This window comes from Glandiceps talaboti, chromosome 20 (assembly GCF_964340395.1).
Source record: "Glandiceps talaboti chromosome 20, keGlaTala1.1, whole genome shotgun sequence".
Lineage (NCBI taxonomy): Eukaryota > Metazoa > Hemichordata > Enteropneusta > Spengelidae > Glandiceps > Glandiceps talaboti.
This window is the reverse complement of record NC_135568.1, coordinates 4,336,075-4,400,378: the sequence shown is the minus strand read 5'-3', so window position 1 is coordinate 4,400,378 and position 64,304 is coordinate 4,336,075. Positions and strand designations below refer to the sequence as shown.

General features: G+C 37.4%; 4 protein-coding genes and 1 pseudogene across 7 annotated transcripts; 2 read left to right on the top strand and 3 right to left on the bottom strand.

Moving 5' to 3' along the window:
* Positions 1-6,335: 6,335 nt before the first annotated feature.
* On the bottom strand, positions 6,336-19,750 carry LOC144450767 (IQ motif and ankyrin repeat domain-containing protein 1-like). Its single transcript, XM_078141479.1, has 11 exons — positions 19,567-19,750; positions 18,205-18,431; positions 16,908-17,072; positions 15,713-16,030; positions 15,126-15,265; positions 13,240-13,387; positions 12,219-12,330; positions 10,936-11,032; positions 10,245-10,379; positions 8,678-8,806; positions 6,336-7,984 (listed from the first exon to the last, which is right to left on the bottom strand). The coding sequence occupies exons 1-11, from the start codon at positions 19,655-19,657 to the stop codon at positions 7,819-7,821; spliced, it is 1,728 nt and encodes a 575-aa protein (XP_077997605.1). The 5' UTR covers positions 19,658-19,750; the 3' UTR covers positions 6,336-7,818.
* A 1,094-nt stretch (positions 19,751-20,844) lies between these two features.
* LOC144450865 (IQ motif and ankyrin repeat domain-containing protein 1-like) lies at positions 20,845-25,885 on the top strand. The gene is made up of 6 exons (XM_078141608.1): positions 20,845-20,920; positions 21,429-21,592; positions 23,064-23,157; positions 23,733-23,867; positions 24,239-24,367; positions 24,921-25,885. Exons 2-6 carry the CDS (start codon positions 21,460-21,462, stop codon positions 25,078-25,080), a joined length of 651 nt encoding a protein of 216 aa, XP_077997734.1. The 5' UTR covers positions 20,845-20,920; positions 21,429-21,459; the 3' UTR covers positions 25,081-25,885.
* Positions 25,886-27,678: 1,793 nt separating this feature from the next.
* Positions 27,679-33,851, bottom strand: LOC144450672 (syntaxin-17-like). The gene is made up of 6 exons (XM_078141325.1): positions 33,289-33,851; positions 31,896-31,961; positions 31,112-31,301; positions 30,163-30,383; positions 29,697-29,783; positions 27,679-29,085 (listed from the first exon to the last, which is right to left on the bottom strand). The coding sequence occupies exons 1-6, from the start codon at positions 33,451-33,453 to the stop codon at positions 28,819-28,821; spliced, it is 996 nt and encodes a 331-aa protein (XP_077997451.1). The 5' UTR covers positions 33,454-33,851; the 3' UTR covers positions 27,679-28,818.
* Positions 33,852-34,258: 407 nt separating this feature from the next.
* Positions 34,259-34,606, top strand: LOC144450986 (cytochrome c pseudogene; annotated as a pseudogene).
* Positions 34,607-35,796: 1,190 nt separating this feature from the next.
* LOC144450746 (nuclear receptor subfamily 4 group A member 2-like) lies at positions 35,797-49,704 on the bottom strand. Of its 4 annotated transcripts, XM_078141447.1 has the most exons (8): positions 49,525-49,678; positions 43,215-43,354; positions 40,841-42,207; positions 40,102-40,231; positions 39,678-39,841; positions 39,197-39,408; positions 38,767-38,945; positions 35,797-38,409 (listed from the first exon to the last, which is right to left on the bottom strand). In XM_078141447.1, exons 2-8 carry the CDS (start codon positions 43,240-43,242, stop codon positions 38,153-38,155), a joined length of 2,337 nt encoding a protein of 778 aa, XP_077997573.1. In that variant the 5' UTR covers positions 43,243-43,354; positions 49,525-49,678; the 3' UTR covers positions 35,797-38,152. The 4 variants fall into 4 exon arrangements, with proteins under 4 accessions (XP_077997573.1, XP_077997571.1, XP_077997572.1 ...); XM_078141445.1 differs by lacking the exon at positions 43,215-43,354 and having other exon boundaries at positions 49,509-49,704; XM_078141446.1 differs by lacking the exon at positions 43,215-43,354 and having other exon boundaries at positions 49,525-49,684.
* Positions 49,705-64,304: the final 14,600 nt, after the last annotated feature.

The following is a 64,304-nucleotide window of genomic DNA, read 5'->3' as shown; positions in this document are numbered from 1 at the left end:
TGTGTGTGTGTATGTGTGTGTGTGTGTGTGTGTGTGTGTGTGTGTGTGTTATTCCTCAATCATTACAAGTAAGACGATATGGTGACATTCAATATGGATGGAAAATATCAAATGTAACTGGCTTGGAACTTTCCATTTGCTGATTAAAACAACTTACTGAATAGCTACTGCTAAAGTCTCTGCAAGACTTGAACCATGATTGTGCCCAAGGACACCTGGTAGGATGATGGTTGCAACGTGACTGCTTTATTGCTTCTACAGATGCTGCAGTAGATGGAATGCTCTCCTGGGAGTTGATGGCGTATATGCGACTGTTATGTATAGATCCGTATCAGGGTAAATAGTATTCTATTGCATTTTCCATCACAATGGGGAAAAACGCTAAATAAACCCTAGTTTAAGCCACCCACCCCTCTGACCCGGTCAAAAAGTAAAATGGTGACAATTTACATCAAACCCTTGCAAATAAAACTACCAGAGACGATTACAGAGCTTATAAGCCCCCTATGAACACATCGGAACTATACCCATTATCTCTAGGCTTCTATCTTGCCTGTAGTGCTAACCGATTCCCGTAATTTTCTGTTTCATCGCCTCATGTCATGAATAAAAACCCTCAATCAATCTTTATTGCGTAACATCATGCTTTAGCGAGCATGGTAAAGCATACAAAAATAAGTAAATAAAATACAATCATTTAGCCAACTGCTATATTTTTTACATTAACAAGAAAGTTTCCAAGAGAAAGTTTATCATCTGCAGACAAAATATGTAAAAATTTACTTTGGTTATCTAAGGAATGAAAATTGTAATTACTTAATGAAAAAGAAGAAAAAAGTTTCTTTCTCTCATTTATGTAATGAGAACAAATAATTAAATGATGAAATTCATCTTCTACCAAATTTTGACAAAATTTACAGAATATTTCATCCGCAGGAATCTTAAGAGTACAACGCCTTTCTAATTCCATTTGAATGTTATAATCTGAAATTCTAAATTTAGTCACTAGTATTCTATGAACAGGATTTTTAATATGAACAATGTATTTCTCAAAAACAAAATCTGTTTTAAACAATCTATATGTTCTCAATTTATTTTTATCAAATACAAATACAAATCATCGGTCTTTGCTTTCCACAGCGACACCAAACAAAGAAGCAAAGACCGATGATTCCCGAAGAGCAAATCACGGTTTTCTCGGTAACTTTCGGCGTACATTTGAACAATAGAAACCCTTGCAAACTTCCAGAGACGATTACAGAGCTCATAAGCCCCCTATTAACACATCGGAACCATATGCATTACCTCTAGGCTTCTATCTTGCTTGTGGTGCGAACTGATTCCCGTAATTTTTTGTTTCACCGCCTCATGAATAAAAAAAATCAGAATTCTTATAAACCATCATTAGAGACCGATGCTTGAGGGCACCCCATTACGACGTACCATACAGACCCAGGCCGGGATGGGTTGATTCTGGGATCACCTGTTGCTATTAGCAAGACAAAGAAATGTCATTTTTCACCATTTACGTGATAAGTTGTTTTCACTGTGTCCATGGCCCAAATAAAAGTGAAGTTTTAATGCAGAAACACAAAACTTAGGAGGGATTTTTGATAATTAAAAATAAACATATATCTGTGATGGGAAATTCAATGAAATACAAATATGAATATAAGGTAGATGGCAGTATACGTTATGAAAGCCCAATTCTTCACAGACGTAAAAAATTCAGACAATTTGTCTTTATGGTTCGTTGGCCGTGATGAGGCGCCCTCATGCATCGATCTCTAATCGCCTTGTGACAAGTCCAATAAAGAATTCTGATTTTTTTTATTCATGAGGCGATGAAACAGAAAATTACGGGAATCGGTTAGCACCACCGACAAGATAGAAGCCTAGAGGTAATGGGTATGGTTCCGATGTGTTAATAGGGGCTTTATAAGCTCTGTAATCGTCTCTGGAAGTTTGCAAGTGTTTCTATTGTTCAAATGTACGCCGAAAGTTACCGAGAAAACCGTGATTTGCTCTTCGGGAATCATCGGTCTTTGCTTTCCACAGCGACACCAAACAAAGAAGCAAATACCGATGATTCCCGAAGAGCAAATCACGGTTTTCTCGGTAACTTTCGGCGTATATTTGAACAATAGAAACCCTTGCAAACTTCCAGAGACGATTACAGAGCTCATAAGCCCCCTATTAACACATCGGAACCATACGCATTACCTCTAGGCTTCTATCTTGCCTGTGGTGCGAACTGATTCCCGTAATTTTTTGTTTCACCGCCTCATGAATAAAAAAAATCAGAATTCTTATAAACCATCATTAGAGAGCGATGCTTGAGGGCACCCCATTACGACGTACCATACAGATCCAGGCCGGGATGGGTTGCTTCTGGGATCACCTGTTGCTATTAGCAAGACAAAGAAATGTCATTTTTCACCATTTACGTGATAAGTTGTTTTCACTGTGTCCATGGCCCAAATAAAAGTGAAGTTTTAATGCAGAAACACAAAACGTAGGAGGGAATTTTGATAATTAAAAATAAAACATATATCTGTGATGGGAAATTCAATGAAATACAAATATGAATATAAGGTAGATGGCAGTATACGTTATGAAAGCCCAATTCTTCACAGACGTAAAAAATTCAGACAATTTGTCTTTATGGTTCGTTGGCCGTGATGAGGCGCCCTCATGCATCGATCTCTAATCGCCTTGTGACAAGTCCAATAAAGAATTCTGATTTTTTTTATTCATGAGGCGATGAAACAGAAAATTACGGGAATCGGTTAGCACCACCGACAAGATAGAAGCCTAGAGGTAATGGGTATGGTTCCGATGTGTTGATAGGGGGCTTATAAACTCTGTAATCGTCTCTGGAAGTTTGCAAGTGTTTCTATTGTTCAAATGTACGCCGAAAGTTACCGAGAAAACCGTGATTTGCTCTTCGGGAATCATCGGTCTTTGCTTTCCACAGCGACACCAAACAAAGAAGCAAATACCGATGATTCCCGAAGAGCAAATCACGGTTTTCTCGGTAACTTTCGGCGTATATTTGAACAATAGAAACCCTTGCAAACTTCCAGAGACGATTACAGAGCTCATAAGCCCCCTATTAACACATCGGAACCATACACATTACCTCTAGGCTTCTATCTTGCCTGTGGTGCGAACTGATTCCCGTAATTTTTTGTTTCACCGCCTCATGAATAAAAAAAATCAGAATTCTTATAAACCATCATTAGAGAGCGATGCTTGAGGGCACCCCATTACGACGTACCATACAGACCCAGGCCGGGATGAGTTGATTCTGGGATCACCTGTTGCTATTAGCAAGACAAAGAAATGTCATTTTCACCATTTACGTGATAAGTTGTTTTCACTGTGTCCATGGCCCAAATAAAAGTGAAGTTTTAATGCAGAAACACAAAACTTAGGAGGGATTTTTGATAATTAAAAATAAACATATATCTGTGATGGGAAATTCAATGAAATACAAATATGAATATAAGGTAGATGGCAGTATACGTTATGAAAGCCCAATTCTTCACAGACGTAAAAAAATCAGACAATTTGTCTTTATGGTTCGTTGGCCGTGATGAGGCGCCCTCATGCATCGATCTCTAATCGCCTTGTGACAAGTCCAATAAAGAATTCTGATTTTTTTTATTCATGAGGCGATGAAACAGAAAATTACGGGAATCGGTTAGCACCACCGACAAGATAGAAGCCTAGAGGTAATGGGTATGGTTCCGATGTGTTAATAGGGGCCTTATAAGCTCTGTAATCGTCTCTGGAAGTTTGCAAGTGTTTCTATTGTTCAAATGTACGCCGAAAGTTACCGAGAAAACCGTGATTTGCTCTTCGGGAATCATCGGTCTTTGCTTTCCACAGCGACACCAAACAAAGAAGCAAAGACCGATGATTCCCGAAGAGCAAATCACGGTTTTCTCGGTAACTTTCGGCGTATATTTGAACAATAGAAACCCTTGCAAACTTCCAGAGACGATTACAGAGCTCATAAGCCCCCTATTAACACATCGGAACCATACACATTACCTCTAGGCTTCTATCTTGCCTGTGGTGCGAACTGATTCCCGTAATTTTTTGTTTCACCGCCTCATGAATAAAAAAAATCAGAATTCTTATAAACCATCATTAGAGAGCGATGCTTGAGGGCACCCCATTACGACGTACCATACAGACCCAGGCCGGGATGAGTTGATTCTGGGATCACCTGTTGCTATTAGCAAGACAAAGAAATGTCATTTTCACCATTTACGTGATAAGTTGTTTTCACTGTGTCCATGGCCCAAATAAAAGTGAAGTTTTAATGCAGAAACACAAAACTTAGGAGGGATTTTTGATAATTAAAAATAAACATATATCTGTGATGGGAAATTCAATGAAATACAAATATGAATATAAGGTAGATGGCAGTATACGTTATGAAAGCCCAATTCTTCACAGACGTAAAAAAATCAGACAATTTGTCTTTATGGTTCGTTGGCCGTGATGAGGCGCCCTCATGCATCGATCTCTAATCGCCTTGTGACAAGTCCAATAAAGAATTCTGATTTTTTTTTATTCATGAGGCGATGAAACAGAAAATTACGGGAATCGGTTAGCACCACCGACAAGATAGAAGCCTAGAGGTAATGGGTATGGTTCCGATGTGTTAATAGGGGCCTTATAAGCTCTGTAATCGTCTCTGGAAGTTTGCAAGTGTTTCTATTGTTCAAATGTACGCCGAAAGTTACCGAGAAAACCGTGATTTGCTCTTCGGGAATCATCGGTCTTTGCTTTCCACAGCGACACCAAACAAAGAAGCAAATACCGATGATTCCCGAAGAGCAAATCACGGTTTTCTCGGTAACTTTCGGCGTATATTTGAACAATAGAAACCCTTGCAAACTTCCAGAGACGATTACAGAGCTCATAAGCCCCCTATTAACACATCGGAACCATACACATTACCTCTAGGCTTCTATCTTGCCTGTGGTGCGAACTGATTCCCGTAATTTTTTGTTTCACCGCCTCATGAATAAAAAAAATCAGAATTCTTATAAACCATCATTAGAGAGCGATGTTTGAGGGCACCCCATTACGACGTACCATACAGACCCAGGCCGGGATGAGTTGATTCTGGGATCACCTGTTGCTATTAGCAAGACAAAGAAACGTCATTTTCACCATTTACGTGATAAGTTGTTTTCACTGTGTCCATGGCCCAAATAAAAGTGAAGTTTTAATGCAGAAACACAAAACTTAGGAGGGATTTTTGATAATTAAAAATAAACATATATCTGTGATGGGAAATTCAATGAAATACAAATATGAATATAAGGTAGATGGCAGTATACGTTATGAAAGCCCAATTCTTCACAGACGTAAAAAAATCAGACAATTTGTCTTTATGGTTCGTTGGCCGTGATGAGGCGCCCTCATGCATCGATCTCTAATCGCCTTGTGACAAGTCCAATAAAGAATTCTGATTTTTTTTATTCATGAGGCGATGAAACAGAAAATTACGGGAATCGGTTAGCACCACCGACAAGATAGAAGCCTAGAGGTAATGGGTATGGTTCCGATGTGTTAATAGGGGCCTTATAAGCTCTGTAATCGTCTCTGGAAGTTTGCAAGTGTTTCTATTGTTCAAATGTACGCCGAACGTTACCGAGAAAACCGTGATTTGCTCTTCGGGAATCATCGGTCTTTGCTTTCAACAGCGACACCAAACAAAGAAGCAAAGACCGATGATTCCCGAAGAGCAAATCACAGTTTTCTCGGTAACTTTCGGCGTATATTTGAACAATAGAAACCCTTGCAAACTTCCAGAGACGATTACAGAGCTTTTAGCCCCCTATGAACACATCGGAACTATACCCATTACCTCTAGGCTTCTATCTTGCCTGTGGTGCTAACTGATTCCTGTAATTTTCTGTTTCTATTCCAACTTACCTACCATATTTTCTGGCAATTCCATATCATTATTGTGTTAGGAATGAGGCTATGGTTCATGAAAGCTTACATGTACTAGATTTGCAATACATTATATATAGTCCCCCATATGCCTACAAAACACTGAGGCAGAAATACACACGCACGCACACACACACACACACACTCACTCACTCACTCACTCACTCACTCACTCACTCACTCAGAGAGAGAAAGAGAGAGAGAGAGAGAGAGAGAGAGAGAGAGAGAGAGAGAGAGAGAGAGAGAGAGAGAGAGAGAGAGAGAGAGAGACAGACAAAATTGTGAGTTTTGATATCTTTATTGCTCAATTATTAAAAGTAAGACTATAAGATGACATTACATATGGACGGAAAATATCATATCAGCAAACCTATCACTAAATTATTAGTTGAGTAGACTCTTATACAGTCTCTACAACAAGAAAGTTCAGATATTTGCCAAATTCAAATATATAACTATATATACAAACAAAGAAAATTAGAATAAAAATATCTATAGTTTTGAAAATCCAAAATATTATATATAAAAAACCCACCTCCCCTTACATGCCAAGAGAATAAAAAAGTATGATTACCAAAGTTACAGTTTCTTTACAAGGTCAAGGGAACAAATTTACACATCTTTTAATTCTCAACAACACCACAATTTCTAATCCCAAACTACATGTTATTTGGACACACTGTTACAAAGGATGTAAAGTTCATGGTCCCTGTACAATCTTCTAAGATGAGACTTTATTTCCAATTAAAAAACTGGTCTTATTTTCTTATTTATTTATTTATTTATTTGAGATGCCGACAGGTTGTCACAATCATGCTAAATCAGAGAGAGAGAGAGAGAGTCTTGCCAAAGTCAGTGGTTATATTGAGTACATGGTAATCATGTAATTAGAGAGCCTGCAATCATGCCAGGTTTAATTCATTGTTTAGAAATAAATCAAACATGCATTAATTTGTCAATTACATTGACACTGTCCATCCACAGTACAACTGTGTATACTTTATGTATATAAATTAGATAAGTGGTTACTATAGCAATTTTACTAGCTGCCCTGCAGTGACTGCTGTACCAATGTTTCATAACTCGTTGCTAAAGCAATTTTACTAACTGCCCAGTGAGTGGTGTTATACCAATGTTTCATATAACTCGTTGCTATAGTAATTTTACTAGCTGCCCAGTGACTGGTGTTATACCAATGTTTCATATAACTCGTTGCTATAGTAATTTTACTAGCTGCCCAGTGACTGGTGTTATACCAATGTTTCATATAAGTAGTTACTATAGTAATTTTACTAGCTGCCCAGTGACTGGTATTATACCAATGTTTCATAAAAGTAGTTACTATAGTAATTTTACTAGCTGCCCAGTGACTGGTGTTACCAATGTTTCATATAAGTAGTTACTATAGTAATTTTACTAGCTGCCCAGTGAACTGGTGTTACCAATGTTTCATAGGTAGTTACTATAGCAATTTTACTAGCTGCCCAGTGAATGGTGTTAACAATGTTTCATAGGTAGTTACTATAGTAATTTTACTAGCTGCCCAGTGACTGGTGTTACCAATGTTTCATAGGTAGTTACTATAGTAATTTTACTAGCTGCCCAGTGACTGTTATACCAATGTTTCATAACTAGTTACTATAGCAATTTTACTACATGTAGCTGCCCAGTGACAATACCAGTTTTTCCTAACTAGAGTCAACAATCATAGCAATTTTAGCTGGCTAGTTACTACTATACCAGTTTTGCATAACTACTTGCTACTATCATAGCAATTTTAACTGGCTAGTTTCTGCTATACCAGTTTTTCATAACTAGAGACAACCATTTTTTTTATTAAACTGAGACTACGATAGTAATTGGATACATTTTTTCTAAAAGTTCATGTGGTGGGTATCTAAGTTTGGTGATTATAATCAAACTAAATCTTTCAACTCTAGATTGCATGAATTTATTCCTCGAGTACTCCTCTCCGTCTTTGTCTTTTACCAGTACCATATATCTGTAAGAAGAAATTCAGTAACACATTTTAGCATTTGTCATAATCAAATGTGAGGGTATTTATTTTGGATTTTTAATTTACAAAACAACTTTAGTGTGTTTTTCAACTTGAAAAAAATAATGTGAAATAAAATATACCAAGTCTTTGTGTAACTTAATAAATTGCAAAACATTTTTAAAAAAATGTGTAAAATGTTTATTGTTGTACGTACAATAACAAACTTTTTATAATTTTTGTGCATCTTTTTGCAATTTATTGAGTTACAAACAAGGACTTGGTATTGTTATTTCAATTTTTTTTTCAAGTAGAAAAAAATAATAAAGTTGTTTTATAAATTAAATTACAAAATAAATACCCAATGCTCATTCATATGGCTACTTTAAACAATGGATGCATAGCTAAAGTTGTGCACACCAATTCAAACAGAAAACACAGGATTTATAACCTGTGTGTTCTATCTACATCACATCAATACCCATCTACTCATAAAGTGGTGCTGTGATGCTTAAAATATGAGTAAAAAAACTCAAAACCCCACATTTCTTGCACAGGTATAATTATATTATTCCGCAATATCACACGTTCATTCAGATGGAAAATACTCACAACATCCAGAGTTTGTACTTGTCTTAACAAAGTCCTGTATGTCACTCATATTTTCAGAATAAACAAAAATTATGATGTAAATCTTACTTTTCATCTTTCATAATTTCTTTCGTTATTATCATATTCATTAATCCTTTGTGAATTTCATCCATCCTCATGGCAACGGTGTCAAACATATCAACTTCCATCATATCCAGAACTGCGGGCTTACCATACCTGAAATTCAGTTATTTAAAAAAAAATCAAACTAAGTCCAAATGTAAAAACAGTGATAGGTATTCTTCTGTATAGATTGACAGTGCCTTGTGACAAGATCTATGATGTGTGATAGTATTGTAGTCAATTTCTGCAAATGTATAATATAAATGGAATTATTTCATTTTATGTACCAGTGATTATTAGTATATGTACCAGTGATTACTTGCACTGGTTTGTGCATATACTACTAGTGGCATTGTTATTGGCAGTGCAATACCAAAACCATAATTGCATACCTGAATGTAAATGACTGCAAATTATGACATGATTGTTCATTATACATGAAGGCACATGATCGCACAGTATTTGCTGTTCCAGATAAACATATGTAAAAATAACAGAACCCCATGTCATGTGAGTTCCAGTGAGGGTACTCAGGGATATTTGCACTCATACTTGCAGTGTTTACTGCTGTACTTTCACTCACTACACTTGTGAAAATACGATCAAGATAACACTGCTAGTGTCATGCAAATATGCTGAGTTCACTACACCTGCAGTCACGCATCATGGCGTTATTCATACTACAGTATGTGATTACTTGAATGAATCCAAGTGCATACTATTGGGATTTGCACTGCAGTGCAATACAAAAAATATCAATCTGTAAGTAAGTGACCACACAAAGATCATGCAAACATTCAATGATGTACATAAAATCAGGAGAACGTACTGATGTGTGGAATTTGGTGTTTTGGACAAACATATGCAACAGTAACAGAACCCTATGAGCACCAGAGTAGTACATTATGTGTACTTATACTTATAGTGTATGCTGATTCACTTGATTTGCTTGTGAAAGTACGGCTGCAGAGAACACTGCAAGCAAGCAGTCATGCAAAATACCCAGAGTATGCCATGTAACAATCAATCAAACAGACTTGCAGATACCGCAGAACTACTTCATTCAACTTCAGAACACAACACTCAACTGAATTATACATCAAGATATATTAACATTGATGTATTGCTTGTATTGTAGGGAAACTTCAACAGGTGGTTATAGAGAGCTGACCATCACATCAAACACTGACACTCAGGATTTGATCAAGTTCCTGCAGATAAACTGTTCACCCATATCGAGTAGAAACAGAAACAGAACCAGGGGACATTCATTCAAACTTGCCAAATCCACTGTCAGATTGGACATCAGGAAGTATTTCTTTACTCAATGGACTGTATCTCAGTGGTAGCCAAAAGTTTAAACTGTGTGTGACTTTAAAATTAGACTTGATCAACATATGAACAAGGGATTGTCTAAACCTTTGAGGCTTCCTTCCCTGTCTTAACATGGAGTCTTCCATGGCAATCATACTAAAAACATAGCAACACTTTGAAGAATGCCACACTAGCACTCATGCATCATAGTAATTTGTTATAATGATTCTCTATTTACCTGAGAGATCCAAGCAACGCTCGTCTCATATTATTACTTTCCATGTGAACTGGATTTAACGCATTCATGTAATTGGTGTCTCTGTATCGTAGAAAGGTGGCAGCACGTCCTGATACATCTATGAGGAGAGGCCATCTGTAAAGGGTGAAACAGAAGTAATGAAGAATCACTCGGTTTAAATTAGGGTTAAACCATTTGATATTGGGGAGGGTGCAGGACGATTTGGCCCCAGCAACCATTACATCAATATTTTTTTGTTCTCAGAGCAAGTAGACATCAAAGTTTTCACTCTTGGCCTGCAACAAATTTTATTGTTGCCCCCCCCCCCCCTCCCCCCATCCCATATCAAATGGTGTAAACCTTATGTAACACCTGTTGAAGTAGACGCTAATATGGAATTCCTGTCACTATACGAAAAGTCATATTTGACCATGTCTTTCCACCTTAAGCAGAGGATTGTGTAAATGTGGTGAGTATGAGACGAAGTTCCACCTTTGACTTAATTTACCCCCGGTGATCTCTCTCCTGGGGGCTGTAGACAGTCAAAAGTGGTACTGCGCCTCGTACTAGCCCTGGACAGAGATGGTGGTTAGGTGGGTCACAGGTAGGGTAAAGGTTGTGTAAAGGTTGGCAAATTGGACTTTTCGTGTAGTGTATCTGTCCCCACATATAACTCTGTGGTAATTCTTACCTGCCATCAGCAGCTATTTTTCCTCCTACATCTCTCATCAGAACTTCATCCAACTCTTTAATGTTACAGCCAACACCAATAACATCTGGCCGACTTTCTGAAGGAAGATTTATGGAATAAAAACCATGATTAGGTGCCATCAATTCAATTCTATGTTTGCCGTTCGTGTGTGAGGCGGTTTGTTCGTAGTCTAGTTCCTGATGGACCATATTCTGAACTACATTATCTTCATACTAGTCGTCTAATCAATCCCATTACTCTCGCACAGAATTCTGTGCTCCCCATACAGTGTTCATATAAACATGATGATGTCGTCGCGTCCCCATGTGATTTTAGTTTAAATAGGCTGAAGGTGGAGTCCTGGTTGGACATTTGCATATCATAGTCAAAACTGAAACAGCTGTATCAAATGAATATTAATGAGTGATGACAGCAGCCTGTTAATTTGTGATGGATTATACTACTAACATGTGCCATTTGCACTTCACCCACCATGGGGTTGAACCACAATTAATGCCGTGAGTAATGGGATTGACCAGATCAGGCAGATGGAACAGTATGAAGACAACATAGTATGGAATATGGTCTGTCTGGAACTAGATTAGTTTGTTCATATATTTAGAAACAAACAAATTTTGTGGGTTTTTTTCGGTGTTTGTTTTTTTCCTGTCTGCCTGGTAAGTTTTGGGGGATTCAAGGACAGCAAACAAAGTATTTAATTCTCGCTATCTGCAATACAATTCTATGCATCGCTAAGGAGTCAAATGGAACGCAGTCTCGCGACCGCGCTTGCATTTGTCGACACCTACACTTCCGGTCGCCTATGTCAATACACGTGAATGTTTCTTCCTAACAGTTTAATTTGGAACAAATAAGATAAACGCAAGTTTTAAGCTCATATAATTATGGAGGTGAGAAATTTAAATATGTACAGTATCTTTCCAGAGCAAAATTTCAAGAGATGTCTACAACTGAAAATGGGAAAGAAACATTCCTGTGTATTAGCATAGCCGACCGGAAGTGTAGTTGTCGACATTAGAACACGTTGTCGCGCGACTTCGTTCCATTTGACCCCACAGTGATGTGTAGAATTGTATTGCAGGTAGCGAGAATTGATGGAGTATCTATTTCCTATCTAAGGTCTTCGTTTCTAGTATGTGTTTAGTACATAATTGCATCAACCTTTCAAGGATAAATTTTCAAAAATATTGTTAAGGTTTTCTACAACTAAAATATCAACAGCAAAATAAATGTTATATTATGATGTAGTAAATGTTAAATACCTCCTTCCTGTTCTTGTTCTCTTATCTGAACTCTGATTTGGTCCAGTTTTAACTGTGCTTCCTCAGCATTGATTCTTGCTATTTCTACATCCTTCTCAGCATCATGGACTACCTGGTGATCAGACAAACAACAAAAACTTATCAACATATTCATACAGTATGTGAAAATGGGCTGGAAGAGGTTTCATAAACTCATTTAAAAAAAAAGATTGAGTACTATTTATCTTAGACTGTCGACAGTCGCTCGCACTTTTTTTTCTTATGTTTTATCTAAACTTAAGTCGTCGCCGTGCTCCGATCTGGCGCAACACTACTATAATCGCATACTGATATCGAGGGCCGAAGGTCCGAACTGTCGACAGTCTATATTTAACTTTGACTAACATCAAACAGATATAAACTAATGCCATTCAAAAGGACAACAAACAAAAGACCTTTGATCCTTGTGGCATCATGCATTGCCTGTACATGAAATTACCAGTGCACTGAAGTGTGAAGGAAAGCAGACAGTGCCATCTCTTAATAAATCATGAAACTAACTAATAAAAGAGATTCAAGATGAAAATAAATGTGATCATGGAACATTACGTGAAATGGCATTATCTATGATAGATGAACACACAGACAGGCAGTGACACACACAACCCTACAAACAGGCATCTTGACAGACTGACAACCAAACATATTAGGTTGACAGAGACAGACAGACAGACAGACAAACAGAGAGACAGACAGACAGACAGAGAGAGAGAGACAGACAGACAAACAAACAGACACAGACAGGACAGCCAGGCAGAAAAACAGACAGCCTTATACAACAGATTGATAGACAGACAGACAGACAGACAGTCTGCCAGGCAGATAACTACATACAGCCTTACATACAGCCAGTCTGATGGATAATTGTTCACTTCTAATTCTGCTGAAACAAGAATCAGTAACAGATCCAATCTTTAGATTGATTCAGTGATTTGGAGCACTAAAATATTGGTATGCAGAGGACAACTCATAGATACAGTACCTGTAACGTTATATCTGATTTGTCTGAACCACTTGCAACCACTGTGTCATGTTCAGTTATTCTCTTGTTCAACTCTAGGTAGGCCTTCTTCAACGCTTTCTGTCTTACTTGGTGATCCTTCTCAGCCTCCTTTAGCTGGTTCTCTAATCTGTTAAGATTTAACAAACAACAATAGTTAAATTTTACCACATAGGCACGTTATTAAAATAATAAAATACAGCCCATTTCAAATAACTACTATGTTACAGCTCATTTCAAGTCACCATTCATTGGCTGTGTTTGATACAACCACACAGAAATGGTTTATTTCATAATAGACAAAATGTATCAAGAAGTTACGATCTTGCTGTTTCTGCGTAGTTGTATCAAACACAGCTAATGAATGGTGACTTGAAATGAGCTGTAACAATGATCATTTGATTTTGCAGCAGAATTGGGATAATTTGGCGTTTCACTCATGGGACACAACATTTTGTACACACTGACACACACACACACACACACACACACACACACACTGACAACTGCAAAACAGATATGGTAATTAGAGAGGTGCCATGTTCAGTTGGAATGCAGAAACAGACAAGTACTTGTAATCATCTCACTATTAAATTGAAGCCATTAAAATAATGAAGTCCATGTGTAATCATTTCAGTAGAAGTCTGTTTCTATTGCACTGTAAAAGAATATCAATGTTTTATCACTTTTCAATGTGATGATCAGATCCCTGCTGTGTGTTGTGAAACCCCTTGGTGATTTAGCTGTAATGAAATGTGTTTATCTTTATGCAAAACACATCATGTCACATGAGTGAAAAAAAGCAACTCATTTGTCTGTAATTGGTCGACACATGACTACTGTTCCATGTCTAACACATGCATACTAAAAGCACACACAACAATAAGTTCTGTTTTATTTTGATGATGTAGCATGCAGTAAAATATGCTATTGGTATAACAGACACCAAAGGTTGCCTAGTTAAAAGAGAACAAATGCAAGGCTGATTTTATCACAGCAACATGCAATCTTAACATGAAAAATTGTTTTTACCAATCCTACATTGTGCTAGAGTTAGAAAAATTGGAATATATGGCTTAGAAGAAGTGTGCTGTACACCAGGTTGAGGCATCATGGGAAATAAACAAAGTTATGGAGCCTTACATGTGTGACACGTCTTGAAACAATGTGACACAATGCTGAGCTCAACTGTGAGAAAAAAATAAAACAAAAATGAAGCTCTCATTGGATAAATCATTGTGTTCACGATTTAAAAAACTATACATGGTGACCCACCAATCTTTTTCTTGACTACTGAGAACTGAGAATGGGTTGACTCTTTTGAACATAATTAACATTTAAATTTGACTATTATACCATATGTGAATAACACATCAAATGCTCTTAGGAATGATTGTACTATGTCACACAAGCTCAATAAGCAATCTTCGTTCATGTGGGGGGGGGGGGGATCATTGCGATTGCTGAATTTCATTTTTGCACTTCTAACAAAACTTTCACGCCTTCAATGATAAAAGCTTCTGTATTTACTAGAGAGAATTTGATAAGGTGATGAAAATTTACTTCTAATGTGAGATACAGTGCTGGGTTTATGGTAGTATTTTGATGTGTTTACTACCATCATCTCAGTAAACAGGTTCATAGGGTAGGAACTTCATACCATCATGTTTTTACATTGCATCGATTGCAGTGATGTGACCACCAGTTTTCATCATGGTTTGTATTGTATATAAATGGGTGATGTCACACTTTTAAACGTTCGTTTAGGGGATGGGGTTTGGGTTAAACGAGTGATGTTTGTTTACAGAGCTTGTGTGACATTGTGCAACCATCCCTTAAAAGATCGAATTTCAACTTTATATACTTACTTCTCCATCTCTGCTGCCATTCTCTTCTTCTCTTCTTCTTTTCGTTGTTCTTTCACTTTTTCAATTTTTTCAAGTAAGTTTTCTGTTTGAGTTATATCCCAGTCCTGAAGTACAGTTTGAACAGCCGCTACAGTAGCTATCTATACAAAATATAAGAACATTACAATTAAAGTCTGTAACTATTGTCATTAATTTCTCTTCTCAAAACTACTGTCCATAAACTATATATAGTAAGTAACAATCTTTTCATGATCGGATACACACACACACACACACACACACACACACACACACACACACACACACACACACACACACACACACACGCACACATACACACACACAGACAGATACACACACACAGACAGACACACATGCAGACACACACACACACAGATGGACAAACACAGACAGACAGACACCGCACACTACCTATGGCACTACTCAATCTTATTTGTTCAGTTGTGCTAAGCTTTAGCAATCTTACCAGTCTGTAAGGTATCATGTCCTCACACATTGGTCAGTTCCATTCAGACTGTCAAGGGCAGAATGACACAACGTATTAGTCTGTAAATTTAAAATCATACCTGTTCTGCATTATTTCCATCATTTGCATACAATCTAGGATCAGCACCATGTTGTAACAATACTTCAACTGCTTCTAGATGGCCACTAAATGCTGCTCTATACAATGGCGTCCTCTCAAACTGTCCCCGGCTGTTTGGATCAGCTCCTCTCTCCAAGAATAGTTTGACAGTGTCGGCATGACCACCACTGGAAGCCTCAGAAAGTGGAGTATTATTATTGGCATCGTGACAATCTACCATTTCAAGTTGACGCCTGGCTCGTATAGTTCTACCAATGCTGTCGTTTCCAATACCACTTTTACTCACTTCTTGGTCAACCTGTTAAAGACAATGATGATGTTAGCGTTCAATACAGTGCTTTTCTCCACTGTGCTGAAAGCACTTTACAATTATTACTCCTCCCATCAGTGGCATGGACCTATAGTGACATGGTGAACTTCTCATAGAAGTTCTATACTTCTGCAACTCTCTGAACACTATACAACTGCAGCCTCTATAAGCACATAGGAATAAACCATTCACAAGTTCACATACCAACCGCTATCCTACTTGGTCCCAAATTATAAAACCAAGTTAAAGGTAGGGCACAATCAAGGTTCAAATCTTTCCCAAGGATTTTTTACAATTCAGAAATTAATGATAGCAGCAAGACTCAAACCAGCTATTATGAACCAAGACAGATTGAACGCTCAATGCTAATAAACTTTGAATTGCTTGTGCATTAATTATAACCTGTGTATTAAAATCAACCTGTAGATTCCAAGCTGGTCATTGTAACCTTTGACCATCATGACTCTAAGATAGAGCGTGTCAGTTATACTTCCCCAGATAGTGTGAACAATTCTACAACAATGTTATAGTGGTTAGACCGTAGATGATCAACAGTGGTTGTGTACCTTTGACAAGAATTAATAAACGGAGGACAAACAACTATGTGGTATCTATAATTGCTTTAAAAAGTGATGTATGAACCATGGGCCCTTAAGACAGCTCTTTTAAAGTCAGTCTAAGAATAAGTGATGCAAAGGTTGAGCTATTTAAGTTGTTCAATGTCACAGTCCGTCATGTGAATAAAGAACAAGAGTACAAGAATCAAATAGTGGCTGTAAAAATAGATGTAATCGTGTTGAGCTTTACATTTAATGCTTTCTAAATCATTATCTCATGTGAACACATGTACAGACTAACATATTACCTCTTTCAGTACTTGAAAGATTTCATCATTGTCACCATCGAAGGCAGCTTCTAATATTCTCTTTCTTCTTTTAGCAGCTTCTCTCTTGCGTCGTCTTTCCTCCTCCTCCTTTTCTCTTTCTTTCTGAGCTATTTCTTGCTCTCGTTTCACCATAGCCAAGTATGCCTATAACCAGAAAAAAACATAAACGTAAGTTAACAAAAGAGACATCACATTTCCTTAGGACTCTTCCTTTTCTCTTTCTTTCTGAGTTATTTCTTGCTCTCATTTCACTATGGCTATGTATACCTATAATCAGAAAAAAATATATCAAAAAAGCCACCTGACCCACATGTCCAATACACTCTCCTGGTCACTAACAAACAGCTGCAGGAGGTGTAGACTGTCGACAGTCGCTCGCACCTTTTTTTCCCTACGTTTTATCTAAACGTTGTTGCTGCGCTCCGATCCGGCGCAATACTACAATAATTGCATACTGATATCGAGGGCCGAGCTTGGGCCTTCGGCCCTCGATATCAGTATGCGATTATAGTAGTAGTGTTGCGCCGGATCGGAGCGCGTTGACGATAAAACATAGGAAAAAAGGCGCGAGCGACTGTCGACAGTCTACAGGAGGTGTTATTATTCCTGAATCCAGAAGTTTAAACATTCTAAGCACAGACAAGTAAGTAAGGAAGACACACTAAACAAACAAACAATACATAGTATACAGACAGAACCTATTTCGTCTAGGTCCTGACAGGGAACATATTCCGTACTACAACATACTCCATTACTCTACTCCTAGTCTAATCAAAGTCCCAACGATAGGTGTCATGTGTGTTTGAACGTCATGGTGAGCAAAGAACAAATGGAGCATGTCAGTAGTAATCCATCACAAATTGTCAGAAGCCTGTGTCTTATCTATCTAAATTGTTCTTCAGGAACATAAAATGAGTATGATATGCACAAAGTCATTCGGTAATCCCTCAATGTTTTATTTGTAAGTCACAAGGTACTTTATTTCAGAGATTGTTGTTGGCCAAGCAGTTAACCCATATGCCTCATACCTCGGCAGTCTGGGTTCAAACCCACAAGGTACTGACTGGGTTTGATTAAAAATTAACCAGGTCTGTATGTAAGAAGGGTAATGCTCAGTTTGACCCTACCGAACAGGTACTCCAGTTTCCTCCTGCTTGTCAACACTTAGGGCACTGCTAACTGGTAATCATTCAACAAATTACTGAATTCATTTGGACTAATAAAGATTATTATTACCGATATTATTATATAATGTATCACTCTTCAATTACCATACCTCTCTTTCTAACTTCTCCATTTCTTCTTCATAGTTTTCTTTTTCCTTTTTAATCTTCAACAGAGCTACTTTACCTAGGAATCGTCGTACCCATTTCTGTATGACAATGGCTGCCAAATCTTGCTTAGTGGGTTGTTTCTTAACTGGTGCAGCTGGCTGATTTGTTTTTCCCTTTGTTTGAGTTGGTTTACCTTTGGCTGCTGGTGCTGCCGTCTTCTTTGCAGGTCCTACAAGAAAGATGTGACTGAGAAATCTTAAGAAATGGTTCCTGGTATATATGCAACAAGAAATCTGGTATTTCCTCTGACTTGAGTACTTGGAGGCATCCTAGACAAATCTCAGTATCAACTACCTGTAGCTGGGATAATGGTACATTTGATATTTTCACAATTATTATCTTTACCGATAACTGGGATAACGGTACATTTGATATTTTCACAATTATTATCTTTACTGATAGCTGGGATAACGGTACATTTGATATTTTCACAATTATTATCTTTACCGATAGCTGGGATAACGGTACATTTGATATTTTCACAATTATTATCTTTACCGATAGCTGGGATAATGGTACATTTGATATTTCCAAAATTATTTTCATCAAACAAATTTTAAATATAAATTTCACTTTTGGCATATTTTGTCATCTCTAAATTCCTTGAAGTTATTTCATATCAAAAACTAAAAGTGTCAGCATATTATAAAAACTGAGCACAAGTAAGTAAAAATAAAATAAAAAGTATATATCATGGTGAAATGTGGAGCTAAATGTGAACACGCCTCAACCAGCAATAACTTGTTACTAACTTATAACCTTGGAGTATTTGTATAATTACTCCAAGGTTAAAATCAATGAGGCAGAATGACAGACTACATGTGTATTTTCAACATTAATTTTCAGCATTTTAAACAAGGTGTCACTTCATTTGCACTTGTCTGCAGCATTTTTAATTACCACGATTACTAACAGTTATTTAACCATTGTTGACTAACATCTCAATCAGTAGTGTGATACTTCTATGTTATAACAAACTATTATCCAGTCACTACACAAACTCAACACAACATAACTGTTAACCCCAATCTGTGAATAACAATGTTATTGTTTTCGTTCCAACTTGTCCATGGTCCAAAAGGGCAATGTTATTGTTGGCGGCCATGGTATGACAAAACCACAGAAATAAAATTCGAAGCCAACCAAAGTCTGCAACAATATAGCTAGAGACTGCAGTGAATCAAATTATTGTTTGGCTTGCTCGAAAATATTCAACATCAAATCTCCAAATAAATACTCTGTCTGCAAAAAGCTTGAAGCAGACTGCATTATTTCGGGACATCGATAAGTGAATTTTACGATACCTTTGCCAGGTGATGGTCCTTTCTTAGCTGCAGGAGCTGCTTTACCTGCCGCTTTAGCGGCAGTTTTAGCAGGTGGCTTCTTCGGTGGCATTGTTGTTTTTGCACTATAATATTTTTATTCCCCGTGTAGACTCCTAGCGAGCTCACTTAGCATATGCAGTTGTCATGTTAGCGAGCCACCATTTTGGACGCCAACGTCTGCAGTGCATGATGGGTCAAAGGTTTCTGCAGGTCATTGGGGTCACTACCAGGTCAACCAATCAGGGGGTGACACACACAGATGAATTATAAATAAATAATGTTGTATTCTCATGGTTCCTTCATCTATTATTTACAATACAAGGAATACAAGGTTATTTTCTATAAGGGTAAAAATTGAAATTATGCCATTGCTAAGTTAAAAAATATGACAATAACATGATACATGTACAATGTGTGATCAAACAATCTTTGTACGCGATGTATGCTTGCAAAGCAGACGGTGTGTTATTGCTATATTCCAAAACTTGAGAACCACATGTTGTACATAGAAAAGGTAGTAAAAGTGAACAATATAAAATGGATGGAAACATCCAAATATTCTTTTATTATTTATGTCATGGATCGAAATTTAAATTATTGTATTCCGGCAAGTTCGACCCTTTTCTAAAATATCTTAGCCAAACACCTGATTTTGGGTTTTTATTTTCGTACACTTTTTCGATACTTTGCTGATAAAAATGCAAGATGTCAAAAACCTTGGATAATAATTATTGTTTTGCAGTATTTCACTTGCAAAGTGTAAGCTTAGAAAGAGATAACCAAGCTTGAAGATTTTGATGAAAATTTATCACATTTGCTTAGAAAATAAAAACCCAAAATAGATGAAAAGATGTTGCCCGGGCACTAGACAAATATTTCCAACTGTGGCTTTGAGCGGTTGTCCAACAGAGTACACTCGGCACTGGGATATTGTATTGTGATTAGTTGAGTTTAATTAATCTCACTGCATTGTCATCAACACATGGCCTTGGTGTTTACGATATCTTGAAGCGATGACTAATCATCTGTACTTTTGTAATTGTACCCCCCCCTGTTTTAACAAGGTCCAGAATTCTGCTGACGTTCACTTTTAAGTTAATTACTTACGAAGTTAATTACAACCCAGTGACTTCACCTCTTACTTTCATCCAATCATCTGACATACACTATGACGTCATTGTCTAAGAATAGAAACTTTGTAATGTAAATATATTTTTAAAGTGACTGGTAAGAAAGAACTGGACTGCGTCGCGATTCTCTACGGAAGTAGGCTGGTGAACCATATGAGCTGAGATCATAGCAGAGTGACGACTCGACTACATGTATTGCTGTTGTGAGTACTGTCACGTATAACCATTATTTATAGTATTATGATAATATATAAATTATTCAAATCAAATTATTTCAGCGATCTAAAATGTCAAGTAGTTTTTTGAGTAAATCATTACCACAATTAGTTGCTCAATAATACACATTTCAGTCCGATCAAATTTTCAAACAAATGTAACGATGTGAATGGAGACTGTCAATCCTGATGTAAAATAGTTGTGGTACATCAAAGAGCATGATGAGGGCGCTGTCATGTGCACTTGATACGCTTCGGAAAATCTTGTTACCATGGTTACAACTCTCTTGTCAACAACTGAGTTTTAAATGGAAAGTTTTCGATGCGCATGAGTACGGCACATGGAAATACGTGTATGTATTAACCTGAAGCTTGCCCTTTGAACTGGCGATCGATACATAACTAAACAGGTAAGCTGTGGACTACTCGAATAAATGCACTATCACGACTTGCCTATACTCATAACTAGAACGATAACCTTTACGTTTCTTACTAGACTCCAGAACAAAGCTTGAACATACATCGACATGCCTCCTAAGAAACCAGTAGCCAAGGCAGGTAGTAAACCAGCTGCAAAAAAACCCGCTGCAAGTAAAGCCCCGGCGGTAAAGAAAGCCACCTCGTCTGGAGCAGGGGCTGCTGCTGCCGCCGCACCACCAGGTAAGCTTACTGCTTGTTTGTTGTATGCATGGGTGATACTGTGTACAGGCCTATAGTGAGTGGCCTTGCAAAAAATTATCACACGAGTGCTTTTGAGCATATAATATTGAGGCCTATATCACATATAAACCACCTGTAAGATTTACGTGAAAGAAATAATACACGTAACGCGATAGTTGTGTGAAATAGACCATGGGTATTGTTATAGTAATAAGCCGTGAATCATTTGTGGGAACAATCAGTCATTGTGTCTCATAAGTCACAGTACATTGGTTTTGCCCTATGATTCGGTATATACTTTCCTATGCTATACACATCAACGGAAATGTCAGACTGCTATCTTTTGAATATATTAAAAATAAACTACTAATGTGTTATGTGACATTTGCCCCCCCCCCCCAAATTCTTATTATTGTACATACACCATCACTGTACAATGGTATCTATTTGACATCTACTTTGAAACTGTGGTTGGTATGCATTGCGTAAGTACTATCTATATGTGCTCGCGTTCTGACAACGATGAGTCATGTATTTTACGCCAAAAGAATAGTCCGGGGGTGCTCGCCCTATTTAGGACTCATGACGAACTTGAGTTGACGTAAATTGTACTGTGTGAACTAGGTATACCATTGTTTGAGATATACGTTGTCTGAACATGAACATACTTGGGCATACGTGTGACACAGTAACCATAGAGATGAAGAACGACCTCCATCCCCGGCCCCCATCTCTGACAACCATTTTGTTTGACCCTACATCATGCATGAACGAATGGCCATGAGTTCATGATACGACTCTTTCACTACCCTCCATTTTTTCATTGTTATTAGGTCCCTATTATCACACACATATACAAAGAGGAGACGATTTAGACTTTAGGACTACAATAGAAAAAAAAGCAACGATGTGGTGCTGATTATCTGACCATACCTACGTATACCTTTCGATGCTAGACACCTTGATTCAAGTTTAAGTCGTATCTTAAATATATATATAGAAATTAGTGAAAATGACTTGAAAATCGGAAGATGAAAATATAACAACTCAAAACAATATAGATTTCTTGACCTTCGGAAAATACAAATTAAAGAACTTTTGATACAGACGCTAGCTGTAGTACTCTTGATGAAATGTGTCCAATCGGAACCATGTTGTTTTGTATTTGGATTTTACCAAATTGTACGTTGCACATGATGACAATTTCGGTAATGTATCCTGTGTTCGTAAGGAAGCGCTCTCAGCTGGCACATGACATGTACATGAGAAATAACTCATTAATAATTCAGAAATGTAATTCCATATATTATATATACTTTGAACTGAATAACTAAAGGAAATTGACTCGTAATCTACTATACATCACTACGGAAGTCACAATCTAAACACAAATCGTACTAAAATTGCTACCAATAAAACTGAATCTAAGTGTTTTTACAAATTGTAATACCCAGATGTCTGTTCATTTCAGCTAAGAAACCTGAAAAAGTTGGTATTGAGATTAACATAAAACAGTTACTAGCGGTGTTAAATGATGAAGATGGCAAAATGAAGGCAACAGGAAAGTAAGAACCTTTTATATTGTCTCATTAATTTATGCATAGTATGCTAATGAGAAAGCAAATGCAGTTGATAACAGGAATCTTTTTTCCCACCAAAAAGCAAAAGTTGGCTAATTTTTCACATTTCATTATAACCTTGATCCCTCTATCAGCTTCACAATAGATAATTCATATTCACTATGATTCACATTGTTTCATCTCACTCAAGTTTTAAACGAGAAGTCTCTTTGTAGTGATACTTTTTTTGAATAAAACTTAAGTATCTATAGTTCACAAATTAGAATCTAATGCCATGTTATGATTATACTTGATTGATAGAATTTCCCTTATCATTCTTATCATGGTAGTCAATCTCAATTTTCAGAGTCTTGTGGTAAGTATTTTTGAGGCCAGTGATGTATCATTTACATTATAGTTTTAGGAATTTCATTTATGAATTGCAATTTTCAAGTCCTATAAGCTTAATATATCGATTTTGTTTTGATAGTGCAATGAAAATTTTATGACATGCCTCTAGCTCTGTTGCTCTTTTTACTTCTGCACTAAATTCAATGACATTCTGTTGTATATACTTGTAGGTACCCACTTGTGATTGACAAATCAGGACGTGCTGCTACATTCCTGAAATACCAATATGCCAATTATATGCAGGCTGTCAACCCAGCTGACATGCAAGCAGAGAGTCTAAGGAAGGCACTGATTGGTGCAATAAGGTAAACTTAGGACAGTGTTTTCACATACATACATACATACATACATACATACATACATGCATACATACATACATACATACATACATGCATGCATACATGCATTCATGCATACATGCATGCATACATACATACATACATGCATACATACGCACACACCATCACACACACACACACACACACACACACACACACACACACATACGTACACGGACCTGACTACATGTATATCCATATGTATGTGTTTGAAGTCATTTTTACATGGATCTTGACATTGTTAATTTTTAATGATAATGATAATGATAGGGATAACTGAAATTTAATATGTACATATTTAACCAAAGATAACTTCTTAATAAGTGTATTATTTTCAGATATGGTAAACCTTTAACTATTGACATGGTAGAGTCAGATATGTATGAAAACCTTGGAACTCAACTAAATGAGGTTCAACAGGGACTATTGGACACTATCATCTCTAAAGAAATATTGAAAGAAGAAAAGTAAGTAACAAATCTTACTATAAGCAGGTGTAAAATACAGTAGAAGCATATATGTATTTAATCTATGGAGTCAGTAATGGAGAAGTAGACTATAATTAAATATCATAAACCTGATTGTTATTGTCGACTTCCACTGTTCCTTCTGCCTCTCTTCATCATGCATGAATGTGTGTTTGTGTGCGTGTGTATGTGTGTACATGTACATGCATGCATGCGTGCGTGCGTGTGTGTGCATGCGTAGGCATGTTTGCATGTATGTATGTATGTATGTATGTATGTATGTATGTATGTATGTATGTATGTATGTATGTATGTGTATGTATGTATGTATGTATGTATGTATGTATGTATGTATGTATGTATGTATGTGTGTATGTATGTATGTATGTATGTATGTATGTTAAATCAATAGTTCTGTCTACTAGTATCTGCTGTGTCTGATTATATTTGCATACATTTGTCCATCTATGTCTGACATCCATATCATGTATATACTGCCAGTATTGTGTCATTGTCATACAATTAAATATTGTTTTTTTCTTTATTAATACAGGTATATGTCTCTTGTAAAAGACAGTGATGGTGATGAGTACACAAAAGATTATTTATACAGTAATACTGACAGTTTTCAATTCATAATAGTCACTGAGAAAGAAGACCAGAAGGAGGAGCTCCTAGAGAAATTTTATACTGTCCGAATTCCAGAACAGTAAATGTGTGCTAACATAATATCAACAGATTTAAAATAGCAGATTTGTGAAATTTAGAGTTTGGAATGGATGTTGACATTAAGATTTTACACTTCATAATTAGAGTGATTTTGTACTTACAAAACTATGGATTGACTATGTAACTGCAGCAGGATGCTGCAGCAATGTTGCAGGTTTTAACTTCACTGGCAGAAACCAATAAGAAACTACACATACTACACTTTAACAGTACAGTCTCCAACTGCATTTTGTCTAAATGAAATAAACTAATGTGCCACCATGCAGACATCAAATGCAGACATTAAAACATTGGCACGCACATGTCTATATTTAGTTGCATTATCAGTGGAGAAAATATACTGTATTCAATGTTTTTGCATTGTTTTGCTGTAGTGGAGTTTTTTTCTTACATGCCTTGGCAGTTTGTTGCCATGGTAACATCACATTTTCAGCAATTGCCACTTTTATACTTGATGGAATACAAAACAGGTTTAGTTCACCAAACAGGACTTTCAGAACTTTTAAAATAGTGCTCCCCTTTATTCAAACACCGTCCATAAAGATTATGACTAATGTGTCAATTTTGCATATATTTTTATTATCTTGCAGTATGGTAGTCTGGTACATGTACTTATCAATGTGTGATTAGGTCTATAAGTTGTTATTTAATTCATATCTTTGTCACATGTGTACAGTTGATAATCAACTTCAAAGCAGTACATTCACTTTATAGTGACAACAATATGAAATGTTATTTTACAAAGGGTTATGATGTATGTGTCATTCTTATAGTATAAAATTGCTATTGTGTGGTTTCTAAATGAGAATATAAACTTTAGTATCTAATAAAAAGAAACGTGTGTTGACCAATACCAGTAGTTTGATAGTTCTTAATTATTACTGGTACCATGGTATTGCATCAAATGGGACAGAATTTATTTGTACTAAACTTCATGAAAAGGTTACTGAGGTGTGAAACTAGTTGAAGATTCAAGACATGTTTGTTGTCCTACGAGTACATGTAGAAACACACAGACACACAGACACACATACACACACACACACACACACACACAAACACACATACTTACACAAACACACACACACACATTTGCTGATGAGCGCAGAACGACACATGTATCTTTAGGGACCATCGCACAAATGTCGCACAAGGTCAATAAATGAACATTGTTCGGTTAGGATAAAACCCCTTCCCCCTGAATAAATGTTCACAAGTGTGACATTACAAGTTTATATAGGATGTAAACTATGATGAAAACTGTAGCAGTCACCTCACTATGATCGATGCAATGTAAAAACATGATGGTAAACATGAAGTTCCAACCTTATGAACCTGTTTACTGAGATGATGGTAAACATATCAAAATACTACCGTAAACCCAGCACTGTATCTCACATTAGAATTACATTTTTATCACCTTATCAACATCTCAGTAAGTAAATACAGAAGCTTTTATTACTGAAGGCATGACATTTTTCCAAACTTGGTTAGAAGTGCGAAAATGAAGTTCAACAATCGCATTGATGTCAGACCCCCTCCCCTATGAACAAAGTTCACTTGTTGAGCTTGTGTGACATTGTGTGATGGTCCCTTAGTCTACACCAATGATTGACATAATACAAGCCACAAATTTATTTTGTTAAATAATTTATTAAAACACAACACATATGATTTATCTGACAGCCTGGTGAAAACATTACAATACAATTCATAACAGATTATAAGTAACTATATAAACTGATATGGTGGTAAAGTACAAAATACATCAACTATATTAGCTGTACTGAAGAAACTCTTTGAAGTGACACAAACTGAGTTTAAAAACTATTTTTTTATTCAGGTGGGAAATACATAAAACCTTGATTAAACTAGATAATGTTAATATTGATGCATGACTTCTAAGGTGTTTCAATTCACTTGTTGGCATCGTTAGCACAGTTGATGACACAATAGTATTTTTCTCAATGTTTTGGAATATGCATACTAAATAGTGTCATAGAAGCTATGTGATTGAACCCTAAAGCACTAGGTAAAGTTGCATGAGGTGACTCCCTAACACTAAGACAAATTGCATGAGGTGACCCCCTAGCTCTGAGTAAAGTTGTACGATTTAACCCAAAAGCGCTATGTAAAGTTGATCCTTCAAAAGTGTGGTTATCTTTATTTTGCCACAGATACCATCATCTGAGACCTTACCAGTCACCTTATTTACTTAATAGCTGAAGAATTTTGTAAGCTGACACACATATATATGCTCTAATCACTTCAGTGAGTAACCTGTAATACTACAGGTACAGAAGCAAACATGAACCCTCTCCCACACCCCCATCCCTCTCCCATATCCCCACCACTTTCCCACACCACCACCCGTCTCACATAGCCCCACCCCCAAAATGTAGAAATGCAGCACATGCCCCTTTAAAGAACCAAAAACAACTTAATAATGTTTACCATGCTTCTACCCTAGCCATGTGTTATGTACTATAATTTTACCCTCTAGCATAAGATAGTTGTATGACTTAATCTGTAAAGATGCACTAACTGCACCTGGAATGTTTTCTTTTTTTCTTCTTTTAAAAAAAAATGTTTTATAAGGTACAATATCTCACTCATAATATCATACACAGTGAACAGTATTGCATCCCCTGTGGGTGAACATTTTGTTTTGTCTCTGCATACATGATAAATCAAAGCAAATTAACTTTTGGGTCCGCACCCAAAAAACAGTGCCCTCAATGGCTATTTTCAATTTTGTACTGCTTATGGATGATATCAACCACTGATTAACATGTACATTGTCTAATTATTGGTATTTTAAGAATTTTCAATGAATTTGATACGATTGTCTGATTGAAAATGATACTTCAGTTACAACTATTGCCACAAACTTGCCACTACACTACATACAGATAATATTGACCACTATTTAACCAATACAATGTCTTTTTTATAAGTAGTTGACTAATTTATAGCGAATATATCTATGGTTATTTGTTGAAAAAAAATGTCCCAATTGCAGTTAGTGCAGAGAGTAAAATTGGCAATTTGACCCCCTAACATGGAGATTTGAACCCAAGGAAAAGGTAACGTTGCATGAGGTGACCCCCTAGCACTAGTAAAGCTGTAACATTTAACCCCCAAGCATTACCGGTATGTAAAGTTGCATGAGGTGACCCCTAACACTACACACACTTCTATTCCAAGTTTGAACAAATATAAATATAAATATTACACATTGTCCCCAAAAATTGTTGAAAAAAAATCTATGAAAAAAGATTCATAATGTAACAGTATATATCCCTTTGTCTTGACTAACAAATTTGTTATAAGTTCCTATTTTGAAGATATCAACAACTGTGGTAAATTAAGATCATGAAGTCATATAAAAAACAACAACCCATTTTTGATGTATAACACAATAAAAATTGAAACAGTCTGAATCCTTTGGGACAATATCACATAACTGAGAACAGCAGAAAGACAAGAAATACAGGTACACAAAAGTACTACTGTTATAAAGCAGTGTATTTTATAACATTAAAGTTTGAAGTTTTGAGATTTGCCCTTCATGTTACAAGTAGGACATAAAACTAACAATGCTGTCATAGGTAACAATGCTCCATATATGTACAAGGCAAGAATTGTAAAAGACAAAAGTATTCATTGAACTCAACTACAGATGGCGCTATAGTGCAGCAATACTATCATCCAACCAAACACTATTTGCTGTCACGTAGTAAATCCTCAGAGCTTAATTCTGGTGCTGAACTCCATCTTTTATGATTAGACAAATTTTGCAATTCTATTTCATTAACTTTGTCCTGTCTGGTCTTAAGAAGTTTTCCACCTGTGAATCCAATGAGACCACCTCCTATAGCAGCGGCCATTCCTAGTTTAGCACCAGCTAGTAATCCTACAGGACCCCCTACAACTCCACCTATCATAGCACCAGCCACAGGAAACATCATGGCCTTGTATTTGGCAGCCTGTAATTGATATACAAAGGTAAATAGGTATACAGCTGATGGACATCTTCGGGGCTTTTTAGAATTTATTGATAATTGCTAGAATCATTACCGTAATAAGGATTGTACATAAGGTAAAAGATCTTAAGAATGGTATATGCATTAAGCCATGTGTGTGTGTGTGTGTGTGTGTGTGTGTGTGTGTGTGTGTATGTGTGTGTGTGTGTGTGTGTGTGTGTGTGTGTTTTGATATATCTGTGTACATGTGCATGCATGAAGTTAGGCAGACATATCACAATTTGGTACAGAAGTGTAATGTACACATGGTACAATGTATGTGATCCCATACTTAACATAACTATATAAACAAGCGACGTTGCGGTTCAAATAGCGCCACTGTTTTTGCTTTTATTTTGTTACATAAATGGGTCAAAACAGATTTTTTTAGCATGCACAGTGTGCACCTTGACTTTGAAATTCACCTGGTCATGTGCACACAATATTTCAGTTAAAGTTTGTCTATTACATATTAGATTGGAGCAATAAATGACGCCAAGATTGAATTCAAAATGAAATTTATGATGAAAACATTTTAAATATATATTATTTTGCTACACCGACTACAAACTTACCTTTCCTAAATGCAATACACCCTGTTGTACATGACCATGTGCACTCTCTACATTATCTACGATGCTATCAACCTGTTCTTGCTGGTCCTGAAAAAAAAAGAACACTCAGGGTAACTCATTATCACTAAAGCTCAAATGTATGTGTGTGTGTGTGTGTGTGTGTGTGTGTGTGTGTGTGTGTGTGTGTGTGTGTGTGTGTGTGTGTGTGTGAAATACACAATCACAGTAAACAAATGTTAAATAACCAATTCTAAAAACATATGAGGCAAGTTAACATGAAGGTATGAAGGTTTATCATACATCAACTGAGATATCAGAAAAAGGGAATAGCAAAAAATGTTGATGTCTCATCACGAGGAGGGCTGATGTGAAGCCCTTGAAAAGGTATATGGTAAGATCAAGTTTGTTCAGTGAACTCTGACCTTACTCATGACCTAATTGCATAATTTAAGCAGTGTATACTTACATGTACCATTGCTGAGAAGTCATGAATCATTGTATTCAATTCTACCAAGTCATCTTTTAAGTTATACCAAGATTCTTTAGCCTCACTTTCTTGTCTGAGTTGTACTTGTAATTGCTGCTGAGATTGACCTTGACTTTGACCTTGACTTTGACTTTGACTACGGCTTTGTTGTGTTGCTAATAAAGGCTGGGAAGCATTATATGATGGTTCTGATGATGGTTCTGAAAAGCAATAGATCATATTATGGTTATCAGCTTGGTATTCTTTGAAAGAAACATAATTGTAAAAGGGGTTCACAGAGGGAAAATGAGGGTTAAAACATTAGTTATGAATGTTAATTGCACTATGTACACAAACTACATGTAAAACAACCCTACAAGTTTATATAATCTCAACCAGGATGGTTTTGCATTTACATGTATGACAGTTAATGCAACAAAGTCACTTGTGTTAACAAATTACTTAATTTCTTGATATCTTTAGTTACATTCATACACTCACCACACCATCCTGACTCCTACACATTTGACATTTATTTATTTCTTATTTTCTATAGCGTCCTTTCTGTTATAAAAATATTCAAAAGTGCTGAACAATGATTAAAATATTGAAAGCATTGGGAAATGAAATAGAATTAAATACAAGTACGTCAGCTACATCAGGTAGGAGTTAGGAGGGATTTAGTGTTCTGTTATTGTTAATGGTTGAAGTCTGCATATGGGTACAACTTTTGACAGAGCATAATACATAGGAGTCTTTTAGCTACCAAACACCTGTCAATCATTGACATCAGCTTTTTAATATTGACATGAACAGTAATGCCCTAAGTTAAAGGCGAATGTTGAGTTTATAAAAGGTAGAGAGCAAAAACAGTTATGTGGCTGATCTAGAGCTACATAAAGGGTTCACATGATCTCCATCATCATAGCAACAATTTCTCAAAACTCACCATCTGTTTCATCAGGTGATGCAATATAACTAAAAGGCTGGTCATCGTTACCATGTAAATCAATAAAATTCATAACAGCAGCAATGGCTTCCTCTTTTATTCCTTGAATTCTTTCATCAAATCTCTCCAAATCTTCTTCTCGTATCTGATTTCTTGTTTTTTCCATCTCACGTACATTTGCCTTGAGTTGCTATGGTAACAAAATAAACAAATTCAAGGTGATTGTATTTAAACATACAAAGAATACACAGGTTTTCTATTGACTTGACAATAAATGTCTAGTTTTCCTGTAACATCATTGTATACCTGTATGTAAATGTATGCAAATGAGTATGTAAATGGAATGTAAATGGTATGCAAATGAGTATGTAAATGAGTATGCATTCATATCTTATGCACGAAATTGCTTGATCGCATTATATCAAAATGATTTTTACAGATATTTTACTGTTTGAATAAACATGTAATAACAGCAAAACCACAGGACATGTGATTGCCAGTGTGGGTACTCAGGGATATGTGTACCCTTGCACTGTTACAGAGAACATCAAAAGTACTTGCATACATATTCAGAGTATACACACCCACACTAATACGTCATGGAGTTTTGTCATAGCATTACTAGACTAAACTAGTAGACACTATATAACAGAGCCTCGAAATATTTGACTACTAGTGGGGTATTTGTACAATAACTTGTAATATTCTCTGTGGTCATACTGTCAGTTGAAAGCATAAGTAAGTGCAGTCAATCAGATGATATGTACATGTGTTGTGTACTTACCTGAACTGTACGACTTGCATTGATTAACTCTACATTTAGTTTCTCCCATTCTTGTAGCCTCTGATACTGGTATGAAATGAAATAACAAAACATCAAATATCACACTGATATCATGACAAGTTATCTGTTGAGAAACACAATTACCCAATACAAAAAGAGTGTGTTTTCCCCATGAAATAATGATACAGTTGTGGGATATTTGCATATCAGAATTACACTTATGTAAATTAGTACTCTTTGTTTCCAGGAAACAGAATATAGGATTTTACGTCTCAATGCAGATATCACAAGATATGCAAATATGCCTAACAACAACGACTGTCAAACTTGTGATTGCAGTCAAGCTTTCGCAGTGGCCATGTGTGATGACATTGAGAACAATAGTGTTGCTAAACATTTGACACTTTCAGCTTGACCACCCTCAAGTGGTTGCTATGGATGCAATGGCTCATGTGGGATCTCATGAGATCTGCCGCGAGATGAAAAATGGCTTATTGGGTGGTCAGACCATAGCTCCACTGTCTATGGTCAGACCTAATATATAATGAAACCAAGATGCTCGAGTAAGCCATCTTAAAATTTAGTGGACAAACTACACCACCTAATTAGCCCTATTAACTCAAAAAGTTTGTTTTGTGATTTGGTTTGTTCATAGACAGAATAGAGAGGAAGATCAAGTATGATCAACAGATATACATTTACAAATTACATTCAAGCTAAGGAGTTGTGACTAGATTAGTGATAGGCAGATAGTTAGAATTAAGACTCCCTAGCATAAACTTGATTTGAATAATCTGCAATGAGTAAATTCTGTTCTGCATGTGTCCAATTTCTGTTATGAAGACACCATATTCTTCTTTCAATATGAAAGTGAAGTCTTAAACATAATGATATAATGGCATTCTTGTATGTGATGTCTGTATTTTTTAACAAACTGAACACTGTCTTGGTTATACACAAAATCTGTTTTGATAGTGTTACCTTGCTTTGTAAGCAGTTGAAATTGAAGGACATACAAGTTTACAACTTTTAGTCTTTAGTAATATAAATAACTTACACTGCTGTCTTGAACAATATCAATGTATACACAATTTCAATGCATGTACAGGAATGTGTTTGTAGTCGCTCACCCAAAATGTATATTGTCAATCGTTTTTCACTCAGGTACGAAGTTAGCGGGTCAGCCCCCCCCCCCTCCCGCAGCACACACCTGATTTATATAAACGATAACATTGGCTCTGTCTTCAGCAACAGGTTTTGACTTAGAATATGGATTAGATATTCGACTTTACTACATAAAAGACATTGTACATATGAGCCATTTATAATTAATATACCTGAATACATTTAAAAACAACAGATATGATCATACGAAATATTTCTTTATCGTTACCTTTTCTATATTGTGCCTGTGTTGGGATAGCCTCTCCAGGTCGGTGGGAATGGCCACCTTTGTAAACATGCGAATCGCATGTTCCAGCCGTTTGATTGGTTGTTTTGGCATATCGTCGTCTTCGTGAGTTATTTTGGGACTGCCACTATATTCAAATGTTGCCATGACAAATAAATAATGTTCTAGTGACAGAAATAAACCGCTATGGAAACGAAAGGTGTGATCTTTCACTGGACATCACAATGGTTTACACTTCTTTCGTTTTCGATGTTGTTTTCACAGTTGCGTCACGCTTGACCTCGCGGATCTTCGTCATGAGATAACAGTCACAGCCACCACCGATACGCGGTAAGACTCATACGCTCGCAATAAATTACGACTATCGTAAATGTCGCAGCCGTCTGTTTTCACTTCCTTGATCTTATTCCCACACTGGTGGTTAGAATATACTACGATTGTTAGTCTTACTAATGGAAGTAGCTGTGCACCAAAACACCCAAAAAGTATCAAAACCGTGAACTTGTTTTGGGACGTTGTAAACACGGAAGTACTCAAAATGTCCTCTGCTACGCAGGCGCTCAGGTGACTGTTGCATTGTGGGAACTTGAGTGGCTGTACTACTATTCTACAAACCGAAAGTAATATTACAATTTGCAATTCAAGAAGTAAGTAAAGTGGCTTAATTGCTTTTTATGGAAAACATATACACTAAGGGGACGTTTGTAGACAATTCTAAGCAACACATTTTTGTTGACACTAAGGTCATGACCCCAGGAGATAGTCAGAAAGGTCACCTAAGGTGACGCTGATCTGGGACGTCGTGTGATCTGGAGGGTTATATACATTCAGTAAGCAACAAAGTATAACAAAGTCATTTCTCCGTTGAATACGGGTTCTTGGTGCCAATAGGGATAGCAGAAGAGAATTTGAGGACGACCTGCGTCAACGGAAGAGCTATTTTGTTGCAGTTATGGGACAAAAACAGTCTGCACCCTTGGGTGACCCCATGAAAGGCAAAGAGGTCTTTCTCCGTGAATGTGCCCATTGTCACACCATTGAAAAGGGCGGGAAACATAAATTTGGACCAAATCTCCAAAACCTCTTCAATCGTAAAGCGGGAACACTTGAAGGATTCCAGTACCGGGATCTTGATCGCTGGATAGACAAGAACGTGACATGGACCGAGAAAACAATGGATGAATATTTGGCGGATCCGAAGAGCTACGTGCCGGGGACGAAGTTATTCTTCAAACCTTTGCCCGTCAAACAAGACCGCATAGATCTTATCGCATATCTGATAGAAATGACCAAAAAATGAAAGATGATTCATGGCATTCAATAAGCCAGACATGTGTATTTCTTTTTAATAGAGATATACGTTGCATATTAATTATATTTCTTCAATATCAAGAAAAATTTATTTTACTATTTTAAACGATAAACAGCCATGCAGTGATGATGTATCTTTTCTATGTAATTATACTATTCACTAGAAGTTAAAATACAGCGAATACTCAAATGCTGAACTATAACAAGCTTCTGTTGACGTGTTTGCCGTCTTTGTATATCTGCTAACCTCACTGAGTTTTTCGAGGTCATCACCGTTCGTATTAACCTTCCAGGGTTCATTGAAATCGAGGACACGGCTTGGATCGTAAACAGGTACACACAAGAGACGTTCTCACCTTTCCTGTTATGATGTTATTACATTATATTTTTACTCATAAATGTGTCAGGGATGTGATTTATCGCGAACTTATAACAGTTGACGTCTTGTTTGTTTAGTGATCTGATTTGCATTGTATTTGGGAGATAAATAATCGTGATAATATGTACCCAGAGTTGTATATGAATAAATCTAGTGGTTAGGTATAAGCTTACATACCCTATATTATGACATCACTCGATTAATTGTGTTATCGACAAACTGGAAAAGTGTCTGCAACCACTATACTCGGAATACCACGATGAAGTTTCAGGGGGGGGGGGATTGTTGTTGTTAAAGTTTTGGCTTGTTCACAATGCATCTCGGAGAGAATTCGAGAAGGGTCGTTGGACGAATGTCGCAATATTTCTAAAGTTGCCAGTGGGAGACGTTGAGAAACTCGGACGGTTTACTTGGTATATGTAGTTAAGTTGTAATCTATTCTCAAGACATGAAATTAAGACGTACGTACATAAGAAAACCTTAGTTTAAGGTTAAGAATGTCGACTGCCTTTGAATATTGGACTTCTTATTTCATTTGTTCCAAGGAAATGAAGATAAAGTCATGTGTATGCACTTTTTAAATTGATTTTTGCTCTCATTAGTATAAACACTAATTTCATTTCATTTCTGATTTCAACCTTATTGTCATGTTCAAAGTTTAATGATATGGTCATTGTTTCTTCATTTCTTTGTGAATTCAGTGTATTCATTGCTAGTCAGTGGACTTATGCTTGTCCACAGCAAAGTGTAGGAAATGTGGGGTGGGGTGAATTGTAAAGAAAAAAACCACACTATTTACATTTCGAAGATACTGTTGATCTTTTATTTTCATCTTTTTCATAAAAAAATGGAATATTGCCGCATATTAAATAATAGCTTTTGCAAAAGCAGTAGAACAATAAGACACGGGAAAGGTACACTTGACACAATGGTACTTACATGAACTTTGAACTTTGAACCGTAGCACCCATCAAAACATACAAATATTGATACAATGTCAAAATACATTAAAAAATTCAAATAAATTTTTGAAATATACCAATCGACTCTGATTGGTTAGTCTCGAACACGTGACAAATAATGACACCTAACAATACATATCAAAAAACGTACATCAAAAGTGAAACTGTCGTGACATTTTTAGATCACATATTCAAACACTCAAATGTCAAATTATGCTGAAAAGAAAGGTTAAAAATAATACACTATGAAATGTTTGAGACGTACACATAGAAATCCAAACGACATATAGAAATTTCAGTTTGTAAACGAAACATTGAAAAATGTACACCAATGAAGTTCATTCGTTACTTTCCTTCGTATCAATTCCGCAAGTTTGAGACATCAGTATAAAAAGTAAAAAAGAGAAAGAAAATTGTCAGTATTGATGCAAATTTGTACAAAGTTCACCATTTTTCTCATGTAAAAAATTGTCCACCGTATGAAAACCACAACTACGATTCCATCCCTACCAAAGTTAGTATTAATATCAAGAACTATGAACCAATCAAAGACGCCCTTCTCAAAGATGATCCCCTACGCCGTTGACAAATAACCAATGAAATGTAAGGTTTTCCCTTCTAGGGAGTCGTAACGACAACACGAACAATCCATCAAAACGTACAAATTGAATGGGAAATGATAAAAGTCACATTTTAGACACAACATCACACAAGTGTTTTCGATATAGTAAAAAATGTACTTGACGTTTATGAAGATCTGTAGAAAATATCACTAGCTAATCAGTTTTGAAGGCGGCTTCTAACCTTTAGAGTTATGAAGTTTTCAAGTTGTAAGGACCCTTAGGTTACAAAGTTTAAAAGCCGAAATGGCTTAGGAACCTTTAAGTTACTGAGTATTATGAGGCCATTGAAAAAAAATATCTCTTTTGCGCTCTTGTGATTTTGGCGAACAGAAGCCAATGAGTTGTACTTTCGTCAATATTTGATTTTCCAGCAAATATTGCTCGGAGTTGATAATATGATTACGTTGTCTGGTTTGTTGATTGTCAACAATAACTCACAAACAAAACATGATATGGTGACGTCATAAATTAACTGTCTATCATCAGAAATCAGGATCGCTCTGCAACTTAATTTGCATATCATAGTCGCGAACCGTTCGTTTGGGTTTTTTAAAATCTAAAACCTAAAAGCCAGCTAGGAGTTCTAGTTTTCTTCATTTTAAAGTGTTTTTCTTTAAATTACTAACAATGGTAAAATTTACTAATCGTAACATTTCTCACAACATATATTATACTACGTTCAATACGATGCAATTAAAAGACAGGATTTTTTGATTAAAAACAAAATTTTGCACGAGCTCTCCTTGTTTGAAAAAAAAAAGTTAACAAAAATACTTGGTGATTACATCACTGTATGACGTCAAAATGTTCACATACCCCCACAGACCCCTTATAAATCTTCACATAAACCCATATAAATCTTCACATATATTTCAAATATCACACATATCAAAAACAGTATCTACCTGCAGAGGTTACAAAGTTACACTTGGGTTGTCATGACCACCGTTAATAACACAAGGCAAGTTTAGAAATATTGCACGTTATCAAATAGTACCGACTCGGTATGAAAGCAGTTTATCATAAATGTATAACGTCTCAGCAGCTGGCAGTGTAAAAATCACAACTCTTTCAAACAAACGACATAATAAAACTTCAAACTTATAAATGCACCTTAAATCGAAGCAAGACGCGTCGAAAGTACCAATATTTACCTGGCGTGTCACGTGATTGTCACGTGAAGGAATTGTGTTAGTGTCATTCAATGATATTAAATGGTGGGACCGAGTCCAACTTTAGAAAACTCTTAATGTGACTGGCACGAATATTTAAGAAAGTTAGCCGAAAGATTGTCACCAATATGTGCTTCTAAACTTGTCAAAAGTCGCTGTGTTCTTTAAGAATATATGTCAATGGAGGTAAATGGTTGTCATGGAAACAAGGTAGATTTGATGTGGAAACAATGATGAGTTAGACAACTAGCTTTTAAAAGAGAGTGGAAGAAAAAGACTATTTCAGAGACAATAAAAGCAAGCGTTGACAGAAGTGATAGCATTGGTTAATCAAATTACGTGTATCATTTCCAAAAAAACAACAAAAAACTGCTAATTCAACAAACGAACTCGGTTGCTTTAGTATGGTAAATGTGGTTCGAACATCTTTTCGACGAGTGGTGGCGCTGCCACTACGTTTTCTAGTTTCAGGTAGTACAGCCGCTGAAGACCCTGTTTACTGAGCGTGCGTAGATCGGGAATTTTCAGCAGTAGTTTGGAAAGGTAGTTATGGCGGTTATGTGCGACAGGGTTGTAAGTGATGTGGTCACGGAGTGAGCTGATAACCTTGCTTTGGATGTCCGCAACTTTCTTTGTATCTTTTAACCCATGGCGTTCTGAAGAGAAAAAAATAAATGTGATAATAATTAATACACAGTTAATTAATTTTGAAAGTGATTCATCAAGTCAGCTAATAAAGACCAATTTTCAATATAGGAGAATTTCTATCCAGTTTTTCTATCTAACCTTGAATTTTATCGATTACAAAAAACACGTTGTTGTAGATACGCTACCGACAAAACTAACACATATTGCCGTTTGCAGGAAAATACTAGTAAACATGTCTTGAGACTAGAATGAGAGCAGATTCATCGTTGATGGCGCTGTAGTTAACCCTACGCTACAGAGCCCGGCATTGAGTTATTACAGCATTGCGTGCACTATGAGAAGACATGAAAACAACAGAAACTCACCTGTTACAAGCACTAGTGCTGCAAGACAGGAAAACGATGAGATATCGATGTCCATGCTTTGTATATGGGCTGAAAATTTGACGACTTGCTCTAGCCATTCACCAAATCCACGGCTACATTGTTGTTTATGGAGTACGACGCCATTACAGAAAGCAAGTCTTTCATCGCCAGGATTACACCTATAAATAATTGGTGACAACTTGTTATTTCACTGTCGGTAAAGATTCACCGAATCACAATATTCATCATCATCATCATCATCATCATCATCATCATCACCATCATCATCATCATCATCATCATCATCATCACCATCATCATCATCATCATCACCATCACCACCACCACCACCACCACCACCACCACCACCACCACCACCACCATCAATTTACTCTTTCCATAAGAAGACAAAGAACTTGTCACAACGTACCTGTAAGCTAGCCTTAAAACGAACAGTTCAATGCAAGCAGACTGGAACAACAGTTCTTGATCTTCTTCACATAAATCACTCCATCCGGGAATTTTCTGTGCCCAAGATTTGATGACATCAATGGACTGCAGTAGATTGTCATAGAACTGTTGAACCTGTTCCTCGTCATTTAGCTTAGACTCAACGCTACCGCTTGTGTCTGGTAACTCAAACTAGAAAGTAGTAAAGGGAGCAGAGCGTATTGTTAGTGAGGAAAGCACTAGAGTGCATAGCGCCACCAACGACAATAGTTTCTCAGTCTTTTGTTTTTCTTTACTTACATTGGATTGCGCACAAATTAGGGTTTCTTGATCTAAACATTGGTCGCATTCGGTATAAGGAAAAGTCAATATCGTAAACAATGAAACAAAAACATCATCGTCATCAACAATAACAGCAACAGCAACAACAATAATAGTAACAATAAATATATATGACTTACGTGTGAGTAGTTGAGACTTGGTTTTGCTGGAGAAGCGTCTACGTGTGCTCTTACGAGTGCAGTAATAAGGCTAACGGGAGGCGACGGTGGTGATGGTTCCTGAGGACTCCTAGGTTTAGATGGTAAACGCCCTCTACGACCTTTCAGTTCATCAGTTCTCACAACTGTTGTAAAGAGGGAAAGAACGAGTAAGACTTGATTTCTTTCAAGACAAACATCTACTCTTTAAAAAAAATTGCCGATTGTAACATTCTATTACTAAAATTGCTGAGATTATTTTTCACTTTAAGAAGTGAGTTGTGTAAATTGACACCTTAATTTACAACTTTGTGGTCGTCATCTAACACCAGACGATACAACTCTATACCTCATCACACTGTCATTACAAAACAATAAAATCTCATTGATAACACGCCATATTCACCTTCTTTGACCATGCCAACTGCTAGGCATTTCTGGAATCGACAGAATTGACACCGGTTCCGTCTTCTCTTGTCGACGGGGCAGTTCTTATTGGCTAAACAAACGTATTTTGCATTCTTCTGAACAGTTCGCTGTGAATGAAAATAAGAAAAGTGGTTGAGTTGAAGTCCTATCAGTTTGTGATGTTTTTAAAAATACAACTCATTCGTCTCTGGTAAAGCCTACAGTAGTAAAATAATTCACAGTAGTAAATCATCTCTCTTAGAACTAAATCTCATTGTCTATTAAATCTGTAACATGTGCGTTATTTCTTATTCGTCTATCAGTTTGAATTTGCCATCTATTAAGGGGCCAGCTTCCATTTTATAACTGCACTTGGTAAAACTTTGTATGTATGATGGTAACCACAGTTCCTCTAGCGTTGGAGCCCTCAAATGTACCTTGGTGGTATATGTTGCATTCGCATCCACGATATAATTTATACGTAGTAGTAGTAGTAGTAGTAGTAGTAGTAGTAGTAGTAGTAGTAGTAGTAGTAGTAGTAGTAGTAGTAGTAGTAGTAGTAGTAGTAGTAGTAGTAGTAGTAGTTGTAGTAGTAGTAGTAGTAGTAGTAGTAAGTAGTAGTAGTAGTAGTAGTAGTAGTAGTAGTTGTTGTTGTGGTTGTTATTTTTGTTGTTGTTGTTGTTGTTGTTGTTGTTGTTGTTGTTCAATTCGATCAAGTAAACAAATTATTGCCTTACCTTAAAGAAGCCTTTGCATCCTTCACAGGTTCGTACACCATAATGCTGACAGGCTGCACTGTCACCACATACTGCGCATGTCCCTTCTTGTCCAGGTGACGATCTGTGAGATGTAGACGGCAGTGGTGTCATGTCTTTCATTATCCCTGACTGTAGAAGTGGTAATGTACTCGCCATGGTAAAAGTGCCGTGAAACATAGGCTGGCCCTGACAAATTGGGTGCATTGGGAGTCCAGGTGATGGCGATCCCTGCATTGGACTATGCATCGGATAACCACTAGTTGGGCTGTATTGCCCAAGTTTGGTATCGATATGTGTATAACTGGTGTGGCTTTCGGAAGTTCGGGGACTGTGTAAGCGTGGGTCGATCTCCCCTTGGTTGTGTCGTTCACTCCAATGGCATTCTTGAGGTTCAGCCTCATACGGGTCTACGTGGCCACCGTGAGATTCCAGACCTCCATATGCGCCATACGACGTTGAAGTAGGCGTAATTGGACTGTGCTGAAGCCTTGTGACGGACCCCTGTTGACTGCTGAACGGTGATGTTGCATCTTTTCTGATAGGAGCAAACTGGAAACCAGATTGACTCCCGGTACTATACGCTGATGGCGTACTTGGTGGACTGTGTGGATTGGTCTTCGGACTATACGGATAACCCTGCTGACTGCTAACGTATGAAGACGTTCCAGAAGAAGGACTTTGAGGCGTTGGTTTGGGGCTGTACTGATAGCTCTGTTGATGCTGTGTGCTACCGTATGATTGAGTTGACGATGGGCTGTGCGGGCTTGGTTTCGGACTATATTGGAAACCCTGTTGTTGTCCATACGACGGTGTTGTTGGAGGCGTTTGACTTGGTTTCGGACTATATTTGTATCCACTTTGTTGTGGCCCTGGAGTCGACGGCGGTGTTTTAGATGATGGTTTATAGCTATAGACAGCACAAGGCGTTGCTTCTTGTAACGATGGCAACTCAAATGACCCTTCATCTTGGGACTGTCCACTTTGCTCGTAAGATCCAAAAAATTCACCATAATTGGGCTCAGCGAATTCTGTCTGCCTGAACACAGATTCTCCATAAGTTTCTTGGAAACTTGGTAGCATACCTGCCATGTAGCTTCCCTGGTAACCATATTCCATTGCGGTTGCCATGGTATCAGTACTTGACGGCAAAGTAGGCATAGAAGATTTGTCTTCGTTAGAGGGCGCTGTTGTTCGTACGGAAGTATTATCCTCTGGACTCGGATGATGTTGAGTTGCTGTGGTTACACTAAGTTGTGATTGAGGTGTGCTCGGCTGCGCTGGGCTGCTGACCGAGCTACCGACAGAGCTGCATCGAGCGGGAGTATCCGTCGAAAGGTTGATTGTACCTGAAAGGTGCACGAAAAAAGATATTTATATATTAGTAAACAGGTATACATGATAGTTTTGATCACCGAAACCATCATATTTTACGGTGATGAAGATATGAGGTTGTAAGACTAATTTTTAAAACGCGAATAAATATAGTCCCTGCTAATTAAGAAATATAAGCAATGGCCTTGAGAATGGAATCCGAAAAGTACGCACCGATTATTTGCTTAAAAAATGTAAAAGAGTGACTCCAACAGAAAACGAGTTTAGCACAATCATATCATATACAATGCATCTCAATGCTATAAGTAAACTTTCAAAGGCAAGAAGAATCATGAAAACAAATTGATATTCACGACAACACACATTACAATGAAATCAAACATGTACCAAAAAAAATTACACGCACTCTTCGCCAGTCCTTTTCAACAAAGCAGCGAACAGAATTTAGCTGCGTACACGGGGATATCGAAACCAACGTCTAAGGTGATTGCGTACGAACTCTGTTCTGAAGCCGAGTGCGGCAGAGACGCCAAGCATTTCCATTCATTGAACAGCCTATTTTGAATATTAATATTGGTGGCGATCAATATCCAATAGAGTGTTGTGATTAGCCCCTATTTTTATCTTACTGTCGCTGCTCTGACATCATAGCGGCATAGCGAATGCGTAGGATGACAAATATAACCGTTGCTGTGCGTCAGCAACTCTAAAATTAAACATTTTATGGCGGTATTCCTACGTCAGTAGTTTGCAGTAAGCAGGTTGGCCGTAATTCCCGTATGGGGTTGAAGCGCAACAGAAAAAGTGAGATTGAAAGGGGGCGGGATTGGTGAATTTTGAAAGAAGATTTCACGTTCATTTCTTCCCTACTATGTGTTTTCGCTCTCACGTTACCGTTTCAATGGACACAACATTCGTTACAGGAGATAAATGCCCTATCGTATAACCGTGATTTCAAGGTATTTTACACCGCGTTTGTGCACATGATATCAACATTATCTAGGAACACGTTCGTCAGTACCTGTTCCGTAATGGTCTAATCGAAACATGGCAAGCCGAGTAGGGACATCCCTCGGTGTTATTTAGGTAGCGTCTAAATAAGGAACGACGCAGCTCAAGTGGCCTCCTTTTCAATGCCACAACAGTAAACAAGTACTCGACCTAAAAATCAAAAATATAAAAGCATAATATTGGGTATGCGATGAGTTTAGCTTTGATTTTTGTCGATTCGAAGCCGTGTCAAGGCGACGACTAAAGCAGAATAAAACAGAAAATGGCCGCATTGGAAATACTAGATGACTACGATCGCAAGGTGACATTGTCATGTTCGATATAAAACGACTTTGTGCTTCATCAAAACACCATTTTTGGACTTACTAAGGAATGGGCGTTTAGAGCAAAGTAACTGCGGCATATGTTGAGGAGGTGGGGCAAACACGGAATTGGCTACACAATTAATACAAGCTGAAAGTCGTCAATTCTTTCGCCGAAATTGATCAATTGTAAGTCCGTCCAACCGTATGACGTCACGAATACTAATGAACAAATTAAGACGTCCTTAAGTTCAACCTTTTAAATGTAGGGCGCCCAGAGGAAATCTTTTACCAAAACAGTCCAAATGATCTATCAGTATACCTTCTCACTTTTTATTTGACCATTTCAACACGCAAGGTAAAGACATTTAACCACAAAACGGCCATGAAGAAAATTAATATAATCAGCAGATTTGGAACAATGCGAATAATTAAGAGATTTTGATTAAAATCGCCTCCCTTGTGCTATGAATGCTCACGTTTAATTTTTATTTCCATGGAAACAGGGTTGTTAATCTTCATCTGTAAAGGACTTGAGCCTGGAATTTACGAATCTCAAAGCAAGACGAATTGAAAATAGACAAACGGATAAATTTACGTGCAACTGCAGTTCCACCAGTTTATTAGCATATGGCAAAATACATTTACACATGTTGCATCAACACGTGTTATATTATTAATATTAGTAGAACTAATACATACATGATTGTGTCAAATTAATTGACATTCGGAGTTACGGTGTATTCCATCCTAGGTTTTTTTTAAGAAACGAAAAATGTTATCCAAGTCTCTCCAAGGAAAACCTCACTCTGCGCAAAACAAAGGCTTTCTTAGAGATATAATTTTAGAGTTTTGTAGTTAATTTGATCACTGGCATGGTGAGGCAACCACTGTGAGTTACCTATATCGAGCATCGCGTTGTGCAGTTTAGTTGTCCTGGTATTAAATTGGGCATTCATATGGCGAGAAAACAATAACCATCTCTCGAATTAACCCGCTACTGCGTCAAAGGCAGTGAGCAACAAACTGCGATTTCTATATAAGGGCAAATGAAAATAGCACGTCAGCAGGCATTCGCAGTTTGACGATGATCGTATGAACATACATAATACATAGATAATATGAATGGACCACATACGTCATAACTGCCTACCCGCTAACGTAGGCTGAAATGCGTAAGCTTCATACAGCGTTTTTCCCAATGATTATAATACACTCGTAAGCGTTCTCTCCCTTCGGGGTTAACTCTCGATCAAACCATTCTGAGGAGGGAGTCGAAGCATATGTGTCGGAGGTACACGAATCATTATTAAGATTTTATATTTGGGGACTTGTCACCGAAGGTTATTTGTACAGACAGTGGAGAAATCATATTTACCATAGGCCTCGCTGTTTTACGCTACAGTGATTCGAAAGCGAGAAAAATGATACCATGGCATGTCATCAGATATATATTTCATCGCAAATAGCTACGTGTATGACTAATATTGATAGCGTAGATATAGTCATATAAACATACTCATTTCTTGTGATAACAAAAACACTTTGAACCAAAACATCTTGAACAGCAGTTGAAACACTTATTTCCCAGCGGTTTATGTGAAATGAGTGATAAAATCGAAAAGAAAAGTTCACAGAGTGTTAGAAAACGTTGTGCGACATGACTTCTGGGAATATATGCTAGTTCAAGGCGCACTGTACCGCATCAAGGCAGTGAAGTCAACTAAAACGTTGAGTATGTAAATGTGCAGTGAAAAGTATCCAAGTGAGCTCACAAATGTGTCACTTTCAAATCGCATTTTCATGTTCTTAACATCACCGTGTGACAAAACGTGGGCCGCACACCTGATAACTGATGGTAACACTGGGCTGAAACGAGATGCAAAGCAAGACGAGAGCTGCAGAGTTGTTATCGACACTTCCATGCAACGAAAACGAAGAGCTGAATCTCGTCAGACTGGTGAATTTCACAGAAATGACAACATCTTTGGCCTTCTGTGAAAGATTTCAAACACGTTTGCTTCAAATATAGTGGCCCAATGACACGCACACCTGTCTTATACCTTGAAATCAACACACTAGTATTTGTAATCAACAAGATCAAACTTGTCAGTTTCATCGTGTTTAGCGTCGACGCCTCGTTTTGATGGAAATTCAATTGTTGTCGTAGAATAAATTTTATTTATGAGTTGGAGAGAGAGAGAGAGAGAGAGAGAGAGAGAGAGAGAGAGAGAGAGAGAGAGAGAGAGAGAAAGAGAGAGAGAGAGAGACGACTACACGTATAGTAACTTGACTAACTTTGCAAATAAAGTAAATGTCCATACTAGTCACTGTAGCTGTTTTGAGATGTTGACTTAGACTATAGCTTTCCATATATATTACAAATATAATGGCGCAGTTGGAGAGAAGAGAAAACCCTCTAACTCCACCATCTAAATTTTGATGCGCGATTCCTCAAGTATTCGGGCACAAATACTTCTTCTTTTTTTTAAAAAATAAGAAAACTGACAATTTTGAAAACACCAACCTTCATTCTCTCTCAAAATATTTAACAACATTTCATACTCATCAATGAAGTCATGTTGTCCTTCCATTGAGGGAAATGAATTCTGACTTGGTCAAAAAAGCATTACTATAGTGACGAAACAAGATATGTTTTTTAGCGCCACAGCAAATTCATTTTTAAAATCGAACACGTCTACACGAATCCATTACTATGCGTGTGTTAAAGCACACAGTAGAGGAAATAAAATACGAACACGTTGAAACAAAAAACTCAACGCGATGTAGATTTCAAGTTAAGATCCTGTGTTCGGCAACGATGGGATATGGTGTATGGAAACCAAACCTTAGTTTTGACGTGTTTGTCATTGTCGAAAATGACTACTAATGTTCGAGTATTGTTTCCAAATATTTATTAAGTCAGAAGTTTAGAAAACAACAGAATGACTCAGGGTTAATCTCTGGAGTGTCTTCGATTTACCGACGTCCACATTAACTCAATAAATGCGAGTGGAAATTAACAAGTTTGAAGTGGTTGCCTAAGGGTTGATCTGACAACTACTGTGTCAGGTACTTTGACAAGGAAACTGTATCTGTGTTTCTGCCTCTGGCCCTCTGCCTCTCTCTGTCTGTCTGTCTATCTATCTATCTATCTGTCTGTCTATCTGTCTGTCTGTCTGTCTGTCTGTCTGTCTGTCTGTCTGTCTGTCTGTCTGTCTGTCTGTCTGTCTGTCTGTCTGTCTGTCTGTCTCTCTCTAAATACGCTGTTGTGTTCATAAAACTTTGACTTGTTGCTTTTTAAAAAACAATTACGTCATTCATTTACAATCACAAGTAAATAAGTTCGATACAGATGTCGAAAAGAATAGTTTTGTATTACGTAGCCTAATAACCGTAACGACATACCTATTCACAAAAAAGTATCGACGGCTGCACACAGTTCCCTTCTAAAAGTTTCGCATTTCTCTGAGTCTCACGATATATGTCATTTTATTTTTTTCCAACAGTATAAATAAATCATGACTAATGATCTTGCATGAAATAAGACAATATCTTAAGAAATATTTTTTCTGGACATTAGATTGTCGAATGGTTTGACAATGCTATACACGATGGCAGAACGATCCTTTCGATATTTGACCTATGACCCTAGTGTGACCTGATTTGATCTAAGGTCATCCATATTTTCCTACGCGTTGACACTGTTATAAACAAACAGCAGCAAAATAAATATTCCAAAATAAAGCAGTATTCACTCAAGTTAATAGTGACATTAACGGTCATAGATATGGTGTGGATTCGAGCTACACCCAGAAAACATCATTCCGATCACGAGCAAACTTATGGTGTAGTCGGCCTAATACGGAAACTCTCTTTTTACTGTAACTGTTTTTGGTTTATGCCCTTGGACTGCAGTCAATACGTTGAGGATTGACAAAAAACCCACCAACGTAAAATATCTACTATTGCCTAGTCTGTTAAACCTAAACTTGGAGAATCAATCCGACGATTGATGCACTTGCAAGAGTTAGACGAACTTCAACTGTATAAACCATTTTAAGGAGTAACGTTTTCAAAACTAATAGAATATATTACTAAGTAAATATAATGTTGGTATATTTTAAATCTTTCCCTCAACTCAGTATAAAGACTCGCCTAAAACAGACGAACGTTCTAATCATAAAGCATCATTGAGTATCATTATCAGATAAACCATTGTTGCCTGGTGACTATTTTATGGTACTTGACTGAATTGGTTTTTGAAGTTATCTGGCAGTACTTTACGATGCACGTACGCTCTCCGTGCAGCCTTTTTATCACTACACTCGTCATAAATGTGTCCTGTCATGTCATTGACAAATGGTTTCTATTTTAGAAACACGTGGCATTGTTTACATCAGTTCGTTTGCCATGGCAACAAACGCAATGATGACTTCATATGGTTTCGTAACCATTCGAATACATTAGCAGAAGAAAGTAATTTTCCAAAGTATTTCAGCATGCACCTACCTTGTGCCATTGATACACAGATCTACGTGCAATATAACATAACACAACATAACAAAGCATCTCTCTCTCTCTCTCTCTCTCTCTCTCTCTCTCTCTCTCTCTCTCTCTCTCTCTCTCTCTCTCTCTCTCTCTCTCTCTCTCTCTCTCTCTCTCTCTCTCTCTCTCTCATTCATAAGTGACCTCCTACAAAAAACGTAACGCCACTTTTTCATTCTTCCCTTTTGGTGAATGTTCACAATGTATGTTACGTTGAATAATCAACCGTATCAGTTGAGATGATGGAACTAGTTACATGCCCACCTTTGGTTGGGCGGTCTGTGCGTTATTGTATGAAAAGGCCAAGAACATGTATAACAACAACAACAACAACAACAACAACAACAACAACAACAACAACAACAGCAACATTAATCATCATCATCATGATAATAATAATAGTAACAATGATAATAACAACAAGGCAAGCAAAGGTAAACCACAGTGTATGGCCAAAACGATAAGTATAGCACGGTCAATACCATAACTTGAAATCGTGTATGTTCGTCTACGTAGCTAAGCCTACTACTACTATGGCGGTGCGTTTTGACCTACGTGCTTGTAACATTGAAACAGCGCAGACCCAAACCACAAGGTTATTTTTATCAAAAAATATATATCAACATTACTGTTTCGATTTTGCGTATTTTTGAGATAACAACAAAAAAACCTGTTATATATTGAGGCTACAGTGGGACACACTTTGAAGCGCTGAAGTCGCTATCAACCTTAAGGTTATTGAACGAAGAGCGTAAAGACTTCGCGATAGTGGCACGGGTATGCGTGGATTCACTTACCACTACGAGTACGCACAAATGCCCAACAAATATCTCCCAAGACATTGGGACATAGTTTCACAGCTCGATGTTGATAGGCAAGTAGTATTTCTAATCACAAAGAATAAAATGAAAATGCTTGGGCAGCGACAACATTTTCTCTGCGCACGTCAGCTGATGTGATGTGACGTTCCTATAGAGTTACAAGACGTGGGGACAAACTTCTGAGTTCGCTTGTCGGAATTTCAAATCATTTAATGGCCTGGATATAAGAAACACTTTTCTTCATGTCCAAAATCCAAAATAAATAAATAAATAATGAATAAAAGTTAAAAGACTCCGCCTTCGAAAGTTTTGAGTAACGTTTCCTACAAGTCCTGGACCTAAGTCAAAGTAGTCAGGCCGCCGATCTGGGCTACTTAACGTATGACATGCAAGCACCAAGTAAACTTGAATTTAACCCACGTAAACAAGACGATAATATATATCATTATATATCATTCACTATAATGGCCTTTGTTTTCATATAAATTCTAGCTTGCCTTACTTATTTTTTTAAAAAAGGAAGCGGCACGCGTAAGATAAAGACTACTCGTAGGATATCATACATGTTGAACTATGCCAATATTAAGCTTACTATAGTATACCCTGGCCTGTGCTATACACATACACACATACATATGCTATTGCCTACCGGTTCCTTTTGTGCGTTCCACTTTCTCGCTATGCAAGGCGTAGTTTGACCGAAAATCCTGCGACAAGTCCACCCTAAGATCCTTCCACAAATGCCGCATTGAGTGAGACACGAGTTCGCTGCGAGTGCCGACTGGCTAAACTGGAATAATTTACTCCAATACATCGTATTTGTGTATTTCCCTTGGCGGGTCTGGCGAACAACGCTCATACGTCACAAAAATCTGCATTTTCGTCATACATTCCGGGAAATTAGCATGGGCCAATCAGAACACGCCATTATAATTGATATCACCACGGTTGGTGACCATTCGAGTGTCGTCAGAAGTGTACCTTGTCGAATGGTGACGTCACAGTATGCAATTCACGACAGTACTAGTAATTTATTCACTTGACGAGAACAAATAAAGAATGTATTAACATGCTATTTACATACATTTGTGACGTCTTGACATCATTTGGACCAATCAGAAGGGGTAATTCGTAACCTGATCGTTGCCCAGATTAATTTTCGCATTGTCCTCAAGTGCGCCATGTTTTAATGCATTACGCACAACCTAATCTTCGTGTGCGTAGACACATGATCTAAATATAGACTGACTATTGATTTGACACGTTAAACTGTTATTGTTTATGAACCGTTATGGCCTAATACCGTCGGAAGTATTCTATGTAGCCAAATTTATTTCCAACATTACCAAATATAGAAACATCTGGCGGTATTTTGGGTTCGTGATTTATTTTTGGATTACCTCGCCTGCTGATTTGGGTGACGATTCGGTGCATCAACTAGGACGCGAATTGTGACATGACACTTATTACCATATTGCGGTAAGCCACAGTCCACATTTTCTACTGAATTACGACCAAGCCATACCAATTACTGACTTAGCTTTAAATGTTCGCACCCATGCAATCGTTCACTTGTCTGAATTCTGTTAACGTTGCTTTCGTAGCCATCTTTCTTTAGCAAATCAATTCAAGCCGTGTTGCTATACAAGGTTCCCTAGCGCTCGCTGAGAGTAATAATACAACCACAAAGTACACAACAATTCATTCCTTATCAAAACATTACAATTTCTTGGACTTTTAACATAATGCAATATTTTTATTTCGTTGAAAATGTAAACCCAAATGTAATAAAACTCAGCCACAGACTCGTGAAATAAATACTAGCTCGATCACGGAGCTCGGTAAAACCAGCGGTTATAAGCTTAAGCCATAACGTAGATAACCACAATTCTACTATACTATTGTATCCCCACATCTCTCTCTCCATATTAACAGACAGTTCGCTAAGCTGACAAATATGTTATAACATTTTGTTCTTTTCCATGGAATAAATCGGAGATATACAGACTGTAAAATTCGCTATGTTGCTGGCCTTGTCCTCACGCGACCTTCGACGTTAGGTCATGACCCCACGCTATTTTCCCATGTGCTATTTTACATGTGAATCTTTTGCAAAAGGCCTTTTTCGTGCTATCTTTTGCGCGCCAAAATATAGAAATGTTGCAGGTTGAACTTGTAAGCTTTGTATTGCTATATTTGCATTTCTGAATATATTTACGGGTAGGGCTATTATTTACTGTGCTAGTTACAGCTCTGTTGGTGTTTTTGCACACTGAGTTGCCATACAGAGAATCTTTGACTACGTGAATACATGTATATTAGTATAATACAAACACACTCTCGCATCATCAAACTACACACGTTTTCAAATGGGCAATTCTTGTTGTTAAAAAGCTACTACTAACATAACTTCTCCATTCGAGGCCTCTCGCGCTATCTCAACGAATTTTCCTTTAACTCGTTCATATGTTCAAAATTTAGGTCCCTGAAAATGACAGAACAAGAAAACCTTTCAATTCACTTGTTGATGTACTAAGTTCGTTTGAATTTGCCAAGAAATTGTACAAGTTAAGTGTGAACAAGGACTGCGTTCTCTCGTACCTTTTGTAGTTTAGACTCTTTAGACAAAAAGAGTGGCACGTACTCAAACTACTAACCCTACAGCGGCTATGTTGACTTCATTGGCTCGCTAGTAAACAACTTCCTATATACGTTCTTTCGATTTTTACTGTCTCCGTCTTTGAAGTAAGTGCTCTCGGTTATCGATTTTACCGAGTTGACTCTTTCTATGAATTCAGATCCAAACTCTCTGGGTCATACAAATATACTCAATATCAATGTGTACAATTTTGCACCAAAAACAAGCGACTTTTAGCCACTTGTGCAATTGAAGTGAGACAGCGATAAGTTCAAGGACACCGTTCTCTTGCTTGTTTTCTGTGTATGTCGTAATTGAACTTGAAGAAGAGTGATACAAAATATTTTACCGGAAAAGTGTGTTTTCATGGTAAATAACGATTGATTACAAAAACACCGTGACACCTGTTTTTGAAACGTGATAGAGCGCACACTTTATACGATGTCTGCAGATTAAGTTGAGACAGTAAATGCTAACGAGGTATCCCTGTCTTTTGCTGGATGTATCATTACCGTTGATAACTGTCTTACAAAGGTATCACTAACCCTCGTCAGCCAAGTCGTTATAATACGAGTGTCTGAACTATAAACGATTGACAAAATAAAGGAATGAAGTGCAAAAAAATGAAATAAAAAATAACATAATAACATGAAATAAAATATGACAATGAAAGTGATAAGATAAAAGAAAAGAAAATATCGTGAAATAAAAACGATAATGAAATAAAAAATAATGAAATAAAATAACTGACATCCAAAATGAAATGTATATATAGAAAAATAGTAAATGAAATAAAATGAAATAATATAAAATAATGTAGACTACTAATAACAAAGATTCTGAAGAGAATTCATTTCACTTTGAATATGTATGATACTTTGAAAGATGGCATTATAATCTTAAACTTCAATCATATGAAAACAAGGAGCCTCTCCTTATGGTACTTGTCGAAACAACAGCAGCTGCACTTACAAACAGAATGAAATGTATACTGACAAAGTTGACCCTTGACCCCGTCAACCTACATTCAAATGTAGCTTGCGTAGGAATAACTCATAAATCACGTAATGTAACATCAACAGTTCACCGGCTCATTTCATTGCCAGCAAACACTTCACCATAGTTTAACGAACTTTAAAACAATTTGAGTGCATGGAATGGGAGGATCACCTGAAATCTCTCAGCAACTTAAAACTTGCATTCTCTTAATACCTGTGCCATGTCCTCCTGGTCTGTGCAGAACAGGGGAAAAATGGTAAGTTTGTTGCTATGGTTACTGATAATCAGCTTTATAAACGATTATTCTGATAATTATATTCTGATAATTAAACTTTACTTCTACTACCAATCAATCACAAGATCTGAAGTGGCATTTTTATTGACACTCAGCTTTTCGTATCTTGAACTTTTTTCGGTGGACGGCTCTCATATGAGAGAAATCAAGTTCAGTTGCCCGGATGTTAATTCCAATCTGACCTGTTTTCAACGAACTGCTAAATATCTGTGTATCTCTTACATGTCAAATTTTCATCATAAAACTGTATATTAAATCATAATTCAATTCTATCTATTCGAACAGTAATGTTAAAAAGAGTGATCAGTGAAGTAAGTAAATTCAAGTTGAAAAATAATGTGTAAAAAATTGATCGGGAAGAAAAGGTTTATCAGGTTCTTTTCAGCCACATTGAAAAGCGAACATCAGAGTCTGTTGATTTTTGTCGCCCACGCTCGTTTGTTGTATAAATACTCAGCTCAAAACCGCCTACGCCTCCCATAGTGCTCTGGGTCGACAGGATAGCCACTCATACAATGTGAACTAGGGAGTGTTCCTCTTTGAAGGACTGCAATGACGGACATGCGATATTCTAACGTCATTACAAGCACCCCTTGCAACCATTCATAAACGTGTCACTTTGTCTTCCGGCTTGGCTTCTTGAATTCGCTTCCCTTCCTATCTCCGTGACAACGCAGTCGCCATCATATATATAGCCTGATGAAGACGCAGATCTTTATGCGCATGCGTAGTGTTGGTCAGAGTGGCTTCACTCTTCATTCTGACGACAATTCCACAAAACAACAACAACTTTTCCTCTGACGTAAAAAGAGAGAAAAGTGCGTATTATAGATTTCCAAACTCTAGAATGCGGTACTGATATTAGCATAGTTCCCCCGACATCGTCAGTGCGTCGCGTTGGCAGTATCATCGCTAGCCCAACACCAACTGAGCTCGTCTAGGCGTTCTCACCGATCTTGGAGTAAACAGGTGAGTACGAATTGCGTGGTTCGATTTTTATCACCCACGACCTTGATATTGTCATTTGTCCCGTAACAGATATGCAGACAGTCTTTTGATCAAGCCAGGGTTGTATTTTGGTCCAGTATACTTCTAAATGTGTCCCATTTTACTTCGAACACGGCTATACCGTTTGTTTATGATAGGACAGCTTCGCTTCTGAGGCCGACGAGGATTATTCCGCGGAGTAGCAAAGTAAATGGGCTCGGAAAAGATACTGTTTTTGGTGATCTTGAGACGATAGTTCCCCTTGGACCTCATGGCGTCGTTAGATCTGGAAGACTAAAAGAAACAACACAACTGTAAGAATTGTAGAAAATTGGTGTTTTGCTGTTGTCTTTTTTATCGTGTCTTTTCAAACTACCTTTGTCTACTCGACTGTTGGTTCACTTCGCCCACCCGAGTTGTCATATCTATATTGCTCTCTATTCCGAGACACGGAACTTTGCTGTCAGTGTTTCGCTAACGCTATGTTTTGACATCACTAAGTCTTGATCTAAGAACAGTGAATTAATCAAGTCTAACTAAATTAAGCCAGGTTTGGACTTTTTCTTTTTATTAGACATATTCAAATTCCCCCTTAAGTATTTTCTTTCTTTATAATTTCATCATGTGTAAGTTAACGGAGTGTGGCACACCTTGCTCGACAATAGGCAGGGTGGTTGTTGTGTTGGTATTTATTTTCTGAAAACTTGATTGCGTATTTTATGTTCAACTGCGTAGTATCGTCTGTGTGTATTATGTTTCTGGCTATTCAGTTTTTCTTCTATTAACTCTATAGAATAACACAGATCGCCGAATTTGGTTTTTCAAGTTTTATAGGTTATTTGTCTGCATAATTTCTTCAACGTTTTACTTTACTGTGCAAGTTAGGTTTAAAATAATTTAGCATTCTTTACTTTATTGTGCAAGTTAAGCTATTAGTTATCAATGTTTGCACTTTCTTTACTTTGTGGCAAGTTAAAAGTTAGCATATTACTTTACTGTACAAGTTTGATTATAATTTAACAGCACTGTATTGTTCATGTTAGTTTATTAGTAAGCAATGTTTCTCTTGCGTTTCCATTCTCATTTTTTACTTTACAGCAAATTGTATTATAAGTTAACATTTTTTACTCTGTCGGCCGAGCTAGATTTAATATAAGCTGGCATTCCTTACTTAATTGTTCATGTTAGGTTTTAGTTAGCATCATTTCTCGAAATTTTAATATGCATTTTTTACTTCACTGCAAGATAGGTTATAACTTAAAACTAAAGATAACATTTTCTCAATCTTTAACTAGCATTCATTTTATTTAGCATTTTTCTCCAACTTTTTAATTTGTATTTTTTTGCTTCTCTTTGCAAGATGGGCTCTTATTGAGTTAACATTCTACTACAAAGTCAAGTTCAACGATTATGGTCACCTAGTAGCTAATCGTTTAAAAAATGGGGGCGATGAGCTTACATTGTAAATCACACGGCGTTAGCTTTGGAAATGCTCAATATCTGTGATTTCTTTTTTTTTAAATTCGAAAGAATTTCTCAGTGATATTCAAAATCGCACATTCCTACTTTTACAGCACCTGGGAATAACTTCCTTGTATAGGACATTTTCAGAAAAATACGGATCCAGACTGGTTCGATGTACATGTACTATTTACACACTTATGAATAACTGGGTATGTTATTATCAAACCGGTGTCTATAAGAATAGCATCACCTAAACTTAGAAATATCGATGTCCTCAATGCTCATGGCGATTTTAGTTTCCCTGACTTCCCTCGTTCAAAACAACTCGAAAACTTAGACCATTTCATTTTGCAAAACGGGGTGATACGATCGCGCAATGTAACATGGGTCGCATCTTTGGTTTATCTCCATCTCCTGTCAAGAACGGTAGATGGTACGGCCTCGTTGCTATGGCAATGAGCAGACGTCAAAACCTACAACGCAATTTTTGATTGAACCATCTTCAGATTTTGAAATTTATCATGTGTACGTGTTCATACCATACTTGGTCATCCGCATAGAGTTTGCCTTGTTGTGTTTCGTCAGTAATTCCCCTTTTACCATTTCCAATACATGAAATAAACAACTAAATATATACCACAACACTATAACATGTTCGCGCGATCCAATTACAAGTCTGACGGATGCTGTGATCCCAGATTTCGCCATGGCAACCAGTCTGCGTCAATGTGCGTCACTAAGTCTTCCGTGAAACGAACATCCCCGCTTGTATGAAGTGAATCAACTAACTCGCATACATATCCATACAGTTATATTGAAACATTTTTTTTCACTGATTTGGGAGGGGAACGATCCATAGCCCGTCCTAAACTCACATTTGATTGATGTTAATCTAACAGTTTTTAAAGTAACAGTGTAACGTAATGATGAACAAATGACCGGTAGTGACAGCTACACCAGATACAGTCGTGAAGATGCATTGTTACAAACCCCTTTTCTGCTTCAAGAAATTTCTGAAAAGTATATTTTTATATCAAATAAAATACTCAAGACAATATCGAGTGGCATGAATTCATACATTTTTAGTCAGATAAATTCCCAAGACATAATTTTTTGAACAGATTCATCATGACTCGATTCATATGTTTGATTTCCTGAATTGTATTCAATTGCTAGTTAGAATTAAAAATAGTTATTTTGATTAGATATATAGACAGACAGATAGACTGACAGATAGACTGACAGATAGACAGGCAGATAGACAGACATTCATAAATGAATAGAAGGGTAGACACATACTGTTTCAACGTGAGATTTCAGACTTTGTGTTTCACAACATTGATTTAAAGGCAAAAACAAAGTTGATCTTCAAGTTCATTCATATTACCTAACCCTCACCTTGGAACATCAACAATACATATTTGTATTTTGATAAGTTATGTCGATTCACATTCCTTCAAAATTCCATAACCAGTGATATTTCACTCTCATTTTTCTCCTATCCAGGTACCCATATTTCTGATGAAGATTCTCATCTCCATGTCTTCTCCGGCAAACAACTTTCATCGCCAATCGTTGGGAAAGTCATACGGCACCTAGTGATTAAAAAGCAAAATATATTAGGGAAACATTCACGTCAAACAACTCTCACAATCTCTTAAATTGTAAAATAAAGTATTTTTAAAGCAATGTCTCGGAGTGCCAGGTATCATTACTATGCAAGACTTGGTTGTGATACTTTCATCACAGGCGAAAGTGGACACAGTGTTTTCAAAATTTGCATTCAGTTTGGAGCGTCTAATACCAACATACATTTGTAAAATAGAAAGGCTATGCGTAAAGTGGGTGACCAAGACAGTTGAAATGAAAATCCATGGTTGACAGAGTCCAGAAAAGTCTTGCAGTTTCACTTTCATGGTCAGTAGCTACGTCACATTAACGTCTGCATATCATGGGTGATGCAGTCATCATGTAAAAACATGATGGCAGCGCCGAAGAGCCACCTGTTCGTCACACCTGAATAAAGGCGTTCAAAATCAACGTTAAAAAGTAGAAGAATCTTCGATGTCTTCCACCACAAGATAAATTCCAGAACACCCTTGTAGAAATAGTGGTAGAATGTATAAGAAACTAGGCTAGAGTGAAAATTGGCGGCAAAGTCTCCGTATTGTCATCACGGCTACCATCACCTGTAAGACATGTCCACCACGGAGAGACACAAGAAAAAATACAAATATGGTACATATCAACCACGGTATACCTTTTTAAAAAGTTTACAATTTGTATACCAGACTTTATGGGTTCACCCCGTAAAGTTTTACCTCGTTCCAAAGGTCACAGCAGTAATTTAAATGTCCGCTGTTGTACCATAGACCTATACTCGTAGTTAATACATGTGATTTTAAAACCAAAGACGAAGAAACACCTATCTACGACTGACTGGAAAAATCACTGCTTCCCCACTTTGAATTGCTATAAAGTGGATGTCCACTCGGTCCTTATGAAGCTGAAATAAAAAAAAGTTATAAACTCGGGTTTGTCAAAGAGTGGTGACCGCTTCCAGCCACTATTCGACAACATCGAGTTTTTAAATACTACTAGTACACTAGCCTACAATATAGATCCACATACATTTTCACGGCTACGAAATAGTACGAAATCCATGACCCCGACGATTGACGGTTTGCGCCCGTTTTCGCCATGTTCGTCAGTTTTAAGTACGACGATACTCCTACGTAAGACGTCAACGGCTGACCCTCGACGATCGTAAAAAATCGGTCCAAATAGGCTGCGTTGCATATATACCCTTTCCGTAATACGTGCGTAGAGACAACTAAACTCCTCCCGGTTCGCGCCATGTTTTATATACATACGTCACCAATTGACGTCACTGCACTCAAAGAACTCCAATAACAAAACGCTTTACAAAGACAGATTCGCGCATACTGACGTCAATGGCAAATATGGACAACCTTGTGACGTCAATTGCTAATTTACTCTCCAATTGCCATATATAGACAGCTTACTACTTCGGTGTCTCCGACCCTGGGACGAACGATCATCGACTGAAACGAGCGCAGAGCTGCAGAGTGCGATATGTGTACACACCAGCAGCGTTGTCGTTCGTATATTGTACGTGTATGGGTTAATAATTTTCTACAACGACATCATAGTGTTATCGTGGGTAAACTCATTGCCCGTACTCTCATTTCTTGCATCCAAAAATTGTGCTAGGGGAGGGGGAGGGAATTCTTAATTCCTGAAATATTACAATACTCCCCCCTAAAATTAGTGCGACTATATAGACTAAGTGTAAATTATAAAAATATGCGATTTTCACCTGATTTTGAAAGCTCTCTCTTCAAATTGAGATGCAGAAAAAAACATATCGCAAGGCGTTTACAAATTTAAATTTGTTAACTTGTGTCGGGCATAAAAACGAACAAGATCAGGTTCAATTTGTGAGGGTTTTTTTGACGAGATTCGCTGGCGAGTGTGTGGAAGTTACCAATGTATTCAGGTAAACGTACACCAGCCTGCCATATGGCAACACAGTGTACATGCATGGTACATTTCTCAGCATTTCTGAGAGAGAAAAAACCCCTGTAAAATCATATTTCTAGTGTTATCCAATGCAGAAGAAACATTAATAATTTATGCCAAATTTGCATGTGTCGTGAAAAAAAAATGACATGTGATGCCAGTTAATGGGGTCGCTTCATCACCGTCCAAAGTTATTGATTAAGAGGATCAAACGTAACGTAAAATCATCACTAGAAATTAGGTAGATCTGCAGCACGAGTTAAATAAATGGTTTGATGACGTAATCTTTGATTGATTAATAATAATGACGTAATCTTTGATTGATTAATAATAACTAGAATGCTTCACTAAGTACCAGAATCGTACTGAAACGAATAGTCTTCAGTAGCAATACAGATGGGGGTGGGGTAGGGCAGGTGTTACAAAATTGTTCTTGGGGTTGGCCATATTTTAGAAAACGGAATTAGCAGATTATAGGAGGGTCGTATTTTACTTTGACACGTTATACTGTCATGGCAACGTTGCATTATTTTCTCAGTGATTTGGCAACTCACCGTTGCCCCCTCCCCCCCAACACACACCTTTCAAACCCCAGTTCCACCAATGCCACCGCTCATATACAGCAATACAGCAATATCATAATATGTATCAGAAGTTGTTATGTTAGACAAAGACGTGTGGTAATACTAGTATATTGGGGATGATGTGGTGGAGCGGGGTTGTTGACGTTTGTCCAGGCATGGTATCGGGTAGTGTGTCCATAGTCTTTGGGAGTTAGATCCAAACACTGGAATTAATTAATGCAATGTTTTCACACGAATATGCTAATTCATTGTAGTGAACGGTACATTATTCTGGGACTCGTGTCTCTTTACAAATCATTTTAACCCATATTTCGAAATATTTGAACAGGGGAAGATCTCACAGAGAGGAAATTAGGAGGGAGGGCCGCTTTTAAGAAAAATAGAATATGGGAATGTAGTGGAATTAACCAACAATCCACATCACCATCTTGCATACCAAAAGACTATAAAAATAACAACTACCTTGCAAGTCTATCGTGACTACTTCCACTTGCTCTAACTAAGAAAATATGTATTACTATCCAACACTCAAAAGTCAAGTCAAATGTCAAATGACATAATGATGAAGAAACAGATTCCATAAATGGGAGGGTCACATTTTTACGAAATACGCTGGGTAATTTCTCGCAGCTGTTCCCCTGTGATTATTGAAGGCGTCGCAAGACAAACTACCACATGATTATGAACGAATCGATTATGAGGTTTTGAGAGTATATAAAAAAATTGTCAGAGTCGAACTAAAAATACGAGATTTGTAGCTATACTGTTAGGATTTATGCTGAGAAAGTAACGGTGTGTCAAAGGTCAAGTTTGATTGGTTGGTTACTTGAATACTTACTAAAACTCTCAAGAATGAAAAAAAATATCTTGCTGTCAGTTACGTAAAAGAGAAGTTAGTTTACCCATACACACAAAATATGACTCACATCAGAGTAGCATAGTAGTAGTAACAACTGACTAATGAGTGACAACTGTAAATTTCCTATTAATAATGGCCAATATCTTAACAGTGATATGAACGATGTACATGACAAACATCCATGAATTGAGTTAAAATAAATTTAATGACACCATATTTTCTTTGCTCACTACGCACAATGACTCGAAAAATACCCCCCACTCAAAAACATCGTACCTGTCTGTCTGTCTGTCTGTCTGTCTGTCTGTCTGTCTGTCTGTCTGTCTGTCTGTCTGTCTGTCTGTCTGTCTGTCTGTCTGTATGTATGTGTGTGACAGTGTGTGTACAAAACATTACTGGCATTAATAGCTTTCCGTGTCTGTCTGTCTGTCTGTCTGTCTGTCTGTCTGTCTGTCTGTCTGTCTGTCTGTCTGTCTGTCTGTGTTTGTTTGTTTGTTTGTGTATGTATGTCTGTCTGTATGTCTGTCTGCCTGTCTGTATATATATATATATATATATATGTGTGTGTGTGTGTGTGTGTTTGTCTCTGTCCCTGTCCCTGTCTCTGTCTCTGTCCCTGTCTCTGTCTCTGTCCCTGTCTCTGTCTCTGTCTCTGTCTCTGTCTCTGTCTCTGTCTCTGTCTCTGTCTCTGTCTCTGTCTCTGTCTCTGTCTCTCACGTCTCTGTCTCTGTCCTTGACACTGGTGCGCATATCAGAACTTCGCTGGCCGGTTACATATCTACTTGATTGATTAATTAATAAAAACATGGTGGCTAGATATCTCCTATTGAAAACATGTCGTTGATATCATCGTTATTAGACCATTTAAGTATTACATGTATATGCACACACACTGTCAGATGTTGTGAGAAAAATGGCGTCAATGCGATTATCACGACCACATTTTGAGTTATAACAGTAGTTGACATCAATGCATATATAATGACCATTTCTAGCATTTTATTCTGATATTAAAATGGTAATAAAATCAATTTTGCAGGACGAACTGGGCGATGTGTAAAAGGTTACAATAACAGTGTATGGCGGTACTGAGATGATCAATTAATTAAGATAATGTACATAATAGGCAAACATATACACACACCTATTGTTAAATATCATGCTCCGTTACTTTCATTTACACACCAGTAACTCGAACTAGTTCAATAACTCGCGGGCATATGTGTAAACAGATACTGAGATAGTTGTTATCTAATAATGCATAAATGCCGAATAAAGAATCAATTTTAAGAAAAGTTCATGAAATAAAAGTGTGGTTTGAGTGTAAGGGATATTTTGTCGTTCCAATCACGCATCCGGTATACAACTTGAGGCTAAAAAGCTCTGACTGTTGTGCGTTTACGCTTTATAATATGGTCTGTAAATGCTACCGTAGTGGAGTCATGGGTGAAACGAAGCCCCGGGAAAGGAGTTAGTTTGACAAAATCATACTGATCGGATTTCGCAAAAAGAATGTCTTTTTGTAACACTGACCTCACAGAAAGGTCAACCAGTTTCACGGATAGGTCAACCAATTTAAACATTATTGACTGGTACAACCTTTCATTTGTTTTGTTCAAGCGCTATCGGCTATGTCTGTATAATAACATTCCATGCTGGTTACGAGGAAAGGTGTGGAGTTTGTCGCCAAAATGTTTTACTGACTATATACACAATAAGTAGCGATTATTTCAGTGCGGCGAATATCAACTTCAAACTAGTAGTGAGATATTAAAAGTATATTAGTTTGATCTTTATATATTTTATACGAATTTGTAGGCTTCGACATGGTCATATTTTAAAGTAGCATATACAACTTACAATGGCGTTGTAGTATTTTTGAGACATTTCATGTATCTGGGCAACTCCTTTTTATAAAAAAAAAAAAAAGAATTCGCACGGTGTTCCTCACAAATAAGTTGACACAACGTCCGAGTCCAAAAACCTTAAATAAACCAAGCTTTATTTCCCCTACCCCCTCCCCATTCCCACCTAATCCCCTTGCAGTTGCTAACCCCACCAACAATTAACCCCCCCCCCCGAAATCGCCCTCCAGAATTGCGTTTTGTCTTCGCTACAACAGAGGTAATCCAGTGCCCTTCAAGTGAATTCGAAGTGCGTACGTACAGCTCTTTAAGCTTTGCTGCAATAAAATAACAATATATATATATATATATCTATGTATTTAAATTAATTAAGTCATTCTGGTGTTTAATCTTTCTAATCGGTTAAAGAAAACATCTGACTCATTACTCTACCAATTACAATGCTAATAGAAAGTAATAAGCAATGCTTCACTAAACTTTGTAATGAAAAAACTCTTCCATGTGAAACCGAGTTAAAGTGAACATATGGATGAAAAATTGGTATTTATTTTGGATTTTTTTATACGACTCTACTATGTTTTCCTATTTTAATAAACAATGTGAAACAATATATACCAAGTCGTTGTTTGTAACACATCCATTAATTGCCAAAAAAATAAAAAAAATGTGTAAAATGTTTGTTATTGTACGTATGATAATAAGCTTTTCCGACACTATCTAGCTTTCTGTACTATATCATTGTTATCAAACGTCCCAACAACACCAGAATGCGATTTCAGTGCAATGTAAGGCATGCATTATATAGCTCGGTAAATACAGGAAGTGAGTAAAAAGGGACTTGTGAGAGAAAGGGAGAGAGAGAGAGAGAGAGAGAGAGAGAGAGAGAGAGAGAGAGAGAGAGAGAGAGAGAGAGAGAGAGAGAGAGAGAGAGAGAGAGAGAGAGAGAGAGAGAGAGAGAGACAGAGAGAGAGAGAGAGAGAGAGAGAGAGAGAGAGAGAGAGAGAGAGAGAGAGAGAGAGAGAGAGAGGGAGGGAGGGAGGGAGGGAGGGAGGGAGGGAGGGAGGGAGGGAGGGAGGGAGGGAGGGAGGGAGGGAGGGGGGGGAGGGGGGGGAGGGAGGGAGGGAGGGAGGGAGGGGGGAGGGAGGGAGGGAGGGAGGGAGGGAGGGAGGGAGGGAGGGAGGGGGAGGGAGGGAGGGAGGGAGGGAGGGAGGGAGGGAGGGAGGGAGGAGAGAGAGAGAGAGAGAGAGAGAGAGAGAGAGAGAGAGAGAGAGAGAGAGGGGGGGAGGGAGAGAGAGAGAGAGAGAGAGAGAGGAGGGAGAGAAGAGAGAGAGAGAGAGAGAGAGGGAGAGAGAGAGAGAGAGAGGGAGAGAGAGAGAGAGAGAGAGAGAGGGAGAGAGAGAGAGGAGAGAGAGGGAGAGAGAGAGAGAGAGGGAGGAGAGGAGATTCGTAGATAGGGAAGGAGGAAGCTTAAGATATGTGAATAAATGGATGAATCAATGGATTGATAGAAGTATCACTCTAAACATTTTGACGCTTAGGACGCGTTGCGTGTGTTCAGTGTGGTCTGGTTTCTAGAATACATGCATTCTTGCTCTGAACACATACTCTGAGTCTGTGTTCAAAACGTGTTACAGTGTGCCGATGCGTCAACAGCTTTCGATTTCATATGATTTTGAACATACGTGTATGTTATGTGTTCAAATAAAGACGCTATAATTATGTTCTAAATCTGAACACATGCGTTCTAGTTTTCTTTCTGAACACATACACTGCATTCAAAAAGTGTTACAATTACAGGTAAGTGTTCTAGCATGTGTTCAATAACTGAACACGTGACTTTAGAGTGTAGATGGACTGAGGGCTGGGGAAACGTACATATGAATGGATGGATGGAGAAAGAAAAGAGGAAAGAGGGTGATAGTTAGATAAATTAGTTAGATATTAGATAGATACTAGATATAGATAGGTAGATAGATAGATAAGGGATATATATATATTATATATAAACGGATTGATAGAGAGAGGGTCAGACACGGAGAGAGAGAGGAGATACACAAAGACAGACGGACGGTGAGATTAGACACAGTAGAGACAGACAGATAGATAGATAGAGAAATAGAGAGACACGGATAGAGTATATCACGTGACCATTTTTGCAAGGTAGTTGACACTACATGGACATGTGATTCACCGTG

What these genes read in the sequence shown, in the direction of transcription:
- LOC144450746 (XM_078141445.1), bottom strand. Translation starts at nt 49,689, where the DNA reads ATGTATTGGAGTAAATTATTCCAGTTTAGCCAGTCGGCACTCGCAGCG. An exon ending in AGTTGGCATGGTCAAAGAAG is followed by an intron (nt 39,842 to 40,101) that starts GTGAATATGGCG and finishes TCTTTACAACAG; the next exon opens with TTGTGAGAACTGATGAACTG. An exon ending in GTTTTAAGGCTAGCTTACAG is followed by an intron (nt 38,946 to 39,196) that starts GTACGTTGTGAC and finishes AATTATTTATAG; the next exon opens with GTGTAATCCTGGCGATGAAA.
- LOC144450767 (XM_078141479.1), bottom strand. Translation starts at nt 19,657, where the DNA reads ATGCCACCGAAGAAGCCACCTGCTAAAACTGCCGCTAAAGCGGCAGGT. An exon ending in AAAATAGCTGCTGATGGCAG is followed by an intron (nt 10,380 to 10,935) that starts GTAAGAATTACC and finishes CACCCTTTACAG; the next exon opens with ATGGCCTCTCCTCATAGATG. An exon ending in GAAATTATGAAAGATGAAAA is followed by an intron (nt 7,985 to 8,677) that starts GTAAGATTTACA and finishes TTCTTCTTACAG; the next exon opens with ATATATGGTACTGGTAAAAG.
- LOC144450672 (XM_078141325.1), bottom strand. Translation starts at nt 33,453, where the DNA reads ATGGCAACATTTGAATATAGTGGCAGTCCCAAAATAACTCACGAAGAC. An exon ending in ACAGGCACAATATAGAAAAG is followed by an intron (nt 31,962 to 33,288) that starts GTAACGATAAAG and finishes ATTTCATACCAG; the next exon opens with TATCAGAGGCTACAAGAATG. An exon ending in GTGTATTGCATTTAGGAAAG is followed by an intron (nt 29,086 to 29,696) that starts GTAAGTTTGTAG and finishes TATCAATTACAG; the next exon opens with GCTGCCAAATACAAGGCCAT.
- LOC144450865 (XM_078141608.1), top strand. Translation starts at nt 21,460, where the DNA reads ATGCCTCCTAAGAAACCAGTAGCCAAGGCAGGTAGTAAACCAGCTGCA. An exon ending in TGCTGCCGCCGCACCACCAG is followed by an intron (nt 21,593 to 23,063) that starts GTAAGCTTACTG and finishes TGTTCATTTCAG; the next exon opens with CTAAGAAACCTGAAAAAGTT. An exon ending in GAAATATTGAAAGAAGAAAA is followed by an intron (nt 24,368 to 24,920) that starts GTAAGTAACAAA and finishes TTATTAATACAG; the next exon opens with GTATATGTCTCTTGTAAAAG.